Source organism: Lupinus angustifolius, chromosome LG01 (genome assembly GCF_001865875.1).
Source record: "Lupinus angustifolius cultivar Tanjil chromosome LG01, LupAngTanjil_v1.0, whole genome shotgun sequence".
NCBI classification, from domain to species: domain Eukaryota; kingdom Viridiplantae; phylum Streptophyta; class Magnoliopsida; order Fabales; family Fabaceae; genus Lupinus; species Lupinus angustifolius.
Window position 1 is genome coordinate 26,757,432 of NC_032009.1, and position 62,839 is coordinate 26,820,270.

General features: G+C 35.1%; 4 protein-coding genes across 4 annotated transcripts; 3 read left to right on the plus strand and 1 right to left on the minus strand.

The window, feature by feature from the left end:
* On the plus strand, positions 13,039–17,311 carry LOC109359053 (WD repeat domain-containing protein 83). The gene is made up of 8 exons (XM_019603566.1): positions 13,039–13,330; positions 13,779–13,881; positions 14,231–14,338; positions 15,202–15,311; positions 15,517–15,624; positions 15,700–15,745; positions 16,012–16,143; positions 17,011–17,311. The coding sequence occupies exons 1-8, from the start codon at positions 13,122–13,124 to the stop codon at positions 17,092–17,094; spliced, it is 900 nt and encodes a 299-aa protein (XP_019459111.1). The 5' UTR covers positions 13,039–13,121; the 3' UTR covers positions 17,095–17,311.
* Positions 24,162–24,671, plus strand: LOC109328835 (RNA-directed DNA polymerase homolog). Its single transcript, XM_019562482.1, has one exon. It carries the CDS (start codon positions 24,162–24,164, stop codon positions 24,669–24,671), a length of 510 nt encoding a protein of 169 aa, XP_019418027.1.
* LOC109359062 (cellulose synthase A catalytic subunit 2 [UDP-forming]-like) lies at positions 49,353–56,503 on the plus strand. The gene is made up of 14 exons (XM_019603577.1): positions 49,353–49,900; positions 50,725–50,920; positions 51,014–51,237; positions 51,348–51,450; positions 51,537–51,720; positions 51,848–52,114; positions 52,260–52,605; positions 52,712–52,849; positions 53,196–53,321; positions 53,433–53,645; positions 54,069–54,336; positions 54,431–54,627; positions 54,730–55,080; positions 55,485–56,503. The coding sequence occupies exons 1-14, from the start codon at positions 49,820–49,822 to the stop codon at positions 56,070–56,072; spliced, it is 3,282 nt and encodes a 1,093-aa protein (XP_019459122.1). The 5' UTR covers positions 49,353–49,819; the 3' UTR covers positions 56,073–56,503.
* On the minus strand, positions 60,196–60,958 carry LOC109342912. The gene is made up of 2 exons (XM_019580968.1): positions 60,796–60,958; positions 60,196–60,470 (listed from the first exon to the last, which is right to left on the minus strand). The coding sequence occupies exons 1-2, from the start codon at positions 60,869–60,871 to the stop codon at positions 60,304–60,306; spliced, it is 243 nt and encodes an 80-aa protein (XP_019436513.1). The 5' UTR covers positions 60,872–60,958; the 3' UTR covers positions 60,196–60,303.

The window sequence follows — 62,839 nt, forward strand, 5'->3', positions numbered from 1 at the left end:
AGTGTGTGACACTGTGCTGTGCGAGGGGCGTGGCAACTGGTTTCTTCTTTAGAATTTACAAGTTTTAAGCTAAGATGTTATGTTGTTATTGTAATATTGTAGACTTATGTTTGTGATTTTTTGTTTTAAAAGACATCTATCAAGTTTGTTGATTATTTTTTGTCTAAAAGTTTTAATTATGTACATTTTGGAGGGAAAACGGGCCAGCCCGTCAGCCTGCCAGCCCTGCAAAATATGGGCTGGGCTAGTATTTTGAGCCCTTTTAACAATTCGGGCCGGGCCAGCCCTTATTTTGACGGGCCAATGGCGGGCTGGGTCGGGCCGGGTCGGCCCACATTGCCACCCCTAGGTACGAAAGAGCATATGGCAGAGATGTTTCACATCCTAAAAGCTCTCTAGAGCGAAAAAGAAAAGAACGTCACTACCGGGGCACAACCTCATTCAAGATTCGAAAATCCCAATCAAGGAGTCGGTACTAGGAAGCCTTAAGAAGGACATGACACCAACAGTCAATAGAACTGAGGATACAATCAGGACGGGACCCAAAGGACTCCTCTACGCAGCATTGCACCGAATATGGAAAATGAGGAAGAGAAATGGAGTTCGATTGAGGAGAGATTGAAGGCTACTGAAGGAGCCAATTTTCCGGACCTCAAGAATGCTTTCGAGATGTGCTTGGTGCCCGATGTGGTCCTCCCACCCAAGTTCAAAGTGCCTGAATTCGAAAAGTATAATGAGACTACTTGTCTCAAAAGTCATTTGCACATGTACGCTAGGAAGATGTCAGAATATGATAAGTGCCAAAAATACCTAATTTTCATACACTTTTCATGGCACTTATCCTTGAATAAATTGAGAAAACCAACCTAATTCAACACTTTTTGGATAAAATATCACAATCTTGTATATATGCTTTGTACATTTCTTTTGTACTATATTTTGTAGGATTTAGGTAGAAAATAGAAGAATTTATCAAAGGCATACAAAGTGCTCAAAATAGGCCAAAATGCTCAACACATAAGCATGACTCATCAAAATTTGGTCTATGTGGAGTCAACATGAAGTTGCTCACTAAGTAGCTTAGCTTGGACCAAACCCACGCCCAGCGTGACCTGGACACCAACCTGGCATGATCAGACCAAAATTACACGGTCATAACCAACCTGACACGGTCTTAACACAAACCTGACACAAGCCTACCTGCTCAAGCAGACAACTTAGTGGAGCACCTGGACCGCCTAGTGTGGAACCACACACTTGACTAGGTCAGCAAGCACCAGGCCACATCACTACCAGCACGGTCAGAGCTGCTCAAGCAGACAGCTCAATGGTGCCACATAGGCGCTTAGCGGTATGCACCTAGCAACTTAGTCAAGTTGACTTAGCCACCAAGTAACCGTGACATCATGCATGACCTCACTCCAAGTATCCTCCATAGGCTTTTCAGAGGTAGCTCACAATAGATGAGCCAAGTAGCCCACCATAGCTTTGGTGAGTCAGCTCAACCAGGTGACTAAGCTGCTTGGCCAAGTGACCAAACCCATGATGAATGTTTGGTCAGCAGCTTGGAAGTGAAATCAAGCAGATGAGCGAGGTCCGGGAAGGCCTATAAAAATGATGCACCTCAAAGGCAAAAATACGATACATTTTTCATTCTAACATTCACTCCTACCTTCACACACTTGAACCGAATTCTTCTCTTCTTCTTGTAATTTTCTTGGAGAATTTACACTCCAAAGTAGTTTAGGCAAGTGTAGTTTAAAGTTTTTCTTTCTTAATTCAAGAGGAGAAATGAGATGGCAAATGAGATGCAAAAACAATTTTGTAATCTCATTTGGGACCAAAAGCATCTCATCCATGGATAGATGGCTCATGCTCCTACAAATTGAATTGGATTATGGTGTAATTTCTTCTCTTTAATTTTCCATCTTTTAAAATCAATGCATTCAAGTTATTAATTTTGGGTTAAGTTTTGATTCTTTATGAAGTTCTTAATGAGGTTTTAGCTTGATCACCTACAACTTGATTTAAAGATCCAAAATGCTTCTTCTTTAAAGTGTTGACAAGTGAACTAAAAAGTATAACCTACACCTTAGTTCACTTGCTATATCAAGCATCTATTTTAAGCAACTTATGTTCAAGGCTAAATAAAGTTAATGGAGCCTGAAGTAGGGTGTGACAACCTGCTCTGACGAGTGGCACTTAAATATTATTTAGTGTATTTCATAAGGTTTGAAAATCATCGTATCAAATGAAGAGACATGTGAGTTCCTCAAATTCATCAAGCAAAGTAAGTACAGAATAGTGGATCGGCTTAATAAGACTCCGGCAAGGATATCTTTGTTATCATTACTAACGAGCTCTGACACTCATAGAAATGTTCTACCAAAAGTGTTGTATCAGGCTCACGTCAGCCACGACATTACAACTAATAAGTTAGGAGGGATAGTCAACAATATTGTGGCAGATAATTACATATCTTTTTGTGACCAAGAGTTACCTTCTGAGGGCACCATACATGTTCGTCCCTTGCATATCTCAGTGATATGTAATGACTGTGTGATCGGAAAAGTCCTCCTAGATAACGAGTCATCGTTGAATGTTATGACAAAGAGAACTTTCTTTAGATTGTCGTTGGATACCTCCTACTTGAGGGCAAGCTCAATCATTGTCAAACATTTTGATGGGTCTCGTAGGGATGTGATGAAGGAGATGGAGTTGCCAATCAAGATAGGGCCATGCATATTCAACAATTGTTCCACGTGATGGACATCAAACCAACGTATAGCTGCTTGTTGGGGCTTCCATAGTTTCATTCCTCGGGAGCAATACTGTCTACCTTGCATTAAAAGGTGAAGTTCATAGTGGACGGAAGGTAGATTACAGTTTCAAGAGAAGATGATGTAATAGTGTCTCATCCTTTTGACACCCGCTACATAGAAGTGACTGAGGAGGCATTGGAAACATCATTTCAGGGCCTCGAGATCGCAAACACCACATTTGTGATATAAGGTGCGCCATCGCTAAACCCATATCCATCATATGCCTCTCCTATGATGGCAAAAGTGACGATCCGTGGAGGATATCAACCTGGGAAAGGATTGGGAAGGCATGGACAAGGCTGCAGGGAAATCATAATACCCAAGGCCAATAAAGGTAGATATGGCTTGGGGTATAGACTGACACGGGAAGACAAGTTCCAAACCACAAAAGCAAGGAAAGGTTGGCGTTTGACTCGGCTAGGGCAATTTGGACATGAGAATGTGGCAAGACTTCTAATACCACATATCAGCCAATGCTTTGTTAGCAGCGGTGCCCGGTCCTCAGGAATGTGGCCACCATGGAAGAAGAATAAACAGAGGAAGAAGTTGGGTTCGTGTACATGTATCCCCCAAGCACCTGCTTGAAGAACTTGAGTGAAGAGTCACATGCATCAGTTACTTTAGGACCAAAGTAATAATTTAACATAGCATTTTAGCCATGCTCGAGGCTATTAGACATTTTTTATGTTTTTCAATAATAAGGGCTCATTTGTTTTAGTATTTCCCTTCCAATCAATAAAGATCAATCTTTTCGATCATATCCATGTGTCTGTTTTACATTTCTTATTTATAGCATGTTGAAATATCAGAGTAAAATAAAACAAAAAACAAATAAAAAATAAAAAAAAAACAAATCTATGGGGAGCTGACTTAGTCATCCCTGTGTTGCAGATCTAATAGCTACTCTGAAACTGAGGGCCATGTTGGTGAGCCATCTTCCTATCCTGACCAACCCGCCCACCAAGTGGAAGATGACAATGGTGATGATGAATGGGAGGCCTCCCCCGAGCTACTCAGATTGGTAGAGCAAGAAGCTAGAGAAATCCAACCACACCAAGAGCATGTCGAGCTTGTCAACCTAGGATCTGAGGAAGATAAGAAAGAGGTGAAAGTGGGCACCATAATGGATGGTAAGGAACGAGAACAGTTAGTTCAACTCCTACATGAATTCAAGGGCGTCTTTTCTTGGTCATACAAAGAGATGCCAAGACTAGATCGAAGTATAATGGAGCAAAAACTACCGCTAATGCACAACTCTAGGCCAGTGAAGCAGAAATTGCGAAGAATCAAGCCAGAGATCTCCCTAAGGGTCAAAGAGGAAGTAGAAAAATGGCTGAACGTCGGGTTCGTTAAGGTTGCTGAATATCCAGATTGGGTAGCCAACGTGGTAGTCATGCCAAAGAAGGAAGGAAAGTTGAGAATATGTGTTAACTATAAGGACCTCAACAATGCTAGCCCGGAGGATGATGTTCCGGTGCCACATATAGATATTTTGGTTGACAGCACCGCTGACCATGCCCTTTTCTCATTCATGGACGGGTATTCGGGGTATCATCATATCAAAATGGTGCTAGAGGATGTACACAAAACCACGTTTATTACCCCATGGGGTACCTTTTGCTACCAAGTTATGTCGTTTGGATTAAAGAATGCTATGGTTACATATCAAAGAGCCATGGTAACTCTTTTCCATGACATGATGCACAAGGAGATAGAGATCTATGTGGATGATATTATCTGTAAGTTCAAGACAGAAGGAGAGCATGTAGACAACTTGAGGCATCTTTTTGAGAGATTGCGGAAGTATGACCTTAAGTTGAATCCAACCAAGTGTAGCTTTCGAGTGAAATCAGGTCAAGTCTTGGGTTTCATAGTCAGCCAGAAGGGTATCGAGGTGGATCTAGAAAAGGTGAAAGCCATAATCGAAATGCCAGCACCTCGAACAGAAAAGGAAGTCAAGGGATTCTTGGGAAGATTGAATTATATCTCTCAGTTCATCTCCCAACTAACGTCCACATGTGAACCTATATTCAAGCTCCTAAGGAAGAATCACGCAGTGAAGTGCAATGATGACTGTTAGTCAGCATTTGAAAAGATAAAGCAGTACTTGACAGAACCTCCGGTATTGATGCCTCCAGTTCCAGGGCGACCCTTGATTCTATATCTCAATATACTTGATGAATCAATGGGTTGCGTCTTAGGGAAACATGATGAGGGTGGAAGAAAGGAGCAAACCATATACTACTTGAGCAAGAAATTCACAGCTTGCAAGATAAAATACTCCTTGTTAGAACGGACTTGTTGCGCTTTAGTTTCAGCCTCTCGTCGACTAAGACAGTACATGTTGAGTCACACCACTTGGTTGGTATCAAAAATGGATCCTATCAAGTATATTTTCGAGAACCCCATATTGACAAGAAGGATTGATAAATGGAAAGTGTTGTTATCTGAGTATGACATCACCTATGTGAGACAAAAAGCGATAAAAGGAAGTGTTATTGCTGACTACTTGGCCAACCAACCCTTAGATAAACTAGGGTATTTGAGGTATAAGTTTCCAGATGAAGATATCATGGCCTTATACGAGGAATCGATAGAAGAAGAAAAATGGACCCTAGTCTTTGATGGGGCCTCCAATGTATTTGGAAATGGAGTAGGTGTTGTTTTGGTGTCTCCAGCCGGGAAGTTCCTTCCTTTTACTGCTAGACTATGTTTCGACTATACTAACAATGTGGCAGAATATGAGGCATGCATTCAAGGACTAAAGGCTGTTATTGACTCAAAAGCCAAGATCCTAGAAGTATTTAGGGATTCCATTCTAGTAATCCATCAGATAAAAGGAGAATTGGAAACTCGTGACAGCAAATTGGTGCCTTACAAAGACTACATCCTGAAGTTGGTTAACCAGTTCGACCAAATAGATTTCTATCATATCCCTAGAGAAGACAATAGGTTGGCTGATGCATTGGCAACCTTGTCCTCAATGTTCCATGTTGGTGGAGACAGATTATTACATTTTCAAATAAAGGATAATACTGAACCTGCTTATTGTAACATAGTCGTAGAAGAACCCGATGACAAACAATGGTATCATGACATAAGAGAGTACTTAAGGAATCCAGCTTATTCTCCCAATGCTTCAGAAAACGACAAAAGAACACTCAGAAGACTAGCCACAAACTTCTTTTTTAGTGGGGATGTCATTTACAAAAAGAATCATGATATGGTATTTCTCCGATGTCTGGAAGCCAAGGAAGCTCAAAAAATGGTGGAAGAAGTACATGAAGGATCTTTTGGAACCCATGCGAGTGGACATGCTATGACCAAGAAAATCATGAGAGGCGGTTATTTCTGGTTGACAATGGAGACCGACTGCTGCAACTATGTGAAGAAATGCCACAAATGCCAGATATATACTGATAATATCAACACACCTCTGAATCCTTTGAATGTCTTAACGTCGCCTTGGCCATTTTCTGTGTAGGGAATGGATGTCATCGGACCCATAGAGCTGAAAGCCTCTAATGGACATCGGTTCATCCTAGTTGCTATAGATTACTTCACCAAGTGGGTGGAAGAAAAATCTTATGCTATTATGAACCGGAAGGTAGTCCTCAGGTTCATAAAAAGGGATTTGGTATGTCGATATGAGTTACTAGACCAGATAATCACCGATAATGCGAACAACCTGAACAACAAGATGATGACCGACATGTGTGAAAAATTCAAAATAAAACATCACATGTCCTCGCCATACAGACCCAAAATGAATGGAGCCGTTGAAGCCGACAATAAGAACATCAAGAAGATAGTCCAGAAGATGGTTGTGACTTATAAGGACTGGCACGAAATGCTACCACTCGCCCTACATGGTTATCGTACTTCAGTCTGCACTTTTACGGGGGCTACTCCATACTCACTGGTTTATGGCATGGAGGTCGTTCTTCCACTTCAAGTAGAGATCCCATCCCTAAGGTTTTCAGAAGAGGCATGTCTAAATGAGTCAGAATGGGTTCAAGCTCAACAAGACCAATTGAGTCTGATAGATGATCAAAGGCTAACTACAATTTGTCATGGACAGTTGTATCAGAAGAGAATGATGAGGTATTATGCAAGGAAGGTTCGGCCACGACAGTTCAGGAAAGGAGATTTGGTGCTAAAGAAGATCTTGTCAATCCATAAGGACAGCCGAGGAAAGTAGACTCCAAATTATGAGGGGCCATATGTAGTCAAGAAAGTTTTTTCTAGCGGAGCCCTAATCCTAGCAGACGTGGATGGGGAGGATCTGCATCTGACCATAAATTCAGATGTGGTGAAGAAGTATTATGCTCAAGGGGTACTTTCAATAAAAATAAAACAAAACAAAAAACATTCAAGCATCGATCGCAGTATTTTTATTTACCATTTTGTGCGAGGGAGGATGATGTAAACCCATATGGTGTAGACCTCAGACAGATCGTCTTGATGACACAAGGTATTCTTGATATTACAAAATACTAAGAAGACATCCCTAATCACCCCTTTGAGCCAAGACGATATGAAAGAAGTTCATTCCAGAAAGAAATACCTTTAAAAATATTGTGAACCTAGGGAAATGGTATTTTTCCAATAAACCTTCATAGAGACCAAAAGAAAGGATCATACTACAAAGAGAAAAGCCCACTAGGAATTGCGATAAACTCCTAGGCAAAAGTTAGGATACATATAAACAAAACCTCAAAAGATAAATTCTACGAAAAGTTTCCTTCTGGAGACGGTAAAGATAAACATCCTACCCAAAGTTAGACTCTAGAGAAAGATTGGAAATAGGATTAAGGAGATTATGGAGAAAGGAGGGATGAGAAATACATTATTTGAGCCCTATATCTATTCTTTCTTAGCCACTAGCTAAGCCATGTTACAAGCTCTAAAAGTCCTTGTTGGGATTCGAACGTCTGAGGTACACACCAGGGTACAAAATAAACTAACTCCAAATAAGTTTGTGCATCTTTTTCAAAACTTTTACATATTGCGATCCTTGCATAAATATATAATAAAAAATATTAAAGAGCTCGTTAATTTGAAAACCCGAAAGGGTGACTTAAGCAAAAATTAGGGACACAAAAAGAAAAGGAAATACCTCTCAAAACATGATATGTCAATGGCTCGGAAATCTAAATGCTGCCAGAAACTAGGGCATAATTTTGGTTGGTTCGAGAAAATATACCAAGTAGCATAATCTTCTTGGAAGATGTCAACCTCAGAGTTGGAAATTGAGGCAAATTGTGAATGGTTCGAGAAATCCACCAAATAGCATCGATCTTCTTCAGAGGAATCAGTAGTAAGACCAGAAACTAGGGCATATTTGTTTGAAAAATCTTTTCCCAAGCTGGGGCAATTTTGGAATTAGTTGTAAGGTTTGGGTTAGGGCTTTGGCTTAAGACAAGCTTGTATGACTTTCATTTTTAGAAGGCTAAAGGAAAACGAATAAATTTGGTTTTTTATATATACTTATGTATCTTTTAGTATGTAAATCATTTTCCAACAAAAAAAATACTTTACAAAAAGATTGATCAAAGTTTTTTAGTCCATCTTGATGCATTGTACCTAAAATGGCGTGAAGGGGACACAAATGTGAACCTCGACAAAAGTGAAACCCAGATCTCTTACCAAATTTCAGCATGTACGGTGTTAAGGGGTGTTGCGGAAGCATCACAGGGCCTTCCAATAAGCATAAACAAGCATGCATAATTATATCATCCAAAGCATAATCATATCTATACACAAACATCGACATAATCCTAATCCTTCACAAATCAACCATCGCATAGAATACAATCATCTTAGTTACTTAGACAATCACCCTAGGACCACCTAGTGAATTCTTTGGCATCACACAAAAAAACAATCATGTTGGTAGCATGGGTGCCTCAGCAAATCCTTGAACATTTTGGCAGCATGGGTACCTCAGCAAATCCCTTAATTATTTTGGGAGCATGGGTGCCTCAGCAAATCTCTGAATCATTTTGGCAGCATGGGTGCCTCAGCGAATTCCTGAATCATTTCGACAGCATGGGTGCCTCATCAAATCTCTGAATCATTTTGGCAGCACGGGTGCCTTAGTAAATCCCTGAATCATTTTGGTAGCACGGGTGCCTCAACAAATCCCTGAATCATTTTGGCAACACGGGTGCCTCAGCAAATCCCTGAATCATCTTAGCAGCATGGGTGCCTCAGCAAATCCCTGAATAATCTTGGCAACACGGGTGTCTCAGCAAATCCCTGAATCATCTTGGCAACACGTGTGACTCAGCAAATCCCTGAATCATCTTGGCAACACGGGTGCCTCAGCAAATCCCTAAATCATTTTGGAAATATGGGTGCCTCAAAAAATACCTGGTCCATCACGGCAAGCGCAAGAATTGCCTCAACAAATCTTTGGTCCATCACGGCAAGCACAGAAACTGCCTCAACAAATCACTGCTTCATCACGGCAAATGCGGGAAATGCCTCAAAAAATCTCTAGTCCATCACGGCAAGCGCGAGAATTGCCCTAGTCCATCATAGCAAGCGCGAGAACTACCTCAACAACTCCCTGGTTCATCATAGCAAACGTGTGAACTGCCTCAACAAATCCCTGGTTCATCGTGGCAAGCGTGGGATCTGTCTCAACAAATTCCCGATTCATTATGGCAAGCAGAGGAACTGCCTCAACAAGTCTCTGGTCCACTAGCAAAGTATCGATATGATTCATCAAAATACGGTATCTTCCAAATGGCCTTTTTCTGAGCCTTAACAAAAATAGCATTCATTTCATTATTGGTTACTTACTATGATATATCTCAAACCTTAGTTTGCTTGCTATCAGGTAAGTAACAAGTAAAGAGGGGTAGCTATGAACATCCACTTTTGTTCGGCCCAGAAAAAACCCAAAGCTTTTAAATATATCAAATTATAATAAAAAAATTTAAATTAAAGAGATTGAGGTTATATATCTAACTTATTAGCTTAATCAAGAATTTAGAGATAATTAAACTGATCAGATTAAGGTTCTTACATCTATATGATTAGGTTAACCAAGGTTTAAAGATAAAATAACTTCATTTCCAAAAAGATAAATTTGTAAACAATAAAATTAAAATAAGAGGGTCTGGAAACCTATACAATTCTTGTCAAAAATAATTAAATAAAAATTATGGGCTTTCATAAGTCTGTATGTCATTCTTTAAAACAAAAATAAAAAGAAAAAAATTCTATTAATTAATTATTTTAATTTTTTTCGAAATTATATTTTAGATAAATGAAGGATAGTTAAAACTATTTTTTATTTATTTTTATGTAATTTTGAATTTATTAAGGTAATTTTAATAAATACATTAAGCTTATTTGAATTTAAAACTAACAAATAAAAAACGAAAAAAATTATTTTCTAAATTTAAATAAATAGAATTTTTTTCTGTTGAGTTTTAGTAATTTTCGTACTTAATTTAATCACCAAAAACAAAAATAAAAATTATTAGAAGCTTCTTTACATTTAAATTCAAAAAATTCAAAGAGTAGTCAAGTTTGAATTTGTCAAGATTGTTTTGATTTGGTTGTTTGCAGTCCCTAAAAATATGTTATCAGTATTGCTTCAGATAAGTTTAAGTTAGAGAGTTAATCTATAAATAGGGGCATTTGGGTTTAATGAAAGGGGGACTGAATGCTAAAAATATACATAGTGCATAGTGAGAGCACTTTCATTCAGTCAAAAAGCATGAGGGTTCTATGAGACAGAATTTGTTGGAGGGATTAATCTAGTACGGATGTGCTCACTACTTACGCCATGCAACCATTCCCGCACTTAATCCAGACCATTCAACCGTTTGACTCATTCGCATATGGCGTTGACCACTTTCCTGGTCAATCACGCACGGAAACATGTTCGGTTTCAGTAAAAACGGCCACACCTGAACGCTGCACCCACAGGAACACGGGTTCCACTGTAGCCGCGTATACAGGTTTGTCTGTGCAACCTTGCCTCAGCCCAACCAAAGTGTGCCACACCAGCAATTGCATGATGTTTCCCTGCAGTCACCTGCATACGATTTGCATCACTACCATAGCTTGGATCCCGGGATCACTTTTGCACCCTGCACCCACCTGCTTCAGAAAACCACGTCCCTACACGTGTCCAAGGACGTCCAGTAGGAGCGCCTCCACAATCTGTCGCTGCCACGTGTCCTCAAGTAGTCCCAATGTCTATCTTGGCTTTGCACAGTGTTGGTAGGCTTCTTTAAGGATATATATATTTTTACCAAAGTGTATGATTTGTCATCAATGTATTTTTTATATCAATCTCACATAAATTATATCCTTAATTATAAATCTGAACCATAATTATATTGTTAATACTCACATATTATGACATTAATAATAGTTAGTAAATATTTTATGCATATAGTAATTAGATAATTTTTCTACAATTATTCTTACTATTTATAAAAAGGGATTTTAAATCTTATTAAATAAGTTGACCATTTAAAATTTATTTTCATTCCATAATTAATCAAAACTATTATTAAGGAACTTGTGAATTTTTTTAATAAAATAAGGCACACCAAGCATAACTAAAAATGCATTTTTGAATTAATCAAAGATGGAGAGAAGGTCGCTCCGAGGTCTCTTTCTTCCCAAATCATCTTCGAAAGGTCACGTTACGTTACTTGTTTTCAACCGATTAAATCTCAAAATCGATTAAATTCTATTTTCTGAATTAAATAAATGAAAAAATTAACCAAATAAAAATATTTTTCATCAATAAATAAACATGCAAAATCAACATTTTGACTAAAAATATATTTTCTTTAATTAAAATACACCCAACCAACAAACCTTTTTCTACCTAAAGAACTACGTAAGTCTTGATTCCCTTAATAGGAATATGTAGGACCAATGTCAATCTTGTCAGACATGATAATAAAATAAATAAATTTGTTCATTTTAATAATTAATTAATTAACCAGATAATTTAATACTAAATAATAATAATAATAATAAAGTCATATATTTTAGTGAAGGGTATCGCGTAAAGCGGGCATGTAGGGTACTGATATATTCCCTACCTTGTAACCGACTCCCGGGCCTGTATATCAAAAATTCAAAAGTCTAAGGTAATTGGATCTAAAGAAAATCATGCAGCTGAAAATCAGGGCGTGACAATCGATGCCCTTCTATAGAAGTTCGCCACACCAGGTGAAATGTTAACTTGACTTATGATTAAAGAACATCTATTTGGCCCTTGATAATTATGGAAAGACATTGAACTTTAACTTTGATATATGTTAAAGTTCCATATCAAAACTAATTGACGATGAAATAAATAACCCAAGAAGCATTTAATTCAAACGTGTTATTCCTGAAAACAATATTTGTTAGAAATGCTGGTCAGATACTTTGAAAAATATTAGTTCTTTACTCATAACATGAGCAAATACATGTAGTCATAAAAAAAATTCTGTCATATTTATAAAGTTTGGGTCCAGAACATGTCCATGGATGACCACATGATTGGGCCATGTTTCACTTCTGATGGGCGAAGCTTGGCTCCTTGTCTTCATGCATTCCCCCTACTCTTTCCTCAGTTTGTAGGCTTTATTTCTTGGTTTCTTTCAGTCCAATTAAGCTTATTTCCGTCTTAATTATTCTCTAGGCTTTTTTATCGGTAAACCTGCATAAAATACTAAAATACTTCCACTTAACCAAAAATAATAAAGAGTTTAATATCTATATATTATTGGTATACATCATTCACTATTAATTTGATTAACTTTTGTTCGAGAGTGAATAATAGTTAACATTTTATATAAACGATGAATGATATGTTAACAGTGTAAAAAAAGTTACACTATCACTGTATACATATTAAATCTAATTATAAAACTCCTAACTTTTCAATACTTATGAGCTCTTTTAATATTTAATGTATCATTCTTTCCCTTTAACAATTAATATGTTACGAACTTAGAAGCTATTTTCCTCCACTCTCTTTATAAACAACAATCTTACAATTATAAGTTAATTTTTCCAACAAAAAAATACAAAATGAAAACTCTTCAATTAGCTGCTGAGCTAGAAGCTTTTAATTATAATCTAACAATTTTCAGATTAAGAAAGCTACTGGTCATTTAACCTATCAAATCGATGATTGGGTTAGCCCATTGAACCCACAGATTAAATGGGCTAGAATCTGACCCACACCCAGTTCCTTCGCAATTCATCCAATTATTAGTCTCACTCTTCTTCTGCACTAGTTTCGTAATTCAATAGAAGTAGACGAAGATGAGCGTAGAAGATCTTCCACGTAAGGAATCAAACATTCTGAAGGAACACGACGGCGCCGTTTTAGGTGTAAGGTTCAACAGTGACGGTAATTATATCCTGAGTTGCGGTAAAGACCGTACCATACGCCTCTGGAATCCTCACCGTGGAATCCATATCAAAACCTATAAATCCCATGGCCGTGAAGTTCGCGATGTCCACGTCACCCCGTATGCACTTTCTTCTCTCGGTTTTACTTCATTAAAATAAATTTGATTTTTTGGGACTTGAGTGAATTATGAAAATTAAATATTGCAATGCACAATTATATGTGTATTACTTTACTTCATAGTAACTTAGAAGGAAACAAGTGATGCTTTACTTTAGTTTGTATAGTAAATAAATTATTTGATGTAGCTTTAAGGTTTTGTACTTTGATTATGTTTTGAGGGCTGAGGATTCAATTTTCGCGAAATGCAAGCTGGGATAGAGTTAGCAGATTTTTTATGAGGAAAAGGAAAAAGAACAATTCTTTATTTAGTTTGAATAATTTAAATGTTAAAAATTGGAGTTTTAAAAATATTGGATAGTTGAGCTATCTTGTATGAAATTTCATACTAGTGCAAGCTCTGGGGACAAAATCACTTCATTACATAATATATTTCCATGTCGTTATAGGGACAACTCCAAGTTATGTTCTTGTGGTGGAGATCGGCAGGTTTTTTATTGGGATGTTGCAACCGGACGTGTAATTCGAAAATTTCGTGGCCATGATGGTGAGGTATTTTTATTCCCTCTTTCCAAATATTAACATTTTTTTTTTACTTTTAAATGTCCTGTCTCTTTCAATGAATGGGAAGGGTGTAATATAGAAGTTATTTCTTAGCTGTCGCTTCGATGCTGAATGCTGTTATTGCCTTTTTGTCTCACAAATTACACCAATTATATTATTATCCATTTTAATTCCTATACAAGGATTGAAATCACTCAAGATCATCGAAAGTTAAAGTAGGTTTGAGGTTCCGAATTATTATTATTGGGGGATATGGATATATATGTCGACCTTAAATGTTGACTATTGAGATTTAGTTGCCACTTTTGTAGTTTCTGATTGATAATTTCCTCTACAGGTAAATGCTGTAAAATTCAATGAGTATTCATCTGTCGTAGTCTCTGCTGGCTATGATCAATCGTTGCGTGCTTGGGACTGCAGATCTCACAGCACTGAGCCAATTCAGGTGGATTTCATCAACCAGTAATAGATCTTAGACTGAATTTTTCCGGCTTCCAAATTATGATGTATATTCTCGTATGTATTCACGCCATCAGCTAATTGACATTGACTAATAAAGTGTTATTCAAGAAATTTTGAAAGTTGGCTATATTTATGTCTAATTCTTAAACTTTGAGCATTAGAATCAAGTTTTTTCAATGGATAAAGAAGATGTTGAAAATTATGACCAGTTTCATCTTAAAAATGCATTAATTAATTTATGTATAAACTGACTATTATATTTCAAAAATAAACCTTCAACTTCCAGTAAGTTGAAATACATTTGTACGACATATAATCGAACATAAGAAAAAAGTAACAATATATAGCTAGTAGGCAGTAGCCACATGAATGTCTGTGTGCTTGTGTTCTGTGGCGCAGCAGGAGATGGTGAACCACCATTAGAACCAGGATCTGAGGTGTTAGCCATGGCTGGCATGATACCATTTAAAGGTAACTGCTAAGAGAGAAGATAACTGCCAAGAGAGAGAGAACTGGAATTGTTGTAACTGAATTTTATTAAACTGAAAACTTGAATCACATGATGAGAGCTACTGTTCTATTTATACAGAAGGGAGACATCCTTTGCAAGCTAACTAAAGTTAGCTTGACTAATGACTTTCAATCTGATAACTGTTAGCTTTACTAACAAGCTACCACTGCTGTTAACAGAATACAAAAATAGACAAGCTAATCTAATTACTGTTTCCTAATATTCACCAACTCATCCCCAAAATATGTTTTTTCCTTACCACAATTATTTATTATCATTCAGTTTACTTGATTTCTTAGTACTGCCTTATTAATCAAAGTTAAATTGATGTGCAGATTATTGACACATTTGCAGATAGTGTGATGTCTGTTTGTTTAACAAAAACTGAAATTATTGGAGGAAGTGTTGATGGAACTGTTCGAACTTTTGACATCCGTATTGGCAGGTTTTTAGCACCATCATATCTAATTTACCAATCTTCATGACCATTTTTTGGTAATACATAAATTATGTTTAAAAACTTATCAAGTAATATTTGTTAAATGATATTTCAAAACGAAACTCATAAATTGCCATTAGACACTTTAGTGTTGCAATAGAATTTATTTCTATTATGAACTTATACTAATATTCTCTTTTCTATTCGTTAGAGAAACATCCGACTCTTTGGGGCAACCTGTCAACTGTATATCAATGTCAAATGATGGAAACTGCATTCTAGCTGGCTGCTTAGATTCCACTCTGCGTCTTTTGGACAGGTATGTGTGAATCACTTTGGGGAAATTTGCTATGGGCTTTATCGGTGCTAGTTTCATTGTCTTTTCTTGTGACAGATCTACTGGTGAACTATTACAAGAATATAAAGGCCACACTAATAAGGTTAGTCTGCATATCATTAAATCTCCTTGTTGCACCTTCCATTCTTTCACCTGTAGTATTTCCCCAAGTAACTATGGGCTACATTTACAAGATGAGATTCACTGTCATTTATATATTTGCATTTCTGGTGTCCCGTTTACTGACTCCTGGAATTATTCTTTCTTAAAGCATAATTTGTGTATGTGAATTAACTTTACCATGTCTATTAGAAGCTTTTTGTCTTAATTGTTTCATGGAATTTGATATTTCTGTTTAATTATCTTCAGTCGTACAAATTGGATTGCTGCCTTACCAATAACGATGCTTATGTAACTGGTGGCTCTGAGGATGGCTACATCTATTTCTGGGATCTTGTAGATGCATCTGTTGTGTCAAGATTCAGAGCACATACTTCGGTGGTAGTTATTTTTTACTACATTATTGTTTTTTTCAAGAAAGCCGTGTCAGGATGATAGTAGATGGACATTATAAACGTCTCTTTGACTGATAATTTGTCAAAAATCCTCAAGTTTTTGGTTCCTCCTTAAGCCTCAACAGTCAACAAAGTAAATCTGAGTTCCTCTTGCCACTGACTTAATAATCCTTTTACCAAAATGTTGTTTTATTAAATCAGGCTTGTTTATTTGAATTATATAAGATTGCTAATGAAGTGGATTATTTTGAGTAAGCCAATAATTTTTTTCTTTGGGGCATTGTGTAAAAGCCAGTGTGAAAACTGTTATCACACAATTAATAGTTTAAAATAAGATGAAAATTTAGTTGTTAAACAATTTTTGTCTGGAACAAAACATTTCTAGAAGTTCTTGCTGATGCAACTTTTTGTCTGCTGCTGATTATCTTCAACTAATAACATGAACTTTGTTCTTGCATTAGTTAATGTTCTTTATGATGTGCATTTAATTATTGTCAGTTTCACCTCTAATGAAACTATGGAGTTGTGCTTCATTTTGTTTGGTAATTCTGTGTGTTGCAGCTACCCCCGAAGAACAGAAATAATTTCAATAAGGAACTACCAACTGGTTAAAAAAAAAATTAAAAAAAGGTTATCAAAATCTTTAATTAGATAACTGTTTCTTATTGGTGATAAAGATGATGAAATATAATAGTGGGTATAGAAGATTTATGTTCATTAATAGCATTTTGGGAATTATTATGTTATGGTTGTTTTACTTTTAGAAATGCAAAGGCTCATGCATAGTCTTCTTTTAATTAACTAGTTTTGGAAAGATACAACAATGACAATTCACATGGATTTTGTATCTCAGGTAACAAGTGTAAGCTATCACCCAAAAGAGAACTGCATGGTAACTGCATCTGTGGATGGCACAATTCGAGTATGGAAGACATAAAGAACAAACTGCAAGCAGGAACCTTCTTCCTTTGTGTGTCCACATGGGTCATGATGATTACATGTCCAATCTTATTTTGAATCCAAGGAAATTATGTTAGTTGCTTAAGCTTTTAAATATAATATTATTATGTTCTTGGGGAGGTTTGACTTACATGTCCATTTGATTTGGAAAGTAGTAAATACAAGGCATTAATGAGTTTGTTGTTTTCTGCATCTTTGATCTTCTGTCAAAGAACATAGCAGCTTTTGTCACCAAAAGAAGTGTAGGGTATGGGTAACCCAGTAGTGGCCACTAATGGGTAATTCCAGTTTTATTGTGCTTTGATTAATTTATTTCATATCATAACAAAGTTTAATGGATTAGTTTCTTACCCAAAAGGGTGAGGGATACCCTACCCAAAAAAAAGTTAAATGTTGATTATCTAATACAATCTTAAAAAATATCCCAATTGGGATTGATACATCAAGTAAATATAATTTTATGATAGAGTATTACAACGTTAATTGATATACATGGCCGACCTTACTAAGTGAAATTAAAACTTTTGTTGTTTGTTAGATTAATTTATTTGGTACTCAAAATGGTTGCTAATTTATATAAAAAATTAGAAACTTAAAAAAAATGATCAACACTAAGCATGTTTACTGGTCAAAAACAGACAGCCTAACCTTCCAGTCAATTTCATTTTTGGGTTAATCGTTTCTTGAGGAATAAGGTTTTGACCAGCTTGGAAAAGTAGAGCGTTTTGGTCTCTCTTTTGATTTATGAACCATTTCTTTATGCTTTGAAAAAAGGATTTTCTAAAAGTGATTTTTGTACAATTAAGTTTTTTTTGTACTACCAATGAGATCTTACACCATTAGATCAATATCTTCTTGTTGATATTTACCTGTTAAGTTGAAAACGTTGGAAGTGATTTTAAAATCTATAAAATGCTTTTTTAATTAGTTAGTCAACATTTCAAGTAAGTATGAAAACGTCTCACTTCCTCGAAGCGGAGTCAAGCTGTCTTGAACTCTTCATTCGTTAACGTCTCACTTTCTTTTGCTATTGTTAACGTATTTAACTAAATAAAATATCTACTTCGTACACAATTCAATTTTAAACTTGCAAGCAATATACACAATATAACTTCCTATATTCGCTTAGTTCCAGATTTTTTATTTTTTATCTTACTCTATTCTATATCTCTTTATGTTTGATAAAACCAAGATAAATTATATGATTTTTTAAATCTACATTTATTTAATTACCATTTTTTCTCATATAATTAAGTAATCACTCTTAACTTGCCTTTCAAAATTTTCTCTCTTTCCATGCACTACTCTCTTAGTAATTTTTTCAATCCACATGTGAAATTGAGATGTAATTACTCTCTCAATTTTTTCCGTTTTTCAATATACTTCTCTTAGTAATTGCTCTCTTCATAACTTTGTTCCAATTTTTTCTCAACTTATACATGATTTATTGATTTTTTAAAATATATGTATGACCTTGATGGTCAAATTTTTTGAAAGTAACCAAATATTTTTTTTTTCAAACATTAAACAAATACAATATTGCTGATTTATGTATAAATTAATCGACACGTTGACATTTAGCAGAATTAGAATCACTTGTCTTAAATTGTATCATATTTCATGTTTCAAACCAATTAAAATTTGACTTTTTGTTATTTTTTATTTTAGAATTTTTCTTTTATTCATATGACAAAATGTGATAAGCTTGAGACAAAGAATAAGATAAGGTTGGAGACAGATGATCCTAGTCTCATTGAGCAACCCCGTGCGCTGCATTTTCATGTTTGGAAGCAAAGGAACTCTTAATTGCTCTTTGCCTTTTTTGTCTACACACGAAAGTGAGTTTGAGCCTTTGAGGAGTTAAATTACGTCAAGCCAAACAAGTTATAAACTTGCATTATTCTTACTTTCAGAGTTTCAGGTCTCGCTGTCACATTTTCGCAGCAAGAAATATTTTCTCTTTCGTACATGTAGCTACCAATAATAACAAGATAATAGTGGTAGTTATAGTCATTATCATCATAATTGCATCATGTAAATGAATATTTGTCTAATTGAGAAAAAATAAATTCATTGTCTTATACACTGTCATTATATCATCTACCATTTATATTTAATTGTTATTGACTTTTAAAAAAATATAAATGAATAGTAAATGCATATAAATTTTTACACCTATATATTACAATCATATAAAATACTTTGGATTGACAAAAGAATGTGGGTTAAGCATCAATTCGTTTGGGTTGAGTTTATTTTACTAATGAACGCAGTTAGCTAACAATATAATACGATTTAATCAGAAATTGTCGATCTAGTAATGGCAATTCAACAAAGGCATCATATAATTTTGGTGGTGCTGGTGTTATAATTATGTGATACGTATAATTTACGTATCTTCAAGGACATGTTCGATATTTGATTGATACTTGAGTATCAAAGTGTAAGGTACTCTTTTCTTTTAAAAGTTAAATTGAAAGAAGTTGAGATGCTTCGTAAAACTTAGAAAATATTAGTGACATACATGAAATTAATGGATATAAGTGATATCAATAATGCATCTTCCTCTAAGTCAATAAAGATAAAATAATCTATATATAATCTATTAATTGTTTGAGAAAAATAATAAACACCGTAAAAATTTTATACATTGTCAATCTATCATTAACTATTCATTTTTAATCATTAATAAATATTTAAAAAATTAATACAAATGATTTATACATGATATAACAACTATATATAAATTTTTATATTAACAATACATAGATGCTATAATTGTTACGTGGTATGTCAAACTATACGTTTCAAGGAACCAGGTGGAAAGAAAGACTAGTATCTTGTGTTATCCAGCTATTATAATAACACAAATGACCTTTACCTATTTTGGTGTGGAACTTTCGTATACTTGTTAAAGCAACTATAATGAAAAATATATTTCATAAAATAAAATAAAGAGACTGAGGAATGAGATAGTGGCACCGTGGCACCGACACTTTCTATAAATTGACCGGTCTCTTTTGTAATGAAAAAAGCAAAGCAAAATAAATATATTATCAATAAAAATGGAAAGACAAACCTGTGTTTCTGATTGTGTTAAAAGAAAGCATTGAACCCATGGCATTGATGCAAAAATCCGTACCTAAAAAAGCGAGATAGGAAATTTGTAATGCAAATAATGTGGCAATGGCATTGAAATGATGGTGGTGATAGTGCTATATGCTATAGTGGTTGATGCAACATGTCGAATATATGTGCCCCGACAATGCTACCCCATTTTCTCTTTCTCCTTATAGTCTTTTAGAATTGATGGGGTTAGTGGGTGATGAAGTATTTTATAAAGTGTACTTCATATGAAATTGGAGAAGGAAACCAAATTGGAAAAGTTTAGGCGTAAAATTTAAAGGATTTAACTAATTAAATTGTTCCATCAGATAGATAATGTTATTTATGAATGGTAATTACTATATGAACATATAATTATACATATTTAATAAACATGTATAATTATATGGAAGTGATATTTTCCAGTTTTTGGAATAATGTTTCTTAATTTTTCATGTGAACTATCCAATTCACTTTTTGGTTACTTAAAATTAACCGGATTTAATTCACTTATCATAATATTTTCACAATCCAAAATGCTCTAACTTTTAATTCGATTAAAAGTGTAAATTATGATCGTTTATAAGTCTTATCAGTAGTTAGACTAGTTGAACTATTGTGTTCAATTCAGTCTTTATATAATTGATCCAGAAAATCAAAAAATATTATCTATTATCATTTTTATTATTAATCATTTTCACACTTAAATTAATTAAAACTTTTTAACAAAATTTGTCACAAACTCTATGGAAAAAAAGAAATTGTATTTTTTTAGTGTTTGGCAATCGTGTAGTTCACAGTTCACTATCACTCAAACAAGTGCAACAATATGCCAGCTGTGGCCTCTTGCTCTTTCTTGTCCCCATTTTAAAATTACCACTGACCCCCATCGGTCACATGCTTTTTAACGTAGCATGTTGTTATTACAACTCAGGACTAACCCCCAATTATGAGTTTTGTAAAGGATTAACGTGGGGCTTTCCATGTAGAAGAGAGATCATAAGTTTCGAGTGATATTTTATAATCTGTCCTGCATCAGTCAAATAATAAGAAATAGTATAAAAATGTTGTTTTTTTATTTTAAAAGTTTTTTTTCCATTCATATGACAATATCTAATTGGTTCATGACATAAAATAAGACTCACAGATTATCTTTATTCTCTCATGTAACCCACAAATGATTAAGAGGTAACATGGTGGATACTCTTAGCTTTTTTAAAGAATATTTTTAGCTTATTTACTGTCGAGTTTGTTCTAAAAACAAAAAGAATATTTTCAATTAAAAATATATTCTTGTTTTTTATAGACAATATTTTACCTCGGTCATGTCCGGGCTATCATCTGATCATCTCGAGTAGTTAGCATTAGGCTCCTCATCTCCTCGTGACCCGCCTCAGATGGGCCCACTTGTAGCAGATGTCATACATGCTCCTGACACGATATTAATATCTCTGACCCACCATTTAATGCACATCTGATCTAGTCATTAATGCGCTGCTAACTCGCCTTCAATGTTAGCTAACAAGTTGCCTGTCATGCTGCCTACACATTTCGTCTGCTCCCGACAATTCGACAGGAGCAGATCTGCAGGATAGGCAATGACCGATAGAGTATGTCCATTGTACCGTTAGATGTTGGCCAATGGCAAAGTGCCATCACAATATACCTCAAACTCTATAAATAGAGGATACCACACAAGGAGTATATTCAATTCTCATTCTCTCATTTATTGCTACACTTATTTCTCCAACTGTTCTCTTATTCACTCACTTTATCTCTCTAGAATATTCTACTAACTTGATTGTTAGAAAACCTTTTCGGGTACCTTCTCCGGCGAGTCCAAACGACATTCCGACTAGACCTCCCAATCCTTCACACTCCATTGGACATTCATCACCAACCATCCTACATTCATCACCGATCATTTCCGCCTAGTATAAAAGAACATTGGCATCGTCTGTGGCTTACCTACAACATGGTGACCACCCGTAACCAAGCTCAACCACCTAGTCAAATAAAACTGCTCCAAACAAATATTTCTCCAAATCATGACACTCATTCATCCCCCAACCCCACCCCAAAAGCACCCACTACCCAGCAACTCCTACACATGATCCAACAACAAGGCCGGATCATCCAACAACAAGCCCACATGATCACTTAGATGCCTTTGAAGCCTCAATGCTTTTCCACGGGGCGACTAACCCTATCATGTGCTGAACTTTTCCTCTCATTCTGAAACGCGCTGCCCTATAGTGGTTTACACAGCTCGCACCGAATAGTATTCATCAATGCGCCACTCTCGCTAATGGCTTCAACATCCGGTTCACAACAAGCAAAGAGCAATCTCGTTCTTCATACACTCTGTCCGGAATACGGCAGGAGACACACGAACTCCTCCGAGCTTATCTGGACAGATTCAACTCAGAGGCCACGAAAGTACGCACCTTGAGCCCGGAGGTGGCGGTGCATATCCTGGTAACAGGACTGTAGGACGGTCTCTTCAGACAAGAGTTGGCTAAGTACTCAGATCTCATAATGGAAGAACTCCAATCTAAAGCCCAACAATTCATTAATCTAACATAAATCCATCATAACCGCCCACCACCCGAACATAAAGAATATCAACTCCCTCACGGGAAGCCAAAAATGCACGAACACCCTCAAGATGATCCACCTTGATAGCCCAAAAAACCCAAATATACCTCCTACACCCCCCTAAATGCTAGTCACACCAGAATCCTGCAAGAAGTTATGGCCACCCATTTAGTCTAACTCCCTAAACCCAATCGAGGCAAAAAGTTGGGGACCCAGGACCGCTCCAAATATTGTGATTTCCACACCTTATTTGGACACGTGACAGAAGAGTGTACCCAGATGAGGGACACTATTGAAGACCTGATTCAAGTTGGGCACCTCTAACAATTTATTGCTCGGGCCCGCCATGGGCGATCACCACCTTCGCGTCAGTCCAGTCCTCCTCGAAGACGTCCCCCCTAAAACTAAAAAGGAATGACTCCCAAACAAAGACCAAGGAGATTGGTACCGCTCCAACAATAGGCGACAAGAGATTCTGGTGGACATCAACGTAATATCAGGCGGATTCGCCGCCACTAGTACTTCTAGGGAAGCCCAAACAAAGATATGTTCGGGAGGTCATGTAATCAACAGTCCGGAACACTCGCCAATATCATGACCATCACGCGACACCACCAATCTCATTTGACGTCCGTGATTATGAAGGCATCGTCCGTGGTCATGACGATCCCCTCGTCATCACCGCCAAAATGAACATTAAGAAATTTGGAAGGTTGTTCATCGACCAGGGCATCTCGGCACATATCATGTTTCAAGATTTGTTCACAAAAATGGAACTCAAGGATAGAGACATATTACCTTATGATGGACAATTGGTCGGTTTCACTGGGCAGGGAGTCACTCCCTGAGGATACGTTGACATATGACTTACTGTTGGAGAGCAACCCTTAACCCGAACAGTCCAAGCTAAGTTCCTAGTTATTGATTGTGTCTCCGCTTACAACCTCATCCTCGGGCGACCAACACTGAATCATCTTGAGGCAATAGTTTCCACCCCCACCAATGCATGAAGATTTTCTCGTTCGACTTTCACGTATGTACTGTCAAGGGAGACCAACAGAGCGCAAGAAGTTGTTATCAAATGAGCCTACGTCTGAATCACACTTAAGTACAGTCACCACCCCCAAGGAACATGCAGCGGGGCGTACACCTGGTGGGATTGGATGCCAGAACGGACGAGGGAGAACTTCGCCCTCGGCTAGAGGGGAATAAAACCTCCCTTCAACTCGGTCCCTCAAAAGAAAATCTGGTGTATATTGGCAACACACTCGACGAAGCTCAAAGATCCAAGTTGAACGCATGCTTGAAAGCTCAAAACTAGTGGCCCGGAAGAAAAGGAAAATGGGCGCCTATAGGACAGCCGAGGTTACTCGGAAAATTTCTAAACTACTAGAAGTAGGGTTTAGCCGAGAGATCACATACACCACCTGGATGACGAACGTCGTGCTGGTCAAGAAACCATCCAGGAAATTGCAGATGTGTGTGGATTATACAGATTTGAACAAAGTGTGTCCAAAAGATCCATATCCCCTTCCGAACATTGATCATCTTGTGGACAACTCCTCTGAGTACCAATTTTTATCATTTATGGATGTTGATTCCGGGTATAATCAAATACCAATGTATCCCCCAGATCAAGACAAAATTGCCTTCATTACACCCAAGGCAACCTACTACTACACGGTCATGCCCTTCGGCCTGAAAAAAATAGGGGCTACATATGAGAGAATGGTGAACATCGTTTTTTGGGATAAGATTGGGAAGAACATGGAGGTCTACACGGACAACATGATTGCCAAAAGTTTACTGATAAAGGATCATATAACCATCTTGAAAGCTATTTTTCCCTAGTTGTGCAAGTTCAATATGCCCCTCAATCTAGACAAGTGTATATTCGGGGTCGAGGCCGACAAGTTCTTAGGATTTCTGTTGACCAGTCGAGGTATCGAGGCCAACCCTGCAAAATGCTAGGTAGTTATAGACATGCGCGGCCCGAAATCAATCAAAGAGGTCCAACAACTTAATAGGCGGTTGGCAGCATTGGCCTGATTCCTCCCTGCATTCGCGAAACATTCCCTCCCACTCTTCCAACTCCTAGAAAAGAGCAACACTTTTACTTGGTCAGATGCATGTGAAGAAGCTTTCTAGACTTTCAAACAATACTTGGCTACCCCGCCCATACTTTCTAAGTCTGCACCTACTAAGACATTGTGTATCTACTTAGCAGTAATAGACGAGGTTGTGGCAATCGCTCTAATCAGAAAAAGTGAAGAAAGTCAACACACAATGTACTTCACCATCAAGGCCTTACAAGGCCCAGAGCTCAGGTATCAAAAATTGGAAAAGGTCGCTTACGCCCTCTTGATGGTAAAAAGACGACTACGGCAATATTTTCAATCCCACCCCGTGGTGGTCATAACCAATCAACCAATCCGCCAGATCTTGCACAAACCAGAACTAGTCGGGCGAATGATCTCCTAATCTATTGAACTCTCCCAATTCGATATATGGTGTGAGCCCAGAACGGCTATCAAGAGTCAGGTCTTGTCTGACTTTGTTCCAAGCAAATATGAACAATCTATGTCAACGGTTCATCCAATCCTCAAGGCAGTGAAGCAGAAGTATTGTTAGATAATGGTCAGGGGGTGACCATTGAGCATTCGCTCACCTTCACTTTCCCCACATCAAACAATCAGGCCAAATACGAAGCATGCATTGTTGGTTTGTAATTGGTCAGGGAAATAGGAACCGAAAAGGTCTCCATATGCAGTGATTCTCAGCCTGTCCTCTTTCACATTACGGGTGCCTAACAAACAAAGGATGTGTTACTTGAGAAATACTTGGCCAAGGTTAAGGAATTAATGGCCAAGTTTGGGACCGCCTCCATCCAACATGTCCCAAGAGAGCAAAATATCAGGGCGAATATTTTGTCCAAATTAGCAAGCACCAAAAGTCCAGGCAACAACAGATTGGTAGTCTAAGGAACAGTTTTACATCCCTCCATCATGACAATCGAACAAGTACAGGTCTCGAATGACTGGATCGGTCCACTCATTAGATACTTGCTTCATGGCGACCTGCCGGTAGACTAGAAGGACATGCAATGGTTCCTCAGGCACAATTCATGGTTCAAAATAGTAAAAGGTTGTTTGTATCGCCGAGAATTTTCTACTCCAATGCTTAAATGCCTCAGCCCCGATAGGGCTTGGTATGTTCTCTATGAGATCCATGAAGGCAGTTATGGCTATCATCTCAGCGCAACATGATTAACCAAGAAAGTACTACGGGCAGGATACTATTGGCCGACCATGGAAAAAGATGCCTCTAAGTTGGCCAAGAAATGCATATCCTGTCAATTGTTTGTTGATCTTCACAAGGCTCCGCCCGAAGAGTTGACCACCACCATGACCCCATGCCCATTTTGCAGGTGGGGTATGGACATCCTGGGACCATTTCCACGAGTAGTCGGACAACTTAAATTCATGATAGTGGTAGTAGATTACTTCACCAAGTGGATTGAGGCTGAACCCTTATCCAATATCACAGCGGCCAATATCTGGAAATTCACCTGGAGAAACATCATAAAACAATTCTGGATACCAGCCGCAATTGTCACGGATAATAGGACTCAATTTTCTGACTAGAAGTTTAGGGAGTTGTTGCCAAGTCTTCACATCAAGCAACACTTCACTTTAATTGAACACCCCCAAAAAAACGAGCAAGCAAAAGCAGTTAACAAAGTCCTCCTGGGAGGAATAAAAAGAAGATTTCAAGAAGCCAAGGGAGTATGGTCGGGACAGTTGCATCATGTCATGTGGGCCTATCGCACAACTCCTCACTCCACCACTGGAGAATCGCCTTTTAATTTCACTTACGGGTCCGAGGTTATCATCTCAGTAGAGATCAGCGAGCCCGCCTAGCAAACAATACACTTTTATGAAGCCGCCAACTCGACTATCTTGAGACACAACCTGGATTGAATAGAAGAGAAGAGAGACCGAGCCATAATCAGGGAAACCGCCATCAAAAGAAGGACTACTTATAAGAATAACAGAACTGTGGTACCACGAGACTTCGAAGAAGGCAATTTAGTGCTTAGGAGGGCTGATGTCGGCAAACACAAGGCAAGCTAGGACCCAATTGGGAAGGGCTCTACCGGGTAACTAGCAAAACCGGCAAATGGGCCTACAAACTCGAAGACCTTCTAGGAAAGAAGATCCCCCGTACTTGGAACGCGACAAACCTACAACAGTTTTTTGCTTAGAAAATGTAAATTATGTCCATCAGACCCATAAGCGGCTGAGCAAATGATGTAACTGAATCTGATCTATATGACAACAAGTTATTATTGAAAGAAGTTTTTATAAAAAATAGGTGGTCGCCAACAATATGCCCCTTAGAGGCGTTGGCCAGTGCCCCTATAATGGCGGTTCAACCTACAAACCCAAGCCTAGACTAAGTCCTCTTGGTCGCCAACAATATGCCCCTCAGAGGCGTGGGCCAGTCCCCCTCCAAGTCCTCTTGGTCGCCAACAATATGCCCCTCAGAGGCGTGGGTCAGTCCCCCTCTGATGGCGATTTAACCTACAAACCCAAGCCTGGACCAAGTCCTCTTGGTCGCCAAAAATATGCCCCTCAAAGGCGTGAGCCAGTTCCCCTATGATGGCGGGTCAACCTACAAACCCAAGCATGGACCAAGTCCTCTTGGTCGCCAACAATATGCCCCTTAGATGTGTGGGCCAGTCCCACTCTGATGGCGGTTCAACCTACAAACCCAAGCCTGGACCAAGTCCTTTTGGTCGCCAACAATATGCCCCTCAGAGGCGTGGGCCAGTCCCCCCTCTGATGGCGGGTCAACATACAAACTCAAGATCGGACCAAGCCTTCCTAGGCGACAAACTGTACACCTCTTAAAGACGGGGGCCAATCCCCCTTTGATGGTGACCAACATTCAACTTTGCTTGTTTCCAAAAAACCGGACATCCACTACTTAATGATTATTCAACATTCTCATTCAAGTTCAATAAAGGTTAACTAGACATATACTACTTCATGATTATTCAACATTCTCATTCATGTTTAATAATGGAAATTCGAGCAGTTATTACTTAAGGATTATTCAACATTCTCATTCAAGTTTAATAATGAAAATCCGAGCAGTTATTACGTAATGAATATTCAATATTCTCATTCAAGTTTAATAATGGAAATCCGAACAGTTATTACTTAATGATTATTCAACATTCTCATTCAAGTTTAATAATGAAAATCCAAGCAATTATTACTTAATAATTATTCAACATTTTCACTCAAATTTCAATAACAAATAATCGGGCATCCACTACTTAATGGTTATTTAGTATTCTCATTCAAGTTCAAAGATGGAAATCCGGACAGTCATTACTTAAAGGTTATTCAACATGACTAACTATCACTTCGACATCATTTAGATTCAAAACCAGGTATTAATTATTATCCTGATGATTAATTAGCTGATTGATTGATTAGTCACTTCAATTATTTTGGTCAGCGCGACTTATTTAATAAAAACAGTAGATGAACAGATAAAAGACCTTCATTGATAAAAACATGAGAGAATACAAAGTACGAGAACAAAACAAAAACATAAACTAATCTCCCCCACCACCTTTGGCCGAAATTGGGAGGGCAAAAAGGCCTTCATATTCATCCACGACAAGCTCACCATCGGGGGTAACCCGTGCATCTATCCTGGCCCAAGACCAGTCAGCATCAGGACAAACTAAACTATCCTGGGCAAAAGCATTGTCCCAGCCGGCGTTAGCTGCCCCATCAACATCATCCTCCAGCTTCAGATAGGCAACCTTGAGGTCCTCCAGCTCCTTCTTCACTCGAGCGTTCTCAGCCTCCGAAGCCTTTAACTTGTCCCAGAGCTGAAGCCTCTTATCTTCGCTCCTCTGAAGACGGTCAGCCAGAGAATGCACCTCCCGTTCAACGACACCCACATCTTTCTTGGCCAGCATCTCAACTTCTTGAGCAACCTTCAGCTGAAGGGACACCGTAGAGAGTTGCTCAGCGGCCGAGAGGTTCTGGGCCTCCAGATTCTTCACAACCTCGACGTACTTTTCCTTCAGTTCGTGGAGCTCACCCGAATAAAGTTCTTGAAGGTCGGCTAGAGCATTCTCTCCAACCCGAGTGGCGAGCACCCCCTCACCTTCGAGGTACTCGGCGACTGAAGCCACCAAGACCTCTACCTCCCAAGTCCTCCGCAACAGATTCACTAGAGGAACCCCATCCATAACACTCTTCACCGTCGGATTGACTAGGCCCTCGTCAACGGCTTTTGGAATGTTGTGAGTTGTCTTCAAGCAGAGAGGGGCATATTTACCCTTACCGAAGGACTTGCCCGACCTCTGCCTCTCCAGTTGGGCGCCCTCCACCAAAGTCGCTTCGAGAGAGCTGGCGTGTTCAGCAGTTAAGTCAATAGATTGACCGAAGGCAGATTCAGGGGGCAAGACCATCGTGGGAGTTGACCGGTCTATTGTGGTCCCCACCGAGCCACTGGCTTGACCAACTTCCCTCCAAGGAGTGGAAGGGAGACCCTCAACCCGGGTAGGTAAACTCGGTGTGTGACGTTTGTTGATTTCCACATTCTTCCTCTTAGAAGCTGCCCTCTTTAGAAGCATGCTCCTGTCAACCTAATCCCCCATGGTCGCTGTTGAAAGAAACAAACAAAAAAGGTCAGATAAGTGTCATAAACTAAAGACAAAGATATAGATAGCCGGATGCATACTAACTGCTTCTTCAAAAATTTGGTTGGCTTGAACCAAAATGTAGCAAGGGATTGATCACCCCTCCTCAACCCAAGCTAGCATCTCATTTGTCGTCATCTTCTCTTGGTCATCCAATTGATCATACGAGAAACCAAAGGAGTCAACATGCCTTTAATGAATCCCCTCGTTCCAAGAAAAGGGGAAAAACGGGACGTTGCCAAGGTCGTAGGCCCAAGTATGACACATCCCACGGTCCTCGACGCGAAATAAACCACCCTTCCAATTCTTCACAGAACCCTCAAAAGGAAGAAATAAAGCACGTCCATTCCAGGATTGAAGGGATCACCCATAGTGTCTAGCCCGAGCCTCGTCTTTGTTGGAACTATGAGTCACTCAGAACATCTAAAAAAACAACCGGAGCGTGCAAGGTCATTATATGACCCCACAAAAAAACTTGAACACTTGAATAAATCCCCAAGAGTTGAGATGCAACTGAAAGGGGGCTACCTGGAGATGTTGTAACACCTCCGTATACCACCCTTCGAAGGGGATTTTCACCCCTATCCGTCAGCAGACTTGCTCATACATATAAATGTTCCATCTATTCTTAGACTCAAAGAGAATATCTCGGCAAACTCGCTCTTGAGCAGTAGAGGGTACAACTAGATATCATTAGTCGGGTGTGTCAGCACATCCACGACCAAGCGTACATATAATAGGAAATAGGATGGGATTCCCCTAACCTCTTGATCGACCCACCAATAACGACCATCGTTACCTGCCATGTCCTCCGGGATAACGAATTTATCGACCAGATCAGAAAAATTCTACCCCATGATAGACCTGTCATCAGAAGAAGTGTTAGAATTCGAGTTGGACATACCATCCAAGACCAAACGTCACTTCTCCGAGAAAGCCGCCAGGTCAATCAAGGCAGCCCCATTACCGACCTCCTTTTTTCCCAGCTCATGCAACAAGGTCGGCAGGGATAACTGGTCAGGTCGCCTCCAGGAGGGACAACTACTACCAAGGGCGGCAACGTAGTAGGCTCGTTGGTGACGACGACCAGTTACGTTAGTAAAAGTGGGTGGAGGTTCGGGCAGGATCTCCACCTCATCAGGGCTTGAATCTCTGCCTAACATTACCATGATTGGCTAAAGTTATTATTAAAAAGAGGGGGGGAAATGAGTTATCGAGTTGATGGAAATAGAAGAGTCTAAAAGAAGAACGACGATCAGATTCAAGCGATATGCGTGCTCGGCAAGAGACAATTTCTCAGAAAAGGCAAAGTGAAGAAGAATGAAGAAAACAACCCCTATTTATAGGAAGAAGGCTGGGCACAGGCCATACCTGAAGCCCAAAACGAGAACCCATCCCATCCACCTATAATCACTCAAGGACGATCTAACGGTGGCTCAAAAAAACAAGGAAGAAAACCTGAAACGAGCAGACGCGTCAGTTGAACACTCAAAGTCACTAGAAGGGATGCAACCGATCCTCCACATGTCAACCTAGAAGCAGATAACCATCATGACCTACCCCTATACCTATATGCGTTTGATTAACACTAAATCAAAATAGCTTGAGTCTACTTGCCTAGTCCATTCCCAACCAAACTGATAGATTGTGGGCAACTGTTTTGCCCCAGTCACGTCTGGGCTATCATTTGACCACCCCGAGTAACTAGCATTAGGCTCCTCATCTCCTCGTGACCCGCCTCAGATGGGCCCACTTGTAGCAGATGTCATAAATGTTCATGATACAACATTAATGTCTCTAACCCACCATTTAATGCACCTCTGACCCCCTCATTAATGTGCCACTGACTCGCCCTTAATGTCAGCTAACAAGCCGCCTGCCATGCCGTCTGCCCCCGACAATTCGACAGGAGCAGATCTGTAGGACATGTAATAACCAGTAGAGTATGTCCATTGTACCCGTTAGATGTTGGCCAATGGCAAGGTGTCATCTTAGCATACCCCAAACTCTATAAATAGAGGAGACCACACAAGGAGTACATTCAATTCTCATTTCCTCATTTATTGCTACACTTGTTATTCTAACTTCTCTCTTATGTACTCCATTTATCTCTCTAGAATATTCTGCTGACTTGTCGAAGAACCTTTTCAAGTACCTCCCTCAGCGGGTTCAGACAACATTCCGATCACACCTCCCAATCCTTCACACTCTACCAGACATTCATCACCGACCACCCTACATTCATCACCGATCATTTTTGCCCAGTATAAAAGAACAGACGAGATAAAGAATTTATTTATTTTAATATTATCCCCATATTGTTTAATGTCAATTGTGTTAAAATAACTATTGCGATTTTCGATAGTGTTAATCTTAAGCATAGTGGTACAATTATGTTTATGGTGACATGGTCATGCTTCTAGTCTATGTTGGAACTCAACATAGTCGAGCTTCCTGGTGAAATGGTTGTCCTGAATCCAAATTTCCACTTTTTCTTTTGCTTTATCTTCACTTTTAAATAATTTGTCATTACATCATTTACTATTTATATTTAATCATTATTAAATTTTTAAAAAATTAATATAACTGAATAATATGTTGATAATCTATAAAAAAAAAATTGATAGTGCATTGATATTACCTTCATAACAAATATATGACTTTATTAGATCTATCCCGACGATAATATCAATATTGTGAAATCCGAGTCAGACGTCAAACCAGAAGAAGTCACGTATTAAGTATAACCGGTTTAAACGATTAAACCGTTTGGTCTGACCGGATGATTTCTCACATAATTAATAATTTTTATCTATAAATATATAATTATATATAAATGAAAACTTTATATAATTAATAATCATATATAATCACATTGAAGTAATGTCTTTTCATCTTTTTTTGGGACCAGATTAAAACAAAAAATTAAAGTAGTTTTCCTTTTTTTAAAATTTTGAAGTGAACCGTCCGGTTTACTTCCTAGGTTAATCAGGTTTAACCGGGTTTAACACGGTCGTACCGGAATTTTTTCGATTCAAAGCGGTCCAACCCTCACTCAGTTAAGACAGTAAACTAGAGTCATTTTCAAGTCCGGTCAGCGGTCAAACTAGTCGAACCGTCCAGTACAGTCCGGTTCTCACAACACTAGGTAATATTATATTTGTTTCTTTTTAATTGTCTTTTTACTTTATAGGAAGATTTATTCTCATTTATTTGTCTATTTAGGAAATTGAGATAATATTGATTACTATTTTTACAACTATAATAACGAACTAGTGAAAATGTATATCTATAATTATCATAAGAAAATAGGAGATAAATTAGGTAAATGATGCATTAATTTAATACTAATAATACACACACTAACCACATTTGATCTTTGCACTACAACATTAAAAAACACTCAATAAGGAAATATTATAGCAATATAATAATATAACTATAACAATAAATAAAAATATCGATAAAAATGGAAAATAGGGAAATTGACTGAAAAGGGTAGCAACACAACTTATTAGAGAGGCAATTCTAACAAGCTTTTGGCACATTTTTTGACAAAGCTATTAAAGTGTCATCCATTTTTTCTATCTAGTTGAATATCGAAAACTTAATAGGCAATATCATATTTTTTTTCAAAATGTTTCATTTATTAAGCAATGTCCATTTATCAAGACGAATGCTTTGGGCTTCTGGAATGCAATGGGATTTGTCAAAAATTGATAATTGTAAATGTTTTTGGGAATTTGCTTGGGAAGTTCAATGATAAAAAGATGGATATATATTAGCTGGTTATTTTATTAGAATGAGGAAAATGATAAAGCCATAAAAATTATTCAACAAGTTTTGGAAGGAATTTTCTTGACGTATATTTTGAAAGTTTTCTCCCTGTAATACTTTTGTAGTGGCCTAAAGGAAACCCAAACAGATTAGAACTTATTGATGTCTCCGATTTTAGGTTGATATTGAATTAATATTTTGTTTGGTTTAGAGAAGAAAATGATAAGAGAGAACATGAATAGAAAGAGTATGAGTAGGAAAAAAGAGATAAAAAATAGTTTGGTTTTAGAATTATTTGGTAGAAGAGAAACAGCATAGAAAAGAGAAAATGTGAATTTTTCATATAAATATATATATATATATACACAATTTTATTCATATACATATATGTGATAGTATGAAGTTGGTAGGATAACTTAGCCATTTCATAATATTTTACTCTCTCAACTTATTTTCTTCTCATGAATAGAAGAAATTTAGGATGGGACGTCCACTATTTCTTTCTCTCTACTCTCTTTCTTTCTCCCATCAAACAAGAGAGATTTGCAAAACTCTCACTTTCTCTCACCTCCTCTCAAATTCACCTCATTAATATATACTTCTAAGTAATATCTAATTAAAAAAGCTACTAATATATACTTCTAAGTAATATCTAATTAAAATGTTGTGATGTCTATTTTCAAGTAAGATGGCATCTACACGAGCAATGCACCTCTTGCCTTTTGTGTACTTATTTTTATTTACGTCCAATTAAAAAAATGTCATCTAATTAAAAAAAAAGGTCATAAAATAGAAACTAATATTTTTATATCATTAGTTAAAATGATCATGTACTAATGGGTCAGCTGGCTTGGGAGGAATGCAGAGATTATGGCAATTTATAACGATCACCATTAACCTCGTCTAGAACCTAAATGAAAATACAAAGTGGTCATTCAAAATCTTGTATAATTGCAATGAATGATAAGTTAACTAATGGTTTATATTTTACAATAGTTATGGTGGAAATTGAGAATGTATAGTGATACTAAAATATAATTTAAATTATTAGTAAATAAAATGTAAAAGCTAATGAGCTGAAAAACTCTAAATGTCTGATAGAATTTGACTGTTCGTAAATTTAGATCAAGAATAGATTAAGTTGAAAAACTATACTACAAGCTAAATTTGAGTTCAGATTCAAGCTAAATCAATTCTTATTAATCAAGTTGAATTGAGCTAGGGTACCAACCCCATTTATTTTCACCTCTGTTCATGATCTATCAAAGCAAACTTTTTTATATATAGAAAATAAAACATAAAGCGTCTTGATTTAAAAATGGATAATACTTATTTATTGCGCAACTAAGAAGGTAATCATACACACATCACGATCATAGCTTATTTTTCGTGACGTGGACAAACTTTTCATAAATTAAGGAAAACGACATTTTTTTTATTTAATATTGAATTAAATTTTACCACCGACAGCGGAAGCTGCCCATGTGGCAAAAAAAATTATTTCAATAAAAAGACAATCAACATTAATAAGATGTCGTATATCATTTTCAATTTTTGCATTCTTTAGCTTTAACTCGTACATATTAATTGTTAATTCTATCTTGTTATTTTATGATTAAAATGTAGAAAGTAAATAGATTGATGCGTTATAGGCTTATAGGAGTACTACTGTGAATAAGTCAACATCTATTTGTATCCTCAAACTTTTCTTGCTACTATTTTAGTAAAAGAAATTAAATTATTAATTTAGTCATGACAATTTTTCTTTATCACCAATCATCCATGTTGGTTTTCAATTAGGTTTTTCGTATTATTAATAATATTTCTATAGAAAAAGAATTAGTTTTTTAGGATATGTGATTCTCTTTCATAACAAATGTAATTCTTATAAATCAAATTTTTATCAATCATTCTTCTCACCAAGAAAGTGTAATATTAATAGAGTGAGGATCCAGTTACCCTAAGAGTAAATATTTTAAATTTACTCTCTATCATAGTCATTAATTTTATGAACATCTATTGATTTAAATTTATTTACTAATTCAAATCATTAGATTTCGTTATAATTAGAAATTATAAATCACTAAGATTATTTCCTTATAATTAGTTTAAAATATTTATTTACTTTTAGAGTAAGTTGATATCTCCACTTTAATATTATGAAAGAAAATCAGTGTAAGTAGGAAATTGAAGGCTAACCCACCTCAACATTCTGATGTAATTTTTGAAATAAAAAATAATAGAGATGTGACAACGATTGGGGTTGGCCAAACCATGGTTAAACATAAGTAATAATGATATGTCAACATTGCCCTATGACATTTAAATAATATGTTGAGAATTAAAGCTGTGGACCTAAGTTCATTATAATAATACATATTTAACTACCCAAACCCTTCTCCCACACAATTCATGAAAATGTCCACAATATTTTGTAGTCCACAAAGTCTCAAAAGGTCTTAAAGCTTATTGTACCTTTATTTTTCTTTTCACGATGATATATTATTTACAATCTACCACATTATATTGAACAGTTGCTCTTCCCTTATTATAATTAAATCACTTTTTAGAAAGTTTTAGTTATCAATTTTATAAGATACATAAAATACATTGTATTTTTATGAAACATTTATTTTTACTATTATTATTTTTCATTTGTCCCCATTAAAAAGCCTTTAGTACCTAATTTTATTGTTGTTGTTATTAATGAACAATATTAAATAAGAGTAAGATTATAATATTATAATATTTAAAAATCATGAAAATTATATATTTTTATTGACAGGTACAATTTAGTTAAAAGTATTTTATAATAAGAATCAGGGGGAAATGGCTATTTAACAACTACAAGGCTCCTTTAAGGGAAAGATGTGACATTAAAACAATTACAAGTAGACCTGAATAAATCTTATAGGGTGAATTCCTATTTAGATATATTTTATTAAAATTAGGTTTTTTAAGCTATACCTGTTAGACTATTTTAAATCTGCATTTGGGTTGAGCTTACTCAATCGAGTATGGTCTACTAAAGTTTTCTTCATTTATTCCTTTTTAGGATATTTGGCTTGATAAAGTATACACATAATAGTAACAATACATCTTTTAATACACTCTTTATAAAACATGACTTAATATCAAATGATTTGTTTATTTTAAAAGAGAGTATAAAGCAATTAGATTTAAAAAAACTCAATGTTATATAGGCCGACCAAGCACAATTAGAAGCCTATTGAAGGTGAGTTTGAGCTTTAGTTTGACATACATGAATTATAACTGCGTCTTTTAATCTAACTTGATTTAGCACAAGTCATATGTAGGCTAACTTGAACCTACTAGGATAACATATTTTGACAGGCCTAGCTAGAAGAGACCCTTAGAGTAAAAAATTAGTATTACAATTTATAATTAGTTATAATTCAGTTTTGTTTTGTTAGGTTAATTAGTTATCTATAAATACTTGAGTATTGTATTTTTGGAATTCAATCAATAAAAATTCAATTAAACTTTCTTCTTCCTTAATGAATTCGTATATGCTTCTTAAGTACTAACTAGGATATTGATATGCGGTAGGTCAACCGAAGTAACGGTTATTAAGTAGTGCATCTTAAAGTTGAATGGCTATCACACCTCATTTTGTCGTACTTTATGTTCTGCCGAATTAAAATATGATATTTAATTAAAAAAATTATAAAAAAAGAAATTAATATTTTATTATTATTTTATAAATTTTGGTTGATTAGAAACATAGTGTCAAAAATTTTAGGAGAGAGTATCTTTTTTCTCAAAGTAAGATCACATTTCTCATATTAGTTGTTAAAGCGGAAGACCCATGTATAAAATATAATAGATAAAATGATACTGAGAATTTAATGTAGTTCGGCAATTTGCCTACGTCCACAGCTGAAGAACAAAAATTATTTCACTATGATAAAAGAGAACTATAAGTGTTTCACTCACTTCCCAAAACCCAAGTACACCTAATTTCACTTTCACTCAAGTATTTCTCACACAATTAGAACAAGAAAACAAAAGAGAGAAAATGCATTAAGCTAAGTATTTGGTGTGTCTTACAATGACATGGAGCACTCCTATTTATAGGCAAAGCTCCTGAAGATTATGTGGTCAAAGGGAAAAGAACATTAATGTTGGTTTCACCATAACCACTTCTTTTTACTTGGCTATAAATTCTCATTTTCTTTGAGATCTTAAGCACTTCTTCTTTTTTCTTAGCTCAAAAAAGTCTTTTCATTATTATTTTTCTTTTAACCAATATTGAATATTAGTTTATGTCAAATTGTGAATAACACATAACCAATATTTTTTGTCAAGTGGCCAGCGATAAGTTAAGTTGTTCTCACCCGCTGGCAGATATTAATTTATCTAAATGCACCATGTTGAATAGAATTTAACATGTTCTTCTCTTTCGTGATGAGATGCCAATAGAATATTGACATGTTAGCTTTAGTGAAATATATTTTATTTATTTTGGGTCAGTGGCTTATACTTTATAGTTTATATATATATGTGATGCTCATCATCTCAAACCTATTGAAGTAAATATGAGATCACGGTTTATGCCAAAAGGGGAAATTCAGACTGAAAATGTCCATAACTGTGGTTAAAAGTGGTTCACAATGATTTTAGGCTACATATTTAAAGCACATTTTTCCAGTTACCTAGTTTTTTTGAATGAAAACCAAGTTGGATATGAAGACTTATTCGGTTTGACTAATTTAAATGATCAGACCATTTTGTCAAGTAATTATATTAAAATAATATATTTTCATATTTTTTATTAAAGTAAAACAAAATATTATAACAGATTTCAATTTTTTTTTAATTTTAAATGAATTGTCTGGTTCACTTTATAAGTTATTCTGGTTTAACATGGTCAGAATTTTTCCGTTCAAAGTGGTTGAACCTTTCATTCAGTTAAGACTACAAATTTAAAGTCATTTCAAATTCGGTCAGCATCAATTAGATCGCCTAGTCTAGTCCTCACAACATTTTTGTGTGTGTTTAGGTGGGACTAATAAAAAAAATTAAATGAATCAAGATCCTCTCCTATATTGGACATGAGAGTTCTGTTTTTGTTTTTGTTTTCGGTGACAAAAATATTATTTCATTGTTTATAAAAAGTAAAAGTGCCACACCATATAATTTTTTCTTTTGTTTTTCTCTAGTATTTGTCTCTTCAATAATAAAAAGAATCATTATTTTGAATCCTCCTCACTTTCTTCCTTCTATGTTGTTATTATTGATGTTCAGACTATAAAAACTTTGTATCATATAGATTGTATTGATCCATTTTCTTTTCCTATAAAATAAATGGACTCAATTTTTAACCACCCATTTTTTTTGTATATCTAAAACATTATTATGTATCACCGAAATACATATATTACTTTATTAAATGAGGTAAATAAATATATTTATTGCATTTTTAATAGTTAACCAATATTAATGTTAGAATAATATATATATAATTTTTGATGCTATGTAATTTAATTAGTCATCGATTGGAATGATATACCATATACTAATAAGGATCTTATAATTGAAGAATATTAAAAAAGGGATTAAAATCATAACACTAGTGGTGATATTAAGTGTTGGAATTTGGTTTGTTGGAAGTCACTAGTGAGAACTTTTGGCTATAAAATCTAAAAAAATCTCAAGTCCAACATAGAAGATTTTTGGAAAAAAGTATCCCTTAAGTCTCACATTGGAGATATGAGAAACTTGGAAAAAAATCTCATGTTATAACTAGAAGTCTTCTCCCTTCATATTTTCTTACCCCAAGTTGAATGCGCTTTCATTCAACTTTTTCCTTCTCCCTCGTATTTCCGCCGATGCATTTTCGGCAAACTTCTCCCCATTTCTTTTTGCGACACTTAGAATTGGTACAGAGAGCCAAATTGTGGGAGTTTCGAGAACTGATACTAGTGGCCAGATTGAAGGAAAAGAATTGGCACGAGTAGTCATATTGAGGGCATTTTGAGAAGTGACACTAGTAGTCAAATTGTGGGAAAAGAATTGGCATGAGTAGTCATATTGATGGTGTTTCGAGAACTGACATTGTAGCCATATTATGGTGGGTGTATTTGAGATTGGTTCTTACAATACAGTAAGAATTCGATAACAGATATCTGACCTGTTTTATCTTGGGTATAGCGTGGTTGATACTCTGTTTACACATTCTGGGCAATGTCATGAAACGTTTTAAAGAGAGCGATCTGATCATGTCTCAACAAGTAAGTACTATTTCATGCCATTTAGAATTGTTGCAAGCTACAGTAACAACAATTTTAAGACGTGTCTATTGCAATGACATTCGTGGATAATATTACTAGACCAAACAACTATAACCTGAACAAACCATTTCAGTTTGATGGGACAAATTTCTAATGTTGACAACCTAAGATGGAATTTTTCCTCACTATGACAAAAGTTGTCACGTTCTGAAAATCGACATCCCAGTGGTGTCGGATGATGTTGAAAAAGAGGAAATGGATAAACTATCTATTGAAATAACTCTCTGAAATGAAAGTGATTACCTTTATAAGAATTTCATTCTGAATGAGTTGTTAAATGATCTTTATGATTCTATAGCTCATACAAGTTTGCCAAATTAATTTGGTATGTACTTGAGAAAGAAAGAAATATGATACTGAGGAATGTGAGACAAAAAATGATGTTAGCCACTATCTCAAGCATCATATGACTGATAACAAATCATTAGAGTCTCAGTCATACGAGATAAATAGAATTGCTCATGAAATCATTTTTTATGGTATGCCTCTAGAGAGATAAACTCACAGAGCCTATAATGTGTATTCATTGGGTATGTCGTAAACAGCAAGACGTACATGTTTTATGACATTAACGCAAAAGTAATCACTGAGTTTAACGATGTTGACTTCATTGAAGATAAATTCATTTTTAAATTAAGGAATAGTGGGGGCGCATCAACTAGTCACATACCTATGATTAGAGATAATTATAGAAAATGAAAGGTTTGAAATAGAACCTAAAAGAAGTAAGAGAGTAACAACTACTAGAAAGTATAAACTTGATTATATTGTCTATATATTCGAAGAGAATCCATCAACTCTCAAAGAAGTTTTGACTTCTTTGGATGTTGATTTGTGGCAAGAAGCCATAAATGATGAGATGAGATATCCAAAGTATAACAAGAAATAGACTATGTTGACTCATTCCATTATGGAAATTGAGATGAGAGCACTAGCAACAGCTAGTAAAGAAGCAAGTTGGCTGAGAAGCTTGCTTGGAGAGATTCCCCTATGGGAAAAACTGATTCTAGCTATATTGATCAATTGTGATAGTACCGCGACTATCGCAAAATTGAGAACCGCTTTTATAATGGGAAGAAACAACAAATTCGTCGTAAGCACAACACCAGTAGAGAGTTACTTTCTATAGAAGCTGTTAGAGTGGATCATGTATGCACTGAGAATAAATTAGCAGATCATTTGACGAAAGGACTAGCTAGAGAGAAATTCCATAATAATTCTAAGAGTATGCGACTATTGCCCTTAGAACAAGTATCACTCATGATGGTAACCCGACCTATCTGACTGGAGATCCCAAGAAATATGTTCAATGGGTAATAACAAGTTGTGAAGTGATATGAGAATGAACATGCGATAGAATTATGAGAAGCCTGATTCCTGCAACATATGTAAGGATGAATTAAACTCCTAATGATATATATACTCCAATTAGATTGGAGTACCTAGGCTACAGGGGTACTCTTGATAGACTCACCTATATGAATGTGGAAGTGGGGGCTGCTTCCTATGAAACTTAGGGGCATAAATTTCTAGAGCGTCCACTATAATGAGATAGACGTTCATGGCCTTTAACGCACGAGCTTTACAGAATACATCTTTGAAAATGTTGTGTGTGGTTTGAGGTTGGAGATAGAGTTCAAGACTATAAGCCACTCTAGTAAAATCTAGATCTTATTCAGTATGCAAATGTTCAAGTCGCATGACACATTTGTTTATGCACAATCTTATTGAGACCACAAATATTCTAGGAAATCATTTTTTAATTTCAAGTGGGGGATTGTTGGAACTTGGTATGTTGGAAGCCAATAGTGAGAAATTTTGGTTGTGAAATCTAATAAACTCCCAAGTCCCACATAGAAGAGTTTTGAAAAAAATAACTCTTAAGTCCCACATTGGAGATATGAGAAACTTGGAAAAAATCTCATATTATGAATAGAAGCTTCCCCCCTTCATATTCTCTTGTCCCAAGTTGAATGCGCTTTCATTGAACTTTTTCCTTCTCCCTCATATTTTCCACCGATGCATTTATGGCAAACTTCTCCCCATTTCTTTCCGTGGTACTAAGAATTGGTACATGCAACCAAATTGTGGGAGTTTCGAGAACTGACAATGGTAGTCAAATTAGAAAAAGTAATTGACACGAGTAGTCATAATGTGGGCATTTCGAGAACTGACACTAGTAGTCAGACTATGGGAGAGAGCGATTTGGTCGTAACTCAGCTAATAAGTATTATTTCGTGTTATTTAGAATTATTGCAAGCTACTGTAACAACATTAACTATTCGAAAGACCACAAGCTAAACTTGTACGTTTTTTCCTTCTTATTTCCTGGTGTTTAGGTGTGAAAATATTTTCTATAGTTTAGCAACAAGACGCATATAGTAGGTACTAGGTTCTTTAAATACAATTCCAAGAATTAATCTCTATTATATGAATGAAAATAGATTTTCTTTATAAAGACTAGCGTGTCGACCGGCACTCCGTGCCTTTCAACCTGCATTCTTATTTTTTCTGATACAAAATATATTATCTTCATGTTATACTATTTAATAAAAAACTAGTTAAATATAAAATGAAATATATGAACTCAATAAATAGTGAAAATATAAATAAAAGAATGTGTCAAAGATAATGATATATTAATATAAAAAATGAAAGTAATGTGCGGAAGTTTATATTAGTTATTAATGAAAAAAGTTACAAATGATAAACTTGGAATATAAAAATTATATTATATGGTGGTTATTTCTTGTTTTGGCTTTATTAACACTAGCGTGTTGACAGCCAGTATCGTGTCTGTCAACTCATTTTCCTATCATTTATAATGTATATTTGTATGTTATAAATGTCAAACATAATATTTTGTGTTAAATATTTGTAATATGTAGTTGAATTTATTTGATTGGTGCAATGTTCTACATTAAAGACTGATAGTCATAATGTAAGAATAAAAAATAATTAACCAAATAATATGAGCATATATTAGGTGGAGAGGAACATTAGGTTATATATGATTTTTTTGTAAAAATTAAAATATAGTGAAGGCAAAATAGAGAGAGCCACAAATTACACCATGATGAATGATTATTTTGGGGTTTCCCTTTATAAGTAGTATAGATATAACATATTCGGTTAATCTCAACTCACCTACCTACAACAATTTATATGCTATTGATGGTTAAGAACATTCTTGGTATATACGGAAGAAAAACACTTACTATTACTTTATTTTTATCTTTATTTTATTTTGAAAATGATGTGAAAATGATGTAATTTTTTACGGTACATAATTATTAAAATCTACTATAATTAGTTGGAGATTTTTAAAATATATTATTATATGAAGTCTCACCTAGCTTATTATTGGATAAAAATACATTATTGATAGCATCACTTAGCAACTAACATTAATTATAAGCACTAGTTACAAATATCTCATAGGCCTTGGACCTATAAGTGTGATAAAATTTATAATCATATTCTCTAATAATATATTGGTAGTCACTGAATGCTCCTAAGATGTAGACATAATTGGACAACCTCGCTAAGAAATTCTCATATTTCTTATCTCATATTTATTTTTTGCATTTTATTTTATTATTTGTGGTCAATTATGCACATAAGGATGACAATGAAAGTTGAACTTGTGGGTACCTCTCCGAACTCAACCCGAATTTAACGTAGAAAACTCGTTGTGACTGAGTTTAGGTTCAGGTTTTACCTGAATTCAAATTTAGGGTTTGGGTTTAGTATGGTTGATACCCTACATCAAACTCGCCTTGACCTCAATTAATGTATGTAAAATTACAGAATTAGATATATATATATATATATATATATATACCCTAAAATGTAATTGGGTTTTTTTCTCTTCCTAATGTGTATTTCTTAGGAAAATAAAAAAATAACAACAATAAAGTTTATATTAAAAATTGATGCATTTAAATTTAAAATATCAATTTGCATGCAACCTTATCTATTTTGGATTTCTTAAAATGTATCATATACTACAATATTAAAAAAATTCAAAGAACATACAGTAAAACATGTCAAACACATATTATTAAGCATTACTCACTTTATTCCTTTATATGTGTTGTCCTAGAACATATAGTAAAAAGGTCAACATATAAACCATGTAAATCATTTTTTTAACAAAATAATATTAGTTTTCCGATTAGTTCATTCTCAATTATTATCTATACTTTACTATTATTTCTTTCTCTCTACAATAGTGATGACAATAATATAGTTGATAAAAAAACAATTCATTTTGTCTTCAGCTTTATCAATGAATATTTTCCAGAAACCTGCATGACTTTATAAAAGTGCCGCCACACCATTAATGTTTTATTATTATATCGATGCATTGCAAATTAAACTAGGCTAATGAAGTGAACTGCATATTACTCCACATTGTATAATTGTTGTGACCTTATGCGGTTTCTAAATTCTAATTAAAGATAGCCAAAAAAAAATGTGTATACTATGAGTTTTATAAATTATTATTACACTATCTATATTTAATTATTATTCATATTCTATTATTCATATTTAATTATTATTAATTCTTTAAAGAAATTAAATATAATTATTGTGTATAAAATTTTATACGGACAGTAGATAAATAATACACTTTAAATATATAGTTTGGGCTCCATTAATTAATATCATTAAAACAGCATAAGTGGTCCTAGAAGACATCTTCAAAATTTTCAATTGTATTTCCAAACTAACAAAAGCTTTTGGCACTGTTTGATCTATGACTTTAATGTGAAATTTGAATAATCGACTTGTTTATGCTCTTTCATTATTTCACTGCAAAAACATTTGCAATGTGTAAGTCTTGTCTTCTGCAATATGTTTACCATGCTTGTTCACGATACTTTTGTGCGTTCAGCACTATGAAGATTCCTTCAGAGAAAATATAATATTAAAAATAAGTTTTTTTTTTTTAATTTTATTTCTTCTGTTCACCAATTCTATAGCGAAAATGTTATCATAAAATGAAATTTCTGAATATTTCTTATTATTGATCAAGACATGACAAATTTTATTTAATGTAAACTAACTAGCTAACAAACTAATAAATACATATCATAAAACAATTTAACATGTGTTAAATGTGTAAAATATGGTAGCTTTATTCTCTAATATATTAATTTATTTCCTATCATATCTATAGACTAACATGTTTTCTTTAAACACACTATTCTTCTTACTGTACTGTTAGTAACATCATATTTGTTATTAAATCTGCAAGTACAAATCTAAAGGCTGGTCCTGTCTAAATTGTTTGTCCATATCTTTAATTTTCTGTATATATTATCAGATCAATTTTCTGAAGAATATTTTATCATTAACTTTTCTTTCTTATCCTCACTGCAACATATCTAAATAATATATCTATATATATATATATATATATATATATATATACTAAAGCATATATAGAAACAGTGTAACAAGCAGTACTAGTTCTTCTGAGTGAGAAAACACTAAATGAACTATTCGAGAATGATAGTTTGTTGTTGGAGTTGTTGTCGGTGTTGTTGCAGGTACAAGTATTATTAGAAATTTAGGACCTCTTTCTCCCAAAAAGCTAAGGAAGCAAAAAGCTACTTAAATTTCGCAATCATATGAGCACCCCTTTCTCCCAACTTTGTATACCCATATTGAGATAGAGAAATAATACAAGTTTCAACCATATTGAGTTTGCATGACTCGCAATGAAGGTTCTCACCGGGTTCGGTTTACTCAAAACCGCACAAGGTTGGAGATGACAACATTATTTTTAACCTCGCTCAGTTTGGGTTCAGGATTGAGTAAGCACAAATAAGGCCTCTAGCCTTCCCATTGCCATTTTTAGCTGCACAACGATCACTTGAATTGCATCAATAATTAGTATCATAACCAACTGGTAGATGACTCTTAAATCAAACACCAAATTCATAGTGCAAAAGTTCAATGAAACCGATAACGTTAGATTTTGGCAAGAATAGTGAAAGATGTGTTGGTTGGACAAGGTCTATCCAAGATAGTGCACAAGGATACCATATGAGTTGAAGGAGAATGAAACATGGTAGAACCTTGGTAAGGACCATAATTGTGTTATAACTAGAACCCCAAAAATCCATTTATGGATTAGGACCCAGGTGGAGTATTAGACTCTGAGACAGGTGTTGACAATGTCTCTCTTGTTGAAATAGAGAATGATCTACTATGAGAAAAGAAGTAATGAATTCTTATGGTGTTCCTAAAGAATGATGGTAATTGTTAGAGGATCAACATAAGCACATGGGTGTTGATTAACTTTGGTGTAGAATGTAACACCATCCTTAACTTTTATACAAGGTTATAAAATAGGCATTGATAAAGATGAAGGGTGTGACACTGCCATTGGTTTGGTTGCAAGAGTACGACATGTGTATTGGTTAGCATTGATGCAAAACTTGTATTCCTTTTATTAGAGTATGATACTTCTTTCAAACTATGATTGTTAGAGTATACAACGGTGATATTGGTTGAGACTTGTCAAAGAAGCTTCATGGTTCAATGAGGCTGAGTATTAATAAGGACAATCATTGGTGAACTTTGGTGTAGAGGTTTCATAACATCAAAAGACTTTCTATGAATGGAGAGCTAGGTAACATGTTCCATTGGACAACAACACGAGAAGAGTGAAACCGAATTCATATTGCAGAAGTTCAATGAAACCGATAACGTTGGATTTTGACAAGAAGAGTGAAAGATGTGTTGGTTGGACAATGTCTATCAAAGGTAGTGCACACGAATACCAGATGAGTTGAAGGAGAATGAAACATGGTAGAACCCAGGTAAGGACCATGGTTGTGTTATAACTGGAACCCCAAAAATCCATTTATGGATTAGGATCCAAGTGGAGTATTAGACTCTAAGACAGGTGCTGACAATGCCTCTCTTGTTGAAATAGAGAATGATCTACTATGAGAAGAGAAGTAATGAATTCTTATGGTGTTCCTAAAGAATGGTGGTAATTGTTAGAGGATCCATATAAGCACATGGGTGTGGATTAAATTTGGTGCATAGTGTAACACGATCATTAACTTTTATGCAAGGTCATAAAATAGGCATTGATAGAGATGAAGGGTGTGACACTACCATTGGTTTGGTTGCAAGAGTATGACACGTGCATTGGTTAGCATTGATGCAAAACATGTATTCATTTTGATGAAGTATGATAGTTCTTTCAAACTATGATTGTTGGAGTATACAACGGTGATATTGGTTGAGACTTGTCAAAGAAGCTCCATGCTTCAATTAGGCTGAGTATTAATAAGGACAATTGTTGGTGAACTTTGGTGTAGAAGTTTCATAACATCAAAAGACTTCCTAGGAATAGGGAGCTAGGTAACATATTCCATTGGACAACAACACGAGAAGTTGCACTACAAATTTGGAGAATTGGACCCCCGTTAATATCACCAAGGATACTTGAAAAAGTTTATGCTGAAGGGAGATAGTACTTGAAAAAACTTAGCTATAATAAGATATCATCAATCTATTTCAATCAAAGTGAATATTGTTGGGATACTTAAACAATATTAATATATGAAGTTTCTATTGTCTAATATTAGAATATAAAAGAGAAACCAATATCATATATGGACTCATGTTTCTTATTATAGCTAGCATCGGTAGAGATACCTCATGAGCCTTAGACCTACAAGTATGCTAGAACTTATAATTCTTACTATATAATAATATTTTGGTAATCGCTCAACATTAAAATTAATTGAACCTTGTTAACAAATCCTCATATTTTTTCTCTTCTATTTATTCTTTTCGTTTTTATTGCTCATGTCCAAAGTTTTTTACTTTGCACCAAAGTGGCTCTTACACGAACCGAAAACTATGATAAGTTCATGATATTTTTTATCGGAGAGAATGAATGACCAGGGGACAAATCGGGTTGGGTTATGATTGTTCATTATCTGACCCTAAATATTGACATAATCTAATTTTTGAACTCGACCTTACACCTGATTAAACCTGACCATATTCATGTCTGATCACAATCAGGTCAAACCACGTGAAAGGGTAGGATCGAGTCCTGATCATCCTCCCAATGACAAAAACTATTTTAACTTAAATTCACGATCTTTGATTACTACTTTAAGTTTTTATTTTTAAAAAAACAAAATAGTACACACAAAAAATATTACATACCAAATTGACTATGAGAAAAAGATGTATGTACACATAAGTTTTATATATTATTGCATTATTCACTATTTACATTTAGTGATTATTAACTTTTAAATATAAGTAGTATAATGATTATTCTCATTAGTTTTACATTAGATTGTATCCTTGTATACACTTTATACGAGAAAACATCTTATATATCATAAAATGTGTCCTTGCTATAATTGGTTGAAAAAAATTAAAGTTAAAAATTGAATAAATAAATATATTTTAACCACCATGATAAGTGATGATTGCAATTTGTACATACATATTGTGACTTAATGACAAAGGCAGCAGTATATATACATACAGCTTATCGCGTATGTAGGGAAAGAGAGAGAAATGGTACTTTTTAATTCAAAGACATAATCTACGCCACGTGAGGTGATCCTATTTGCCAGTATGATCCAACGTTTACTTCCATGAAGAGTGTTGTAGTTCCTTTCTTTCTTTTACGAGTTTATCCCTTTTCTTATCTCCTAACTTCTTCTAATCTAATAATTGCCACTCACAAACCTTACTGGCCAATGGACCCAAGACACAGAAAATAACAGAACAAAGTAAAACAGTTAAACGACAAACACCGTTTCGATTGATTTTTAACACAACACACCCACCACTATATTTAATTATTACACTTTGCCGACGAAATTGTTACCCTTTTTTATTTATCTATTTGTCCCACACATAACTCATATTTAATACCTATTAAAGGATGACAATAAAATGTAATAGTATATAATATTAAATATAATATATCGAGAAAATCATTATAATATTTAATAATAATATATCACGAAGAGAAAAAAAATTGATTATTATTCAACACCACCCTAGTGGGGCATGCATACACGCCAACGCCAGTAACTCTGGCCCCCATCTTTTCCTCATTACTATGTTGGGACCTAATGTATTATTTTTTAACTAAATTGCATGCACTAATAAAATTAATTATTATTTTTCATTATTTATAAAATATTATAAGATTATAGTTTTACACTTTTGCTTTCATTTAATATTTTAATTGATTAATTGTCTTATTGACAATAACAATAAAATAGATATAGTAATTTTTTCATATAAATAAATAGAAAGAAAAGTAATAAATATTTCATAGAAAATATAAAGTATAAAACTATCAAAATCCTTCTCTAACATGTCTTAATAACAAGAAAAAAAACATATTATTACCGTAACTGCTACTGTTTCATTTTATCATTATCAAAAAATTCATAGAGTTTCAATTCATTTATTATGCTTTGTTAATTTATTAATTTTTAATAATTGAAAATAAAAAAAGATTTTAATACATATAAATGTGTATAAACTTCTTACATATAATCCACTATTCACAATTTCACATACATGTTAATTTCAAATATCAAAGTTAGTGAAAATGGGTGGGTGTTTTTAATATCTTGTATGATTCCATTGCTTTATCTATGGATCTTTCTTTCTCTGAATACAATTGTATCTCTTACACGTCTTTCATTTCTACACATATACACTACCCTCATTATCACTTCTTTGTATTATACCACTCTCTCACTCTCATTCTCTCTCTATATATACTTTGCCTTAGATTGGGATCAGCCACCGTCGGTGGCTGCTTTCTCAAGGAATTCAAAACACTCTGACACAGACAAACTTGTTCTTCATTTATTATTCATTACTACTTCAAATCATTACATTACATTACATTGTTGCTACATATATATTGAAAAAGAAGAGAAAAAAAGAGTGTGTTTTTTTGTTTGTTGGATCGGTTTTAATTGGTGTCTTATGTGTAATGATAGTAGCAAGTGTGGAATGCAAAAGTGGATCTTGTGATTGTGTGAGACAACCTCAAAATCAGATCTTTATTGGGTTTTCATACTCCTGAGGTTGTTGTTGTTTTTGGGGTTTTGGTGTATTTTGAAGATTATTAAGAAGTGTGAAAAAGTGAAGTAATGAACACTGGAGGTAGACTTGTTGCTGGTTCTCACAATAGGAATGAGTTTGTGCTCATCAATGCTGATGAGAATGCAAGGGTTAGTTCTCTTTCTCATTCACCTTATGGGTTTTCCATCTGGGTTTTTTTAATACTAAGATTGTTTTGGTTTTTGATGTTTCAATTTTGTGTCTTTTTCTTCTGATCTCGTATGTTGCATATAAAGTATTAATCTTTTCTGTTTTCCCTTTTTCTTCTGCGTCGGTGGTCTTCAAACAATGCTGTATTTTGATGCATCCTTTGTAGTTAGTTTTTTCATGTTTTTTTTAGTTGGGGTAATAGTGTACCTTTCAGTTTTGCATTTGTAAACACTATATTATCTCCTGAATTTTTGGCTATGAAGATTCGGAGCTTAATTTATGGGTTCTTTTGGAAATAAGCTTCAGATTTAATTGATTGTTGTATAATTTGACCCTTTTGGAGGATATACTTGGTGATCTACATCTTCAATAAATAAAAGTTTCTGCAGATTATGTTTTTTTGCCTTTTCCCTCCTAAAATTAGTTGGGTTCTCTTTGAAGATTTATTTGACTGGTGAGGGTGGAACAATTTACAATTGCCTATTATTGTTTCACACATTTGATGCCGGCCTGTGATTTTATTTGCTTGTGTTGTGATTACCATTGAAAATATCAATTACTAGCATGTATTATTATGTAAATTAGATTGCACCTTTCTCTGCTTTCATTTCCTTGCTTTTCTGTGCAACAAAGGCTATTAATTGGTACTTGCATTTGTAACCTTTTCATAGGCTGAACTTTAAGAATTCTCAATCTTCTTGGCAAGTTGCATAATTTAGTCTTCTAAGGAATTGTGAATCCGGTGCCAATAACACTAATCTTTTTTTTACATTGCTGTTCTCAGATTAAGTCCGTCAAAGAGCTGAGTGGACAAATATGTCAGATATGTGGGGATGAGATAGAGGTTACGGTGGATGGGGAGCCCTTTGTCGCTTGCAATGAGTGCGCTTTCCCTGTTTGTCGGCCTTGCTATGAGTATGAGAGAAGAGAGGGGAATCAGGCATGTCCCCAGTGTAAGACCAGATACAAACGCATCAAAGGTGAGATTACTTTTATATTCCTCTCTGAACTTTGTAACTTGCCTCGGTTGTAGCCATTTTCTTACATTCTTAGCACCAATGAATGAATTACAGGTAGTCCTAGGGTCGAAGGTGATGAGGATGAAGACGGTATTGACGACTTGGAACATGAATTTGAATATGAGAACCCTGATGCTTTTGGTCAGCGACCAAGTTCAGAATCATTGTATTCTGGACGTGGCGGCTCTCATGCTAATATATATGGCATCCCCACTCATTTGGAGCATGGTTCGCCGCCTCTCAATTCTGAAATCCCTCTCTTGACTTATGGGGAAGAAGTATATCTTCAAATTTCCCTTTGATGTTATGTCTGATTTTCCTTCGATTTTTGCATTACCTCACACTGGGAACAATGATCCTCACTTGAATACTATTGTTGCTTTTTTAGGATTCTGATATATCTTCAGATAGACATGCTCTAATTGTCCCCCCTTATATGAATAATGGGAGTAGAGTTCATCCCATGCCTTATCCCGATCCATCTATTCCCTGTAAGTCTTGTACAATTGTTATATTCTACAATGTGACATTTTGCATTATCTGTTTATGTTTTCATTCTGATGCATCTTATGTACAGTGCAACCAAGACCAATGGTTCCAAAGAAAGACATCGCGGTATATGGGTATGGAAGTGTGGCTTGGAAAGACCGGATGGAGGACTGGAAGAAAAGGCAGAGTGACAAACTTCAGGTGGTGAAGCATGAAGGGGATAACAATGGCGGAGGTTTTGGTGATGAACCTGATGACCCGGATATGCCCATGTAAGTTTCTCACTCAAATTTAACATTTTTATCCCCTTTCTGTTCCGAATGTGCTACATCACATATTACGTTTTTTGTTTTTGTTTTTGTTTTCTGTATTAACATTTTTATCACTATATTATATCAGGATGGATGAAGGCAGGCAGCCACTTTCTCGGAAGCTACCTATCCCTTCAAGCAAGATAAATCCATACAGAATGATTATACTTCTCCGCCTTGTAATCCTTGGGCTTTTCTTTCATTATAGAATTCTCCACCCGGTTAATGACGCATATGGCTTGTGGTTGACATCAGTCATATGTGAAATATGGTTTGCTGTATCATGGATAATGGATCAGTTTCCAAAATGGTACCCCATACAGAGAGAAACTTATCTTGATCGTCTCTCACTGAGGTAGTTCAGCTGACACCTTCCGGTGATTTTATTTCTTGATTTGCCTTTATTCTGTACACAATTATATTTGTTGTATATCTCATTCTGTTCTTCATCTTCAAATTCCTACTATGTTGGTAAAGGTTGGCTTCTTACGTTGCTGCAGATATGAAAAAGAAGGGAAGCCATCTGAGTTATCCAACGTGGACGTCTTTGTCAGTACAGTTGATCCCCTGAAAGAACCTCCTTTGATAACAGCAAACACTGTTCTTTCTATCCTTGCTGTTGATTATCCAGTTGATAAAGTTGCATGCTATGTCTCAGATGATGGTGCTGCCATGCTTACTTTTGAAGCACTTTCTGAGACATCTGAATTTGCTAGGAGATGGGTTCCTTTTTGTAAAAAATACAATATTGAGCCCCGTGCCCCAGAGTGGTATTTTGGTCTGAAGATTGATTATCTGAAAAATAAAATACATCCAGCATTTGTCAGGGAAAGGAGAGCAATGAAGGTTTCAACTTTCTCTGCTTGCATTTTTTTATATAATTTGCTTATTGAACCCAAATGATGCAAGCATTTGACACTACTAATGGTCCTTTTACTTTTGTATGTTACAGAGGGATTACGAAGAATTTAAGGTGAAGATTAACAGTTTGGTGGCCACAGCTCAAAAGGTTCCGGAGGATGGATGGACCATGCAGGACGGAACTCCTTGGCCTGGAAATAATGTGAGGGATCATCCTGGCATGATCCAGGTAAGACGATATATCAGTTTAACAGATACCAAAAATATTTTTGTATATAGTGCCAGGCTTCTGGTGAGAATTGAGATGATATTGAAATCCATCTTTACATTTTTTTTATTGCCATCAATCTTAAAAATTGATTTTACGAGCATTCTAAGAGGTGTCTGCTCGCTATTAGTTCCCCTGTATACTCATCTTCAAACTGGTTGGCAGTATATACTGAAAGCCTCCCTGGCTTGCAAGTAGACTTGTATGTGCCAGCTTCATGCTTTGACTAGAGGATTTGGATTGTAGTGGTCAGCATTTCACTGACTCTGAAGATGGAAACGGTGACATTCTTTTTTGTATTTTGCAGGTCTTCCTTGGCCATGATGGAGTTCGTGACATTGAAGGAAACGAGTTACCTCGCTTGGTCTATGTTTCTCGAGAAAAGAGACCAGGCTTTGATCACCACAAAAAGGCTGGGGCAATGAATGCTCTGGTAAGTCTCGAGTTACTTTTACTTAGGTTCAGGTTCAACTTATTATCCAATGGCCTTAAATAATGCATTTTTTGTAATAATAATAATAACAATAGTAATTATTATTTGCAGGTCCGGGCATCAGCAATTATCTCAAATGCTCCTTTTCTTCTGAATGTTGATTGTGATCACTACATTAACAATAGCAAGGCACTTAGGGAAGCTATGTGTTTTATGATGGACCCTCAAGTTGGGAGGAAGATTTGCTATGTACAATTTCCTCAAAGATTTGATGGGATAGATCGTCACGATAGATACTCAAATAGGAATGTTGTATTTTTTGATGTAAGTTTTCACCTCCTGCTGCTTTGCTTATTTCGATATTTTTCTTTTTGCACTTATTACATGTGTTGGGAAGTAAGTCCCACATGGCCTTCCTGCCACATTGTCTCGGGAAAGGTTTAAATACCTTATAGGCTACGCATCTCATTTCCAATTGGTTTTGAGATAGAACCTTAACATGGTATCAAAGCCAGGGCCCAACTTCTCTCTGGTTGTATGGGCCAAACATGCCCTTTCGTCACGCGTCAAAGGTAACACATCGCCTGGTTTCATAGGTTTCTATGGAGTAGGCATGTTGGGAAGTAAGTCTCACATTGCCTATCTCATTGTCTCGGGAATAGATTAAAATACTTGATAGACTACTTCTTTCATTGCCAAGGTTTGAGATAAAACCTTAACAAGTACTAACTCCTCAATTGTAAACAGATCAATATGAAAGGATTGGATGGAATACAAGGTCCAATTTATGTTGGAACTGGGTGTGTTTTCAGAAGGCATGCCCTTTATGGATATGATGCGCCTAAAAAGAAGAAGCCTCCAAGCAAAACCTGTAACTGTTTGCCGAAATGGTGCTGCTGTTGTTTTGGCTCTAGAAAGAAAAAGAATGCGACCTCTAAGGATAAAAAGAAGGTCAAGCACAGTGAAGCATCGAAGCAGATACATGCACTTGAAAATATCGAGGCAGGGAATGAAGGTTAGAATTTTGGTTCATGTGTCTGTCTTTACAAATTAAAACACTTCCTGTAAGGAAGTTCCTGGATAGTAAGACTAAATTGATTCCTTTTCAGTATCCAACATTGTGAAGGCACCCAACTTGACTCAAACGAAGTTGGAGAAGAGGTTTGGACAGTCTCCGGTATTTGTAGCCTCCACACTTTTGGAAAACGGCGGAGTTCCACGGGGTGTGAGTCCTGCATCACTTTTAAATGAAGCCATCCAAGTCATCAGCTGTGGTTATGAAGACAAAACTGAATGGGGAAAAGAAGTTAGTACTCCTGAAATATATTTCTCTTATTTAACTTTTAAAAATTAGTTTTCCAATTCTTATAATTCTTCCTTCTGCTCATAATATTTGAATTATCGCTAGTGTGGGTGGATATATGGTTCCGTGACGGAAGATATCTTGACTGGATTTAAAATGCATTGCCATGGCTGGCGGTCTGTGTACTGCATTCCTAAGCGGCCTGCATTCAAGGGGTCAGCACCTATCAATCTTTCAGATCGTCTACACCAAGTTCTTCGGTGGGCCCTTGGGTCTGTTGAGATTTTTTTCAGCAAACATTGTCCAATTTGGTATGGCTATGGTGGTGGGTTGAAGATGTTAGAACGATTTTCATACATAAATTCGGTTGTTTATCCCTGGACTTCCCTCCCGTTGATTGTGTACTGTACTCTACCCGCAATATGCCTTCTGACTGGAAAATTTATTGTACCCGAGGTAAGATTTTGTGCAGTGTCTATTGTATCTTTTTGTGGTAAGAAGTCACTTGAAATTTCCCTTCCCAACCAAGGAATTAAGAAAATAGTAAACATAGTGCATGGTTTTGTGAAGATTCATTTTTGACAGGTCAGATGGATTTGTAGATTTTAGTTTTATTAACTGTCTCAAGAGTAGTACTAGTTTTTGGTTAGTTTTCACTTCCAGGCCTGTGGAACTAATAATGTTAAATGTGGAGAAGCTACAATTAAAATGGTTTTGGAGCAAATCACATGCGCATTGCATTGCCTTTTAACTTCTGTAAAAAAAATCGAAGGTCAATCGCATTGCACGTTACTATGTCATTTGTGTCCCGTTTTACTTATGGATACTGATATGCAATTTTCTATGTTGTATATGTGCAGATTAGCAACTACGCCAGTGTTGTGTTCATGGCCCTCTTCATATCCATTGCAGCAACCGGTATCCTTGAGATGCAGTGGGGTGGTGTTACTATAGACGACTGGTGGAGAAACGAACAGTTTTGGGTTATTGGAGGGGCTTCTTCGCATCTCTTTGCCCTTTTCCAGGGTTTACTCAAGGTTTTAGCTGGTGTTGACACAAACTTCACCGTTACCTCGAAAGCTGCCGATGATGGAGAATTCTCAGAGCTCTATATCTTCAAGTGGACATCACTATTAATCCCTCCAATGACCTTATTAATCATGAATATTGTCGGCGTGATTGTTGGAGTCTCAGACGCCATCAACAACGGTTATGACTCGTGGGGACCTCTCTTCGGTAGGTTATTCTTTGCCTTGTGGGTCATCCTCCATCTCTATCCCTTCCTAAAGGGTTTACTTGGTAAACAAGATAGGATGCCCACCATTGTATTGGTGTGGTCAATCCTTCTAGCCTCCATCTTAACTCTCTTATGGGTTAGAGTTAACCCGTTCGTCAATCGAGATGGTCCGGTGTTAGAAGTTTGTGGATTGAATTGTGATGAATCATGAATAAAAAACAGTTGAAGGTGTTTTCTCAGCTACACTGCATATCGAAGAAGCAATGCATTCGATACGACACGACGCAAACTTGCACAAATTTTTGGATGGAAGTTGTATTTTTTCGGGTGTGTAGATAAAGAGGAAGTGGAAGAAGGGTATGTTACACATTGTTACTTGTAATAGGAGTTTACATTTATTCTTTCATTATATTTCTGTGGGTTTATTAGTGTTCTTCTCTTTCAACTTTTTATGTATTGTTATAAGAAAGGGTGTTTGAATGATAAATTAATCCCTCTCCAAAATGAGGGAACTGCAGTTTCAAGAATTAGTTGTCATATTTTTAAGCTCGTTTTTCTTTAAATTATAAAGACTTTGGGGACATGGTCCTATGTATTTCTCATTTGTAATACCATCAGTTATGGATATTCTTATTCCTCACATGTTCTGTTGGTTTATTATTTAATCCTTGGCACTAGAAAGTTGGCGCTTTATTATATTGTTGGGATTATTAATGCAGTTTGCTTTTTCAGATTTCTTCAGTCTTTTGAGGTATGTAATTTTCCATGTTTGGTATTATTAATAACTAGATGGGTGGCTGAGGAACTGAAATTATTGCTTACATTTAAGACAATCCTTCTGTCATCAGAACTAGCACAATAATGATAGCTATTTAAGACACCTAATATATAGGCTTTTGTTGGTTAAATAAGTGTATCTCAAATTCCAGATAAAAGATTAAGAACTAGGTCTTTTGTCAGAATAACGTATCCATGCATGTTGACTTATAGATGAGGAGATGTTATCTTCTGTCCTAAAAAATATCATCATTTGTAATTGGTCAAAAAAATATTTAATTATTAATTTTTTTAATTTAAATATATTTTTTATCTAATCATAAGTGAATGATATGAAGTGATACATTTTTTAGGATAGAGAATAAGATTACTAGGTCTAACACTTTATCTTATCGACAATCCTTTTGTGTATATATTCACCCAGATCCTTAAAACAAAGTATATATACTAATATATTACTTTGTTATTTTTCTTACTTAATAGGATATATCATTTTGTTAGTTTGTTAAACTTGAGTTTTTGTGAACAATTATATGTTGTCTTAAATTATGTTTTGCACCAATGAAAATATGTTATATTAACTACAAAAATTAAACATTTATTATTTTTTTCTGTTTTTTATTTCAATCTCATTGATGCAAGACGTAGTTTGAGACAACAGATCTTTGTTTTTTCTTTGGGTACTACCAAAGTTATCTCCTTATCATTTTGAGTAAGGTACTAATCTCTTTCAAAGTTTATGTCTGTCTCTCTCAACAAGTGTCGCTCTCAAATATATTCTTATTCTTTTGTGCAGGTTCATTCCCACCTTTTTGCATTGCAACAAATGCATGGCTTGGGTAGTAGAGGTGGTACCTGTTGCTTTGGAATGATTTTGAAGTAAAAAGTCATTCAATCTAACTTGAAAGTTAGTTTGAGTTTGATTGGTTACAAAATCAAATTCAATTCATTCAAAGAAAAATTACTTGTCATTACGGTTTGGTTCTTTTAATTTTTAATATTTTATAGGCAAATTAAATGAATATTAAAATGAATGCAATGATCGACCTTTCATCCACTAGAAAATGGTACATGTGTGTATTTGCATTTCATTAAATAGAGGCTTGATCAAATAAAAAAAATTACAGACTAATATTAGAATACGATTGTGAAACTTATATCTAAATATTGATCATTGCATATAAATAATATGAAGTATTGAAACAAACATATTGTGAATGAAAAAGTATGAATTAAGAGAACTATGAATCTTGGATTACAAACTTCCCCTATGATTTTTTTTTAAAAATAATTTTCGGGCTCATGTTTTGTTTCCTAATTTGGGTTAAGCCTTATTCCTTAAGCCTCCCTTGAGTGATATGATTTACTTCTACCCCAATCTTCATCCTTATCTCATTTAATTGGCAAGACAGTATTTAGTTTGGAAAGTTTTTTATAACACCCAACCACTATCCCCAACAGCAACTATCAAGACTGGCCACATGGTTGGTTTCAAACCATCCATTTCAAAGTCAAGTCACGATTGGGCTGGGACAAAAAGTCTAGTGCCAAATTTTGCAGATACATTTGCTCAACAGAGTTTTTTTTTGTAGTTTGCTTGGTCCAACTTCCTTTCCAATGTCTATTTGAGACAAAATTCTACTAGAAAATTTTGTGTAGAGATATATAATTAAATTCTAATTTGAATTAATTTATTATATATTGTCAAAATTTTATTGGTTGTCTCAGATCTTTATACAAGTTTTTCTCATATTTAACACGGTAAACTTGCAATTTTATGTTTTGTTATCTCTAACTAATATGAGGAGGCTCATTTAAAGTACCTTTAGCTTAAAATATACAAATTTGAACCATTGAATATAATAACTATTGAACACCAAACATGATTCACATAATATTCAACACCCCTTAGCCAAACAACCAAAGTAAACCAATATCACCCAAACACACCAGCATATGTCAGAAAATGACTGAGGAAATGTGACTCTGGCCCATGACCCTGACCGAGAAAATATGACCCTGATGCATAGTCTTGACCAAGATAGCATGACCCTGATTCATGAAGCTGCACATTAAAATGACTAAGACAGACGAAACATGACACATAAGCCTGGTCTAGAAATCATGGCCTTGGCGCATCAGACATACCAAAGCAGACAAGACATGGTGCACAAATCTGACCGAGTAAATGCAGTCTTGGCGCATGAGCATAACTGAGGCATAGAAGGCCTGGTGCATGAATCTGATCGAGAAAGAGTGATCATGACGCATGAACCTGACGGAGAAAAGCAAGTCACATGAACCAGAAAACCAATCTTGGCCCATCATAAGGGATTTAGTTGAACATTTTAATTAATCCAAGTATTTTGCTTGGGCACAATTGTTAATTGCCATTTTTGGATATTAAGTGTATAAATAAAACCATTAGTTTTATAAGTTAGTTAGAATTCTTTGGGTAACTTGTTTTTAACCAATTGTAAATTGTAATATAAATAGGGCCTTGTGGCTTTTCATCAATTAATGAACATACATATCATTCAGTAATTTTCACAATAACTGACATTGTTATACTTTAATTAATAAATTAGAAAGGGTTATGTTGACCTCTGTTGGTTAGCTATTTTTAATCTATTAGATATTGGATATAGATATTCAAGGATGCTAAAAATGCAAAATTCACCATAGATTTTAGAATTTGGTTAAAAGAGGAATGTTCCTTAAGTTTTGGATCAAAACATAGAAAGTTAACAAAAAGTAACAAAAAGTGCCTTTTTCATACACCCCTAAAATAGAAAGCGGATTTTATTTTGGAATAATATAATTTAGGAGGAAGAATTACATACATTGAAATATTATTAAATAAGTGAAATTTATATTTGTATATGCGTTGGTATGTTGATTGAAAATTCAACTTTGGCTATTGCTTCTCTAGTGCTTGCATGCAATGGAGAATGGATTGTTGGGTATTTACATAAATTCATGCTAAAGTCAGAATATGGAAAGAAGCTTAAAAGGTTTGATTAATCTGTCAGCTTCTCCAAACTTTTATTTCGCAGCTAATCATGATAACATAAGTTGTGCAGTCTAAATTCTAGCCCAGATCAGTATATTTATTTATATATACAAAGTGTGAAATATTAGGAAGGATATTATTCCATTTATACCTAAGTGGATACAAACTTCAAATTTTCTTTGAAGGGTTACAAACTTCAAGTCAAAAAAATTGATTTTCATAAATTACATGGACGTGCAATTATATTGCAATAGAAAAATTGTGGTACACGTATTGAAAAGATTAAACTATTCAATTATAAATTTTAGGAGTAGTTGTTTCTCTACGATCTCAGTTGATATGTAGTGGAATACATGTGCATAGAACTCATACACAACTTTTAACATTATTTGGTTTCGTTATTTTATGATACACTATTTATATTTAATTTTTATTAATTATTTAAAAAAAAGTAATTCAAATAAATAGTAAATAATATATTAACTATGTCTTTACCTGATAATGTATTAATATTATCCTCATATCCTTAGCCTATTCATTGTTTACAAAGGACATGTTTTATTAGCACTTATCATTTGAGCATATTGATACAATTTTACTAGTCCATAATATATATAAATAATTGTATAGTAGCACAAAAATTGCAAACAACTCAATTGTGAATTGGCGGCTTCCTTCTGGCTGGAGTGTAATCCATAGAGAATACTTCACCCTTCTTACCCTCATCATCTTCTTTTGGCTTAAATTTAACATCATGTTCTTCCTTATTATGAACATTGCTACTGTTCCCAACATTGCTTCTTTCTTTGAGTGCTCGTGCTGCATATAGAAAACACATTAAAAGTAAATTAATAACATTGATAATATTATATCAGAAAAAATGCTTACATGCATCAACCGTGTAAGAGTTATTTACACTGTTATTAGCTCACTGTATATATCATTTAACATTCATATTCAATCATCATTGATTCTTAAATATAACATAACTAATACAAATGAATAATGAATAATATACTTATTGTGTATAAATTTTTATAATGACAATTCGTAAATATTACACTGATATTAAATTAATTAAAAAATGAAAAAGCAAAGGTAAGTATATCATGATAGTTTTGTGAGGCCATGTATAATAAAATACCTCTGGCTTGTATGGAGATGAAGCATAGAATGAAGAAAAACACAAGTAGAATGCGTTTGTACTGTATGGCAGCCATCTTATCTTAAAATAAATATGATACTTTTGCTCTATAACAAGATCTTGATCTGAATATGGCATATGCATGTTAATTTCTGACCCTTATATAGACACAAATTATTAGCTGCCACTTGCTTTGGTGTGCATAAACCGGATAAAGTTCTTATACAGTGTTATTTATCAATCTCTGCATTAATTATTTAGTCAATTAAAGTTATAATGCATTATTTTAAATTAAATTAATAATGCATGCATTCTTAATTACTCACTTTAGAAATAAATATAAATTCAGTTAATTTAATTTACATAGTGGTGGTAGTTTGTATGAGCAATGGTGGTCTACAAGGGTCAAATCACTGTCTTCTACTGTCTGGCTTGAAATAGACGGCTAGATATGTGTTTTCCAGGAAAGGGTTAAAGGAGAAAACGAGAAGTCCATCACCTTCATGAATGTCAATATGCAATATTATATTGTCGACCAATTTAAGATGGTTTTTATAGGGTAATAGAAAGAATAAATAAGTTTTAGAATTATAAAATACATTTATAAGAAGGCTTTCCAGATTTTCTGTTTCTCTTCATTTTGTTTTAAGAATCAATTCCTAAGCTCACTCTAAATATATATATCTCTTTGACATTTTTATTCCCCTTTTATGGTCAATTGCTTCTGTGAAGAAGATGTTTGCTCCTGACATTGACACGGTTTTGATGAAGACACTAACATTATCAAAAAGAAGAAAATGAAGAATACTTATGAAGACAATAAAGATTCAAACTTCAAGACTTTTAGTCTAAGTCTAAAATATGTATTTCTATCCTATACTCTTAATTATACAATAGTAGTAATGCTCAAACTATTTTTAAAAAAAAATTGAAACACTTTAAAATACTTCAAACAATTTAAAAAAATAGTGTGTAACGAGTTACTTCATCTAAGTAACAGGTTACGAGTGTGAGAAAAGAGTTATCCAACTTAAAACTATCAGAGTAATTCATTAGTGTCTTGGAGTAACAAATTACCAGTGTTATTAAAGTTGAGTAACTGATTACTCAACTTGCTGTAATCGATTACTCTAATTTGAAAATAAATGATCAATGGATAGAACATTTGAGTAATCGATTACTTAATGCTGTAATCAATTACTGAGAGTTGTTGCATCAGATTTTCAAATTCAAAGTGAATGAGTTTCAACCCAAAAGACATGGTTTCATTCCAATCAATTCCTATCATTTCAAAGAGACATTTTGGCTGATTGGAAAGCCTATATAAAGACATTAAAACTCACAATCACTATATACAACATATACACAACTCTCATAAAAATTTCAAAAGCTCTTACACATATTCTGAAATTATTTTCTACACTTTTGGCAACAAGTTCTTAAACTTTCAAAGTTGATTTTTCTGAAGTTGCTTAATGTGAAAGTGTTTCAAGTTTAAAAACTTATAAAAAACATTATTACTATGTAACACCGCGAATTTTACGATTTGGAATTATAAGATTTTATTAATATTTTTATTAATTATATATTCGAAAATGAATTTCTGAGAATTTTCGGTAAAGAATTAGACGAAACTCTAGTTGAGTTTTAGTCTTGTAATTTTATTTCTTATTTTGTGGTAAATTTTGGTAATTTTCGGAGACAGTCGGTTCTGAACCACTGTCGGGGCCGAAATCCACTCGGTACGGCTCAAAAAGTGGTTTTTGAGTTCCGTAACTCGGAATCGAATTCCGATCGCACCGTTGGCTTCGCAATTTCATTTCGAGTCAATATAGACCCTGAATACACCCATACCTATTTTCTAAATATTTTTCACTCGGAATGTCGAAATCCGAAATTCTAATTGGATATTATGATCGGGCGATTTATAATATCCGATCGAGTATTAGCCGATAATACTCGAGCATGTTTATCGCACGTGTCCGCGAAGTGGTCGTTTCGCATTGGGATGCGAGATTTGCCTTTTCATAAAGCAAACCTCACA

Bases quoted from the DNA above. Each gene is read 5' to 3' on its own strand.
- LOC109359053 (XM_019603566.1), top strand. From the start codon at position 13,122: ATGAGCGTAGAAGATCTTCCACGTAAGGAATCAAACATTCTGAAGGAA. The intron at 15,312-15,516 runs GTTTTTAGCACC...TCTATTCGTTAG, and splicing joins TTTGACATCCGTATTGGCAG to AGAAACATCCGACTCTTTGG. The intron at 16,144-17,010 runs GTAGTTATTTTT...TTTGTATCTCAG, and splicing joins TCAGAGCACATACTTCGGTG to GTAACAAGTGTAAGCTATCA.
- LOC109328835 (XM_019562482.1), top strand. From the start codon at position 24,162: ATGGGCGCCTATAGGACAGCCGAGGTTACTCGGAAAATTTCTAAACTA.
- LOC109359062 (XM_019603577.1), top strand. From the start codon at position 49,820: ATGAACACTGGAGGTAGACTTGTTGCTGGTTCTCACAATAGGAATGAG. The intron at 52,850-53,195 runs GTAAGACGATAT...TGTATTTTGCAG, and splicing joins ATCATCCTGGCATGATCCAG to GTCTTCCTTGGCCATGATGG. The intron at 54,337-54,430 runs GTTAGAATTTTG...ATTCCTTTTCAG, and splicing joins TATCGAGGCAGGGAATGAAG to TATCCAACATTGTGAAGGCA.
- LOC109342912 (XM_019580968.1), bottom strand. From the start codon at position 60,871: ATGGCTGCCATACAGTACAAACGCATTCTACTTGTGTTTTTCTTCATT. The intron at 60,471-60,795 runs GTATTTTATTAT...TTCTATATGCAG, and splicing joins CATCTCCATACAAGCCAGAG to CACGAGCACTCAAAGAAAGA.